Genomic DNA, 72,089 nt, shown 5'->3' with positions numbered 1-72,089 from the left:
CGATACAATGTTGCATCACTAGGGGAGGGCTAAACGATTTAACAAAGGAAAGCAAGACCAAAACCAAGGCGAACTTCCCTCCTTCTCTCTCCTCCATGTGGTAGTACGACAAGTGACATGGTGGTACATATGCTAACATGGCAGGGGACACGTGTCACTCAGTTTCAATGACTTCAGTGGCGACAAGGGTCCAATTATGGCTGCCACATGTCACCACTCACATGGTGACATGTGGCAGTGATGACATCACCCTACGTACAAGCCATTACAGATGTTAAGGGGAAGAGGCTAAAGGCAATGGTGTAGTGCGATTGCGATATGCGGGACTCCTCCCTCAAATGTGATAAATTATCATGGCAAAGCCTATAAAAATCTCATGTCTAGACTATCATCCCGCTCCAAAGAAAAAGGTTAAGGGTCCTCCCCTCCTGCAAGCAATTGCGATATGTGGGACTCCTCCCCAGATGCGATAAATTATCATGGTAGGGCCTATAAATATCTCGCATCGAGACTGTCAGCCCACTCCAAGGAAAAAGGTGAAGCAAGGTGAAGCAAGGTTAAAACACTAATGTGCGGGATTTTCGAGAACAGAGGAAAAGGATCCCATGCATAAGTCTAAAGGCCTTAGCGCATAAGGGCTAAGTCCCCAATTCCAGCCCCCGATCATATGAGGAAGGAAACATGAGGGTTGTAATAAAGTTGGGGCACTAAGGGGGAAATAAAAAAACATGTTTGCTTGTTTTAGAGAAAAAAGCTACACCTCCGAGACTGTGTCGATTACCCGAGAATCCATCTCACCCACTACATCAAGGCCCTGATTGTGTAGTATAGAGGTTTAATGGGTGGATGGGCAGACAGCTACCAGATTTTAATGGATCATGGCACAATGTTGGAGAGGCACACAAGACTCAAGAGGATTAATATCTCATTATGAAGCCTCATCCCTCTACACAAAAAATGATTGTAAAGGCAAGCACTTTCAGTTGACCCAACCCCTACTCCACAACGGAAGGCCTCCAAGTAGTAAAAGAAGACGTGATGGGAGTCAGCCAAGTAGCAGGAAAGGCCATACTGCAAGCCAACTGCAATCTATAATAGTGTCTATGACTGAGATGGGCACTAAGACAGTTAATGCTCCTCTTTGACTAATATTTATTTTTTATGTTCTTTAACATGCCTCCCTTTTAATGAGACATTTATTTTTGTAATATATTTTTGGGCCATAGAGCCATTCACAATTGATACAGCTAGTCAACCTGACAGTTGAATCTAGGAGATAGATATTTTTCTATAATGTAGCTTCTTTCTCCCCTCTCTAGATAAATAGGAAAAGAAAGACTTAGAAAAGGTTCAGAAATTCTAGAGAAAACACTACAAGCTATTTTGAGATTGTATCTCTTTGCAATACAAATCTTTCCAGAATATCAAGGAAACAGTGATTCCCTCTTCAAATATTACAGTATGTGTTCCCCTTCTCAAACTCATTTTTATGTTCATGCTCCTTCCCTGAGTTCATGTAAGTATAGTTTCTAGATGTGTTTCCAGCTCCCCCATAGATTCATTAGTATCTACATGTTAATGCAAATGCTTGTAACAGTTTCACATATTCATTTGTCTAAACATTTTTTATGTATATGCATGTGTTGACTATTGAAATTAGATCTTTAAATCTACAACACATGAATCATAGCATTCAACTCCTCCATTCATTATTTCTGTTTGTAACTCAAATAAGCATAGGAATCCCTAAAGCCTTAATCTCTATGTGTTGAGTGTAGAATGCTTGAAGCCTTATGCTATATGTGATGAGTTTCTCCTCCTCTTGGTCCTCTCTCATCTACTTTGCAAAAGCTTATTTAGATGTAAGATCTTGAAGAGCTCAACCTCCTCTATTTTTATGCTTACTTTTGAGATCTAAACCTATGAAGAAGCACCATAAATCCATGTTTCATTTCTTTGGATTAATGAAAAAATCCATTTCCTATGTATATATGTATCTATAGAACATAAGTGTTGTCTCCAGTTCTTGTAAATCATTTGAGACACACCAATCTAGATGTGCCCAGGCACTGGTCTTGTAAGAAATCCAAGGTTTTTTACGGGAGATACAATAGGAGGTATGTCAACATGAAAATATTAGCAGTAGCATTGCAGAGATTACATAAGATTCATCTGGAGATAATAGATGAGTTGAAGCTACACGAACAACACACATCACAGTTAAACATTTAGGTAGAAAGAGAGCAAGCTTCGCTACAACAGAAGCTCGACCAGGTGATTGAGGAGATGGATCAGGAAATATAGTAGCACCATAAGCCAAAGGATGTGGTTGAAAAAACATACTAAGAGGTTCTAGACCTTGATTTCCAAGAAGAGGAACCAGTTGAGGATAATGTGACAAAGCTCAACCTTGCAGTGAAAGGATATAAGGATAAAATTATTGAAGTACAATTTTCATATGTGATGAAGATCAACGAGATGCAGATGAAGCTACAGCCAACCACACCACATGAAGTTTGAGAGAAGAGGGAGACCGATCTGAAGATTGCAATGGTTGGCATCTCCACAGCAGTGGAAGTTTGTGGGAAGATTTTGGATGAAAGCTTACAGAATTGGACTTCGCTGCAGGAAGATCCAAATGTGCAAAAACTTCAAGAAGACATTCAATGGAAGCAACAAAAACTAGAATATATTCGGGAAACTATGAAAACCTTACCAGTCTCATAGAATATTGCCAAGATCAATGAAGGAAATTCCCTCCAGAAGAAGATAAAGGAGCTAAGGAAGGAAGATTACGCATGGAGATGAATGACTTCGATGTGATACTTGGACAAGAATTCTTGAAGGGCAACAAGGCTATTGTTGTCCCCTTCTGTGATGAAGATGTTGCAAACACGACTATGATGGAGAATGAACTTGAGGTTGGTCAAGTTGAACCAGGGTCGTGCAGTTTGTCAACATGGATGGATGAGGTCACTCACAGGGAGGAGCCTCATGATGATGAAGTAAGTATTGATACTTGTGTTTCATTTGGGCAATTGGAAGATGGACCGTGTGCAGGGAAGGGCAAAGCCAGTTTGCCAAGGTAAGAGGACATCTCACTATGGATGACTATGATGGAACCTTGTATGGAAGAGCAAGGATTGCCAGTTGTTGGAAAGCTTGTTGGGGTTGCTTGTGACCTTGAGATGAAAGGTGCAAGGACCCGGGACAAGGGTGGAACTTGATGATTGTTGTAGAAGAATGAGTCATGCTTTAGCCACATGAATTGGCTAAGTGCCCGGCATGACTCATGGACAGATTGAGGAGGGCACACACTTGTGATGTTTTGAGTGGATTTCTCATGGCCAAGACCAAGAGGTAGTCTTGGTGCACACTTTGGTGGAGGAGCTATGGTGGAGGGAATCATGACATGATGATGAAATGATGAGATGGTTGGGTGACCGAGTTCACTAAACCGAAGATCGAAGACTTGGATGAGATGGCCAGATGTTGAGATGTGTCTACTTGGTTGGACTACATGGGCAACTTAGTCATGGAAATCAGGTTGGAGACTCGAAGACATGGAGCATGGCAGACCTATGCAAGGACATTGTGTGGAAGCACTTGTAGAGATGTCAAGGGACATCCAAAGAGGAGTGCTAGGGCAGGAATGTTATGCAGGAGGACTTGCTAGTGTGACATGGGGACTTGAGGATGGCACATTGCAGATGATGAAGAGGACTTCATGGACCTGAATGGGGCACATCGAGAGTTGATTACTTGGATGGAGTTGTGAGCAGCTATGGAGCATTCCTACTACATGGGGAGCTGAGGCATATTGTATGCTTGCTGAGGTGTTGGTTGGAGATGGCTCATGGAGCTCATGATGACATGAGATTGTTGTGACTTTTAGGGACTTCATGTACGGTGGACTTAGAAGATCTGATGCATTGAGTAGTTGAGGTCAGGTGACTTTGATGCAGTATGGGATGCATACTTTCAAAGTGCATGTATGGGCATGGCTTGGAAGAGTGACTTGATGTAGAGGATCGATAAGAGGCACTTTGAGGTGATGAAGTTACAATGATGATGATGATGCAGGGATGGCACATTGCAGATGATGAAGTTTCTTTAGGTCCGATAGACCATTATTTGGTCTCAGTGGACGTTAATCATCATCATCATCATCAATAATAATAATAATAATAATGGTGGAAATTAAATAAATTAATAAATTAACTAAAATAAATAAATCAAGCGAGCGAAAAATAAAATAAAATAAACTAAATGAATAAATTAATTAAAATAAATAAAACAAGTGAGCGAAAAGAAAGAAAAAAATTAAAAAATTAAAAAAAATAAAAAAATAAAAAAAAAATAAAAAAAATAGAAATAATAATAAAATAATAATAATAATAATAAAATAATAATAATAATAATAAGAATAAATAAATGAATGAATAAATAATAATAATAATAATAACAATAATAATAATAATTGAATAAAATAAGCGAGCGAGGAGGAAGGAAAATAAGGTGCCCAGGAAAAATGGCGAAATAAAGGGGAACCAATGAAAGCAAGAAAGGGCAAGACTAGGAAGAAAAGGCCAAGATCCAGCAGCTACTGATCTTCCAGCCGTCATCTCTATTGAGATTGCTCGGCATTCTTTCAATTTCAATAGCTTCTCTGAATTTACGGTGATGGAACTGAGCAACGTTGGCAATAACCTTGGCCTCCTCAATACACACTTGTCGCTTGGTCTTTTCTGCATGCTCTGCCAACGCTGAAGACTTGGTTCTTCCATGTCTTAGGTCTGCTGCATGTTCGCTAATCCTTTAATGGATGGAACGCCCTATTTCCCCAATATAAGGGGTCCCACAAGAACAAGGGATCAAGTAGACACCCTTCATATCTTTAGGATCAATGGGATCTTTCACTGATCTGAGGGATTTGTGAATAGTGTTGAGGGGCCTGAAGGTTGAGGGAATATCATACTTCTTAAGAATCTGAGCAATCTTGTCAGTGGTTCCTTGGACATAGGGAAGATGAACCCCTAGCCGGCGCTCTTTGTGTTATTTTTTGATTAACGAGCTTTTGGAGGCTTTTAAGAATGCCTTCTAACCCAGGCGCCTACTATAGCCATTCTCCTTAAAGACATGAAGGAGATGGGATTTATCTTTATCAAAGCTCTCCTTATGAGAAATCCTCAGGGCTCGCGTAGCGAGTGTGTTAAGGACACCCAACTTTTGAGCAGGGAAATGATGGGAATCGGCATGAAGATACTGCTCAGTATGTGTTTTTTTTCGGAATACTAAGTGGGAGAGAGAGCTGTGGATAAGGTATGTAGACGACACTAATGTCATCTGGTCCCATGGCTCGAAGGAGTTAGATCTCTTCTTCAACCACCTCAACTGTCAGTCCTCTGCCATTAAGTTCACTATGGAAAAGGAGGTCAATGGTTGCCTCCCTTTCTTGGATATCCTTATATCGAAGAATAATGACGGTTCTCTCTCCCACTCAGTATTCCAGAAAAAAACGCATACTGAGCAGTATCTTCATGCCGATTCCCATCATTTCCCTGCTCAAAAGTTGGGTGTTCTTAACACACTCGCTACGCGAGCCCTGAGGATTTCTGATAAGGAGAGCTTCGATAAAGAGAAATCCCATCTCCTTCATGTCTTTGTGGAGAATTGCTATAGTAGGCGCCTGGGTCAGAAGGCGTTCTTAAAAGCCTCTAAAAGCTCGTTAATCAAAAAAGAACACAAAGAGCGCCGGCTAGGGGTTCATCTTCCCTATGTCCAAGGAAGCACTAACAAGATTTCTCGAATTCTTAAGAAGTATGATATTCCCTCAACCTTCAGGCCCCTCAACACTATTCGCAAATCCCTCAGATCAGTGAAAGATCCCATTGATCCTAAATATATGAAGGGTGTCTACTTGATCCCATGTTCTTGTGGGACCCCCTATATTGGGGAAACAGGGCGCTCCATCCATCAAAGGATTAGCGAGCATGCAGCGGACCTAAGACATGGAAGAACCAAGTCTTCAACATTGGCAGAGCATGCGGAAAAGACCAAGCATCAAGTGTGTATTGAGGAGGCCAAGGTTATTGCCAAGGTTGCTCAGTTCCATCACCGTAAATTCAGAGAAGCTATTGAAATTGAAAGAAGGCCGAGCAATCTCAATAGAGATGACAGCTGGAAGATCAGTAGCTGCTGGATCCCTGCCCTTTCTTCCTAGTGTTGCCCTTTCTTGCTTTCATTGGTTCCCCTTTATTTCGCCATTTTTCCTGGGCGCCTTGTTTTTTCCTTCCTCCTCGCTTGCTTATTTTATTCAATTATTATTATTATTATTACTTTATTATTATTTTATTTTTTATTTTTATTTCTATTTTTTTTTTTTTTTTTTTTTTATTTTTTTTATTTTATTTTTATTTTTATTTTTATTTTATTTTTATTTTTTTTACTTTTACTTTTATTTTTATTTTATTTTTTTATATTTTATTTTATTTCATTTTATTTTTTATTTTTTATTTTTTATTTTTTATTTTTATTTTTATTTTCTATTATTATTATTATTATTATTATTATTATTATTATTATTTTAATTTATTTATTTATTTAAAATGAAATAAAATCTTTTTACCTTTTATTACTTAATTAAAATTCATTATTAATTTTATGTATATTTCAACTTTTTTTTTTTTTTCTAACTAACCTTTGTATATATTTCTTTTATATATTTATACTTATTATTTAAGTCCCATTAAAAAAAAATTATAATTTTTTAAAAACTTTCTAACTAACCTTTAACAATTTTAAATTATTTTATATTTTTATTTATTCACTTAATTTAGCTAACTTCAATTAAATCTTGACTCTGGGTCTAAAGTCAAAATTAGCCGTTAGTCAAAATTAGCCGTTGGAGTCTCTGCTCAGACTATTTAACATGCTAAGCTGGATCTGTTTCTTCAACTTGTCCTGACGATGAACCACACTTGTTGGTTGGAAATGCGTCGACAAATGATTTATCCTGTGATTTACGCCGAAGAATTTCTCATAAACATTTTAAACATGTTCCTAAATTCTCACAAATAATAAAGAATAATGGTCGAGTACTAAGAAAAAAATGGAGTTGTTTCAAACAACCATCAAATTCCTCAGCCATAGTATTGAAGATGGGAAGATCACACTACAAAAACATGCATTAGATTTCACCGACAAATTTCCTGATAAGATTGCAAATAAGACACATCGACAGAGATTCTTAGGATGCCTAAATTATGTTAGTAATTTCTATAAATGGTGTAAGCCTACTAAACTAGAGCTTGAAAAAAGAACCAGTACCATGGACTGAAGAACATATTGCTGCAGTCAGGAAAATAAAAGCCAAGGTAAAAACTTTACCCATTCCTTATGTTGTAGATGAAAATCTTCCAAAAATTGTAGAAAGTGATGTTAGTAATATTGGATGGGGACGAATTTTAAAGAAAATAAAAGATAGAGAAGAATAAGTCATACAATTTGCCTCAGGAACATGAAATTTGGCCGAGCATAATTATTCAACGATTGAAAAGGAAGTCAAAGCGTCTTGGAATTGTATTGAAAAGTTTTATCTCCACCTTGTACATAAGAAATGTTTACTCAAAACTGATGCATTTGCACTCAAAGAAGTTATGACAAAAGACACTAAAAAGTCTAGTGAATCCAAATTTGCTACATGGAAATTTTTTTTGCAAATTTTGATTTTGATGTTGAGTATATAAAGGGAGAAAGAAATTGTCTACCAGATTTTTTGAGTCGGGAGTATCTGAGAAAAGAAAATCATCTAATGGTTATTGTCACTGAATGGGACCCTACAACACAACAAGAAGAACTTATAAGTATCCGAGACAGTACCTCATGGCCAATCTATGCAGAAAAATGGAAACCCAATTGGCAATTAAGAAACACCAAAGTTATGGATGCAAATCTACAGCCTCATAAGGATGTACAACACCTTGTACCAGAAAGAAAGATTTACCCTAAGTCCAGCACTTGGATACATGACATTGTGTATAAGGATTCAATGATGTATTCTAATCTTGCAGACGAAGCATTATGGCAAAGTTTTCATGATATCAGTCTGATATGGAATGAGGGAAGCAATAGAACCAAAAAAATCCATAAATATGATACTATCAATGGTACCACATATCTTGAACATCCTGCAAGAATAATGTGGCTACAAAAGGATCTGAACCCTGTATTTCTTGACACTGCCTATAATTTCCAGGGCTATAAAGATCTCTGGTGCGATCTCTTATGCAGAGAAGAAAATCAGAAATACATTATACATTATTAAAATTTGGGTCTATCTTCATCACACGGTTACTGTTACAACCAACTTGGTTACAAGAATGGTGGAGATGACATGGGATAAATAAGACTTCTATGGATCCAAGGTACTTTGAAAGAGACTTTCAAAGTGATTGCCAAGAGTGCATGGAGTGTAATGGCATGGAGTGTTTTCACCTTCCCTGTAAGACTATTGCAGATCTAAAGAATTTTTCTGATGATCACATATTAGGCTACTTCATGAGAGGACATCATCATTGGTTAGTCTTAACCAAAGTAAACCATTAGGTTATCCTTGAGAAACCAATGATTGTCTGAAGGATTTATACAAAAGCATGGGAGACTAGTGGAGCATACCATTATAATAATGGTTGATTCCCTGGTACAAATCCATTGGGAACATAACTTAAAAGACTCCAAGGGTTCTTATGGGCTCCTCCTGAAAAGCATCCACAATGTATAGTAATGTCTTGTCATTTGACTCTAATAGTGACTGATTTTCGTGGGATTTTACGAAAAAAATATCCACATTGTAAATATCTTTTCCGTAGGATTTGGAATAATCTCTACTTTGTAAAAAAATCTGGTTTTCAAGACTCAGAGCACTTCTCTAACTTTTGGTGTGATTTGATCCACATCTCGGAATCTTAGTACGATCTTTTTTTGGTGTGATTTGGTTCATATCTCATAATCTCATTATGATTGTCTGATGTTTGTACCCTTCTCATCCTAGAAAAAGAGAGAAGTAAGGCTCATTGGGGCATTTGGAGTTGGAGAGTCGTTGTTTGAAGTCTGAGATAATCTTCCTGCTCTGCATCTGCAAACGTCTATGTTCGATCTGCTTGCATCACAAAGAAAGTCTCTTTAGAGTCAAATTTGAAAAGCCTGTGTATCAGGGCCTAACAACAATGGTAAGAACCTAAAGCGACTGAACTCATTAAGTTTGAGTCTGTGTTTGTTTTAGAAAGTTCAAAGACAAGAGTCTATAAAGGGCCAGGTAGCCTCTAGAGTGCATCTTAATATAAGGTGTATCGTCTGGTAAATACCCAAGAAGTCTCTCTCTCATTGAAGTTTCTCTAAATGTTCCAACATTGTAATTTATCTTTTGAAATCAATAAAAGAGAGAAGTTTTTCAAAGTGTTCCGCATGAGATTATGTTATGTTATGCTATTTTAAATATTCTGTGAGAGGATAGGTTCATCTGAGGTTTGTTGGAGGTTCGCTGAGGATTGAGGGATGTTTTGTTCATGTTGGAAGGAGGCCATTGAAAACCGTTATTGTATGAAGATCCAGAGGTTCGTGTAAGAGTTCATGTATTCAACACATAAGACATAGAAATTGCAATGCAAGATTCATTTTCTCCTTCGGAGGTAGCCCTTGCTACAAAATTGGTATCAGAGCCATTAACGTCTCATTCATATGGGTATTTGTCTTTTAAAATCTTTCAAAAGGTAACATGGAACCAAGAAGAAGATCTATTTCATTCAGAGAAGTTCATAAAGAAGAAACACAAGAAAATAATTTTGATATGGAAAATTTTAGTGCATCATCTTCAAGGATTAACTCTGCATAAAATAGAAAGTCAGCCATCATCCCGATGGGCCCTCCCTTCCATAATCCCATCAGAAGTTTATTGTGATTTATCTATGTTTCATTTAAAAGCTATAAATAGAGTCACTGTTAAAGAAACTGTCTCTTAGATCCAAGAAAATGTTGAATCCATTCAAACCATTTCCCTTTTAGATCCTAAAAAACTTCAGGAAGAAGCTCGAAGGCATGGTACTTCTTATCCACATCTTGGCTATATCCAGGTGTGCATAAATTATTTAACCCATAGAGGGCTTAATACATATGTGTTGGCTACTATCAGAGATCTCACACATAACAAATATACTAATTCATTAATTGGTGCTATCATGGCTCCTTTATCAAATGGTCCTACATGGTTTGATTGCCACCCAAAATTTATCAATATATGTATATGATGAACACATTAAGGACATCCTCCAATTGCAAATCAAATCTTGTGGTTTTGATATGAAAATAAAAAAGACAAACATTGTAGTTCATACTAGAGGGTGTTTCAGGCACACCAACACATTATATCTAGCCATTCTGCATACACCCAGTCAAGAGTCAAAATCCTGCACCTTGGTAATCATTGATGCTCACAATCAAAAAATTGAGCATCAGACCATCAAATGGGAAGATCTCAGCCTTCCTGGAAGTTGGGTAGTAGATCTACCTTAGTCGCCCAAAGTTCAAAGTAGCTCGACTGTTCAAATACAAGAAGGACTGGCTAAAGCTACTTTGTCCTTCCCTAGAAGATCTACATTGTATTGCGAAAGAATACAAGAAGCCGGCCAAACCACAAAATACCATATAAACTCAGATCATATTTCATGTCATCCATCTACTTTGACATATGTAAATACTCCATCTTTAAACTACTCACATTTTGATTTATTTTAACTTTGTCAGTTATTACATTTTTCCACTCTCGAAGTAAAAAGTCTTGTTTGCCAAACAATAATTTTCTTACAATCTCTTGCAAAGCTTGTTCTCCACAAAAACAATAATCCTAGGACTAGTGAAGCTCCTCCTACCACTTCTGCAAATTCCTGCCCAAATCCTAAATGTGCAGATATATCATTTCCTCATGATACTATCATGATGATACATGAGTTACCATCTCTTGAAAATGAAGATCCACATCTTATTGAAATGTTTAGTAAGATGCGTCCTCCTAGAACTCAGTGATATGGTTTAGAATATCTTGAAAAACTTGACAATATAATTCCTTCGTCAAGATTCCAAAACTTTGTTCCTTCAGATTGCAAAAAGTCCTCAAAACCAGAGATGTATAAATTTTTCTCTCTTATGGATGGATGACCAAAGAATAGAATTCATGCCAAATAGATGAAAGATATGCTAAATTGGGATCTACATACACACCCTGAGGCCCAAGAATTTGGTCTTAGTACAACTACTCAATAAAAAGGCACTTTCCCTACAATGGAAAAGCTTTATGGATAGCACAAACTCATGGATCTCCTTTTATACCTAGAGAAAATTAGGAGACCAAATGGAAGTGCAAATGGAAGATGCAAAATCATCATCTACAAGAAACATTACTGGATAGCCTGTGATGGAAGCAAACTAGAAACTAGCAGTACTTTCCCTCCATTCAAGGGAAATTGTTCTAGGAGAAGCAACAAACACTGCCAAAGCCATTCCTTTAGTATCAAAAGATGACTCAACCATAGGGATAGATGGAAGGATACAGGAAGCCAGTGAACAAATAAGTTGGAAAAACTCTGCAATTAAAGGGCTTGAAATGAATATGGCAAAAACAACTGAGCAAAAGGAATTCTTTGATACTATATAAGTTGATGTAAATAATGTAAATAAGAACTTGAATGATATGAATTCTGTAGTTCAGTTTTGAGAGAATTTGCCAAAGAATCTTTAGCACAGATAAAAGAGATGGATAAAAGAATGCATTCGAGACTCAAATCCACTCAAGATCTCAAAGGAGAACTTTCTGAGCATTTTTATAAGTGGATTATAACTCCAAAAGATAAAAACATCCCCACTTCCATGTTGTTTAGCCATCATGTGCCCATCCAACATGAAAATAAATCTATAAAGAAATTCCCTCTTCTCTTCCCCAAATAAATGCACGAAGAACAAGTTGAGTCTCCTAAAAAGTCTATTTCTTCATTCCTAGAAGACATCCAAAGAAGAAAAACCTATATCCTCGAGTCACCATCCTTTTCCTATTTAGAACCATTGTCCAATGAATACACCAAATATCCAGCTCTTGATCTTAGTGGAAAATGCAAACTTCCTAAGACACATAGTTTTCAGTCCGGCTCCTATAAATTAGGAAAATGACTGATTGGATGTATACTGAATACAAACTGATGTGTATTTGGGGAAAGTCTGAAGTTGAATCATGCAAAACCCTCATACAATGTTTCACAGGCACCTTATAGAGATGGTGGGAACTAGAGTCTTCTCCTGCTCTAATTGATAAAATGGAAGCAAAAGTAGTCAAAGATGAAGAAGAAGATATATTACATAAAGAGGATGGAGATCCCCAAAATAACATGATAAGAGCCTTAACCACATTCATCCTTGAACACTAGTGTGGGGCAACTGTTGAAATTGCAAATAAACATGAAATGATTCTAATGAATCTAAAATGCAGAAAAATGTCTCAATATGAAGACTTTCACAACAATTGGACACAAAGAATTTATGAGGTTAAAGACAACCAGAATGCCTTATGGAAACAAGTCTACTTAGCAACACTTCCATCTAAATTTGTAGAATATATCCAAAGGCAAGAAGTTTTCCAAACATCTTTTGAGACATATAAAAGGGGAGAAATATATTGTAACATCACAAAAGCATTAGTAGGCTTATGTATTAGCATGAAGGTAAATAGGTCTCTACACAAATTATCTAGACTACCTGACAGTAAGTCTATCTGCAGCAAATATGGATTATCAATTGATGATCCTATTGTAAAGAAAAGAAAGATCAGAAAATTTTGAAGAAAAGTCAGAAACAGCCAACCAGAAATCTACGTGAGAAAACAAGAAAACATCCTATAAAAGGGTATTACAGGACCATGCCCAACACACATTATTTTGCGCCAAAGGATATTCACCTCAAATCGCAGAGACAAGAAATGATCACTTGTTGGCTATGTGGAAAAATCGGGCATACAACAAATAAGTGTCCTAAGGGAAAAGAATCCAGAGCAAACAGAGGCAAGAAGTCACAAGAACAATTCCTTAGAAAAACTCAGAGATAGGTAAGAAGACCACTAGTTCAATTCAATGAGGAAGTACATTTTATGAAACAAGACTGTTGTAATTCACCAGAATCAACTGAGTCTAGCAATTCAGACCCGATTATAGTGATGAACATATAAACATGCATATACAACAATGTGATTGCGGAGATGCTGACAAATGTCATTGCAGCCTCTATGAAACTGAATCAGACTTTGATTCATAAGAACAAGATGAAAAAACTACACAGAAAGAAAAGGTGTGTATGGCGCATACCATAGATGATGATGAATCTAAAGCACTGTCAAGCGTTAAGATGTCTGCAGAAAAGGAACTAAAAGAAAAACTCCTAGAAACATTCATGCAACCTAGGCACAGAGACACTAGTAGTTCTTCAAAAGGTACCATCTCTAAAGCTTTGTTTGTGGATGCCTCTATTTCAAAGTCTTTTCAAAGAAACCAAACAACATACAAAACCCAAATCCTTAACCCTAAGGAAAGCCCGCCATGAAATTCATCATCTAAAAAATAAAATTGTTGAACTCAAAATGAAAATTCCAAAAATAGAAAAACAAAAACAAAAACAGCAAATCAAAAACATTTTCTTACGTCATATACATTAAAGGCATCAATACCTCACCCACTCAATCCTCTGATAGATATCTTGGTTATATATATATATATAGATATCACTCGAAATATCCCATAATTTATTTTTCATCCGTGGAATGGATATTTGCAACTGTCATCACGACCAGCGTTTAATTTGTCGTTGCCAAGAGAGCACTCGTATCATTTAGTGTTGAATGATCAAAAGCCATGACATGCCATGACATTAGCCGCAAACTTTTTCTTTCACATGATTATATAAGAACCAGAAAGGCAAACTTCTACGATGTTTTTGGTGTAATGCAACTATTTTGTCATTAAGTGTCGTAAAGAGTGGCCTTCATTCTTTTAGGGCCGTGATGCCAGACTTTGAAATCTTTCACGTACATTGTTAACGATACTTTGTTGGGTTATTTCTTTTTAAATATAAAGATAAATTAAGTACTTTGAAAAACTTCTTAATCATTTAAACTATATATACTTATTATTCGAAAAAATTCCATTCAAAGTTTACACAAAAATTGCACTGAAAAAACATCAAAAAGGAAAACCTTTAGTTATTAAAATGACATGACTTAGAAGTTATATATCATTTAGTTTTATTTATTTTCCTGAACGGACGCCTTTTATAAAGACCTCCCACTCTTCATAGTTATTTGTAACTCAAATGTTTAGATGGTTGTTAAATGGAATTATTTTACTTCAAATCCTTTATAAGAAGAGTTTTATTTGTTACTAAAGTGTTTTAGCTGGTGTAAAACTAGTTTTTAAATAGTTAAAAGTAACTTCTCACTTTTCATCGTTATTTGTAACTGAAATGTTTAGATGGTTGTTAATTGGAATTATTTTATTTCAAATCTTTCGTAAAGAGAGTTTCTATTTGTTACGTTACCAAGAAGAGTTTTAAATAGAATTATTTTATTGTAAAGCTTTTGTAGGAAGAGTTTCTATTTGTCACTGAAGTGTTTTAGCTTTTGTAAGAAGAGTTTCTAAGTAATTAAAAGTAGTTTTTTATTTATAAGCTTTTGTTTTTATCTATCAATTTCTAAATTTCGAGGAGGTGATTAGCACTTTCTATATATTATTAAATTAGATTTATTTTGGTAAAAAGAATTGAGTAGGTGATTAACACTCTATATATTATTAAATTATATTTGTTTTGGTAAAATGGTAAACTTTGTTAGATTAATAGTATTTATTTATGTCACATGGTTTTGGTGAATTGTAATATTACATCTTACGAAATACATGTAATGTTTTTTTTTAAGATTTGGAGATTTTTTATAATGGGTTAGTGTTTGGTCATTTGGTAGGGTTTAGGATTCTCTAAGAAAATTTTCCTAAATAATTAATACATGGTTTTGATGAATTGTAATATTAGATCTTACGAAATACATGTAATGATTTTTTTAAAAGATTTGGAGGCTTTTCATAATGGGTTAGAGTTTGGTTATTTGGTAGGGTTTAGGATTCTCTAACAAAATTCTCCTAAATAATTAATACATGTATTATTGCTAGTTCTCTAATTAATTTTATTTTGTGATCATATCTATGAAGAAAGAATCACATTTAAGAAAATGGATGTATTTTTTATAATCTTTAATTATATTATTTAAAAAATAAGAAATTAAGATATATTAAAATTACCATTCTAAAGGATGTTAGGGTTTAATTATGTTCGCGTTCATCGCTGGAGTGTTGGGACATTTTCTCATCAAGAGTTAACGGGGTTTTGTTTTACAGTAATTCTGAGCAAGCATGATGAATTCTCGAGGGGGAAGGGTGAGAACCCTCCTTCAATGAAGTTTTTGTCGAAAAGAAGGAAAAAGGTAGGGGGTTTTCAAAGATGTGTTACAAGGTTCGGTCTTCATAAAGATGAAATGTATTTTTGATTCTTATAAAGTGTAAAAATGAAAGAAAATTATTATTATTATTATCATTATTATTATTATTATTATTATTATTATTATTGGAGCATGGGTTTCATATTCAACGTCTTTTATTTTATAGGTCAAGCACCCATTGAGTGCTTTTAGGATTTTCCGTAGGCCAATAAGTCAAAAGAGATTGTCATAAGTTGAAGACCCCGTCAAGCACATTGTAACTTGTAAAGAAAACTATTTTTGTCTTAAAATGTGTCCAGATATCCTCCAATACCAAGTCGGTCTGGTAGTTGGCATGTCGGCCTAAAAGGAAGAGCTATGCCCACCTTTAAGAGCATATATATAGGAAGGAACTCATCCTCCTTGAGAGATGTTCAACCATCACTCATTCTAGAGATGAAGGAGGAAGAAGAAGGGAGTGAAGAAGGAAGAGGATGAAGGAAACTTTTGTTTGGGCTATTTCTCTCTCACACGTGCTAAGGAGGACTAGGGTTTCTATCGTAGATCTAGGATTTCTATATACAAGTTCGATCTTGGAGAAAAGAACGCAAGTAGGTAAACTTAAGGTCACCAAGGGTCATCCTCAAGCTCCAAAAGTGAAGGAAATGTAATCAAAGGTCAAAGTAAGGCTTAAGAGGAATATTAAATCTCACACGTGTGGCAGCAACAACTACTGGGTGGGGGATTTCATATCTATAGAGGAGGTTGAATTTCTGTAGTTGGAGGTCAAAGAAGTGCTACTAGAAGAGATTTGACTGGGTTTGACTAAATCAAGGTTAACACATCATCCAGAGAGGTTGGTCTTGGTCTTGGAGGGTATTGGAGTTAGTCTCAAGGCCTTGGAAATTGTCAATTAAAGAATATATAAGGAAGAGAAGAAATTTCCGGGTTTTCCTCTCAAGTGTAGAGGTTTTGGCCCTTGCTTGCAGCCTATATTTTTTGTTATTGTTCTACTTCTTTTGGGTAGATATTTGATGATACACACATATAATAAATAAGTAACAAAGATAATAAGTAAAAGACATCACAAACAATTATCAAGTAAAGAGAAATCATTGTAATCATTGCCCTATATATTTTTCAACATGGTACCAGAGCTAAGGTTGGCTAAGGGAATTATGAAGATATCTACTACATTCGTGAAGCTCTTCAAGAAGTGTTGAAAGATAGCAAGCCATCTCAAGAAACGCATCAGGGAAACATGGATTCTTCTATTCACTACAAAGAAGGAAGTAACCAAGATAAAGTATGAATGACTCTTCTCAGCACTCAGTGGCACATTCTAAGATGATAACATTTGGGTAATCGATAGAGGTGCATCTAAGAACATGACTGGTCATCACAAGCAACTGAATAAATTATCAAAGGGAAAATATTCTTACTCAATGGAACTTGGAGATAATAAGAGCTATCTTGTAAGAGGAATTGGACCAACCTCTATAGAGTTGGAAAATGGAAGCAACATTCATCTCAACAACATCATGTTTGTTCCAGTTTTGTATAATAAATTACTTTCTATTTCAAGTTTATAAGATAAGGGTTATAAAGTAGCTTTCATTGATGGAAGACATGTGGTATGGAGTAAGAACTCAAGCATAGAGAATGATAGAGTAATTGGTATTCGTGAAGGAAGACTTTACAGGTTGATATCGCCTCTTGCACAAGCTTTCTTTCACATTCAAATAAGCCCATGTGAACTATGGCACAGAAGATTTGGGCATCTTCATTTCAAAATCCTTCCTACTCTAAGTTCTATAGTAAAAGGAATCCATGAATTGGAAAAAGCTCACGAAGGAGTATTTAAAGGATGTGCATTAAGTAAAACTACAAAGAGACCATTTGGAAACAGTGCTTGACAATCAAAATAAATCTTGGATCTTATTCATTCTAATGTTTTTTGTCCTTTGACACCTAAATAACTTGGAGGTCATCTATATTATGTCACATTTATATATGATCATTGAAGGAAAATTTGGGTTTATTTGATGAAATCTAAGGATGAACTATTTACAAAATTTCAAGAATTCAAAGCCAAAGTTGATAACCTTATAGAAAGGAAAATCAAGATACTAAGGTCTGATAATGGAGGGGGGTATACATCCAAGGAATTTATAGATTTCTGTAAGGAGTCTAAGATTAAGAGGGTGTTTATAGTCCTATACAATACCAAATAAAATAGAGTTGCAAAATCAAAGAACTAATCCATTGAAGAAAGTGTAAAAGAAATGTTTCATGATCAAGATAACAATAGATAACAGAACTCTAGAAGAAGTATTCACTGGGAAGAAACCAACTATAGATCATCTTTGAATCTTTGGTTGTCCTATATATATTCATATATCGAAGGAAAAAAGAAATAAGCAAGATCCATCAGGTATGAGAGCAACATTTGTTAGCTACAAGTCAGTCGAGATGTCATATTTGATGAAAGTATCGCATTCAAGAAATCAAAGGAACTTCCCATGGACTCTGATGATAAAGAACTTCCAGTTTTTGAAGAAGAATTTGACAAAGAAGAATAAGAATCTCACCATGAAGATGAAGGTCCCAGTGAACCTATTTAACCTGTGGTCATCCCCAAATCAATAAAGAGACCTAATTGGTTGAATTCAACACTACTTGATGTATAAGGTCACGAAGAAACTCAGGGCACATTCAGGGAAAGAAAGAAGCCCAAACGATATTCTAGGTATGCAACCTACATGAAAAAACTAATAGAAACAAAGTCATCCACTTTTGAAGAAGTTGTCAATCATCACGAATGGAAGGATTCCATGAATGAATAATATTAATCGATAGTGAAAAATGGAGTAGGAAACAACCATAGAAATAATTTCCATCAAGAAATCTAAAACTATGGTCCTTACAAGTTGTTGCAAGAGATTGGTATTATGGCATACAAATTGGAGTTGTTTGCATCTTCCCGAGTACACCCAATTTTCCATGTTTCTTGATTAAATAGGGTTATCAGGGATAAGTTCCTAGTTTAAAAAGTATTTTCAGAACTTGACGAAGAAAGAAAAATCATATTGGTTCCTAAAGCAACCACGAAAACAAGAACCCAACAGCTACTGAATCAATGAATTTTAGATTATATCATTAAGTGGAATAACTTACCCACTAAAGATTCCACATGGGAGGATGTTAATTTTACATAGAAGCATCCAGAACTACTCAAGGGTTGAGGACAACACTTTTTTAAAGGAGAGGGGAATGTTAAGTCCCCACAATACTACTGTAGCCCCCTTATTGTTATTTTTACTATAGCCTGCTATTGTTATGGTAGTTCCCTTACATTATTATTGTTATGTAGGCTCTGATTATATTGTGACCCCTTAGACTCCTATATATACCAAGGAGATATTTTCATTTGTATCATCCAATAATTTTTCATTTATGTGATGTAAAGGATGTTTCCCCCTCAAAGAGGTTATCTCTAAAGTTGTTGTTCTATCTTTTCTTCTATTTTGTGAGTTTGTTGCATAACATCGTGGAAGCTTCCTTTCCTCATGGAAAATTGATTGTATTGCCACTATATTTATACTAACCACCACAAGCATGTGTCACTTACAATATTGGATATACTTACGTTATTAGTATTTCATCAACTTGCATTAAAACTCTTAGAATCTCAGGTTGTTCACTAGGATCCGTGTTGTTAAAGTGAGAGAGACAATGAGAATATTTCTCACTCTTACATCCTTTGCAGGTGGTCCCTTCATCGCATCTGACAATTTTGTATACTAGGATAACATTCATTACACTCTTGACACATTTTCACAAAATACAAGTTAACAATTCCCCACTGAAATTTTTTATGCACCTGAATCATCTCTTTGTTAAAATTATGGTGAGCACTTCCATTTTCTCTACCAAACAACAATCAAAATTGGGGATGATCTGAAACAACTATCCCAATTGGAAAATTGAATTGAACATTTGTTTCCATAAAATGATGAGAATTCATTCTTCTATATTGGTTGCATTTGTGTTCATTATACATACATAAATTCTAAATCATAATGCTAAAATGATACATATAAAAAATGGAAAGTTAAATTTTTGAAGTGAAGAGTGAGTTGAATAGAGAAAACTTATACATTTTCTCACCAATTGCACCCTCTGAGTTGAATTTATCGAACCAATAAAGGTTTCCTCGTTGTGAATTTATTTGTCTACCATTATTCACTTGAATATTGCTCTACACAAAAACATAAAATAAAAGACACATTAAATAATTACAAAATATATATTGAAATGTACAAATCCTATAAAAATAAATCCATTTGAAGCACTTATATTGTCTAGATAGTTTCATTGAGAAATGCTTGTTCTCACATTCACAATAGAATGTCACAAATTGTCAGCCATCCCAATAATCATACTACTATTAGTAAAAACATCTGATGTCACTCATTTTTTCTATTTTTCATTATTACATCTCTTCAATCATTTCTATAGCACCCACATTTTCCACTTCTATGAAGGCTCTCTACGTAAACACAATGTCCATTAGGAGATGCACAAAATCAAGGGAAACAAACATTTCAACAAAATGTTGTTTCTGGGAAACACCTAGATTTCAATACTTGCAATTAAAGAGTTCATAATTCTCACAATTTATTGAATTTTGGCAGTTAATTGGTCGTGGTTGAAATTGAGGAACTGATAAAGGATATATTCATTCTGACTCTAATTCTGGACCAATATTCGTTGGAAATTTGTTTTGCACAAAGCAACGAAATTAGAAAAACATGCAACAATTAATATATTCCATTGAGATGTCTAAATCCTATGAAAATAAAATTTACTTGAAGCACATGTTATGTTCCAAGAAATTGCCTGCACACATATTCTGGAGGGCTGATGATATTCACTATATAGCTGTTGCAAGGAATGCCCCACCCTACATTGCTAGTAGAATATTCCAAATTCTCACCCATGTCAATAAGAATATTACTATCACCAAATAAACTAGACGCCACAAATTGTTCATTGGCATCATTATGCCCATCTTCCAATATTCCATTTCCTATGTTATTTGTAGAGGACCCTTGGTTCTCGCTTGTATGAACACTATCTTTGTAAACACAATGTTGCCAAAGAAGGATATTGTTAGAAAAAATTGGTATAGTGGCAAAATTTGAACATCTTCAACATCTACGAAACTGAACATTTGAAGCAAATATTTTTCCCATAATACTAATCATGTTCCCATACTTACGATTAACGACTTCATCATGTTGATGATTTATTGAAGTTCTTTGTTTTGCTGATATGTGGCTTTTCTATGCACATTTACTACATCCTTATTCTGCTAATACCATTGATATTCATTTTATCTTTCATGTGAACCAGGAGACTGGGGTCTTTTCAAAGTACACTTGCTTGTTCCTTCACTTAAAATTTCTATAGAAAATTTTAATTATTTTCTAATTTTGATTTTCAATCTTGCACCTAATCTTACAACTTGAACAAGTTCAAACCTTAATGTTCACTAAATTTATACATCAACTAAATTTCAATAGTAAATAATTTTAAATACTAACAATCGTCGTTTCAAATCACAAAGATATACATCTATAAACAATATTTCAAATATTACAATACAAAAAGAACCATCAATTACATAATTACATATAAGGAATATCAAAAGAATCTATACAATCCATAGAGAGATAAAAAGAATTGGCATCAAAGTGAAATATTTGATCTATAATATAGCAGATCAACGCAAGTAATCTCCAACAAAGATATCGAAAATTGACATGGCTATGTTTTCGGTAAACAATCCAAATTATTATTACACTGATCTTCAAAATATGTTTATAAAGATTAAACAAACATGATATCTGCAACAATGTGTAGCAAAAAAACATCTTGAATCCTCAAAGGCTAAATTATGATATCCACGGGTAGTAGTTGTATATCAACAATAGAATTCGTATTTACAAAAAGTGAGAAAACATTTCCATTTTTGATAACATCATTGAAACCTTCAACCTATTGCACATGGAACCTAGGATTTTCTAAGATGGAAACATCATTGGTAATTGCTATTGTACATAATCCTATATGTAAATCATATAGTTTTAATTTCACTTCCATGCAACCCAACATAAGTACTTTTCCTTCAACTACATGAAAAAGTAGGTAGCCTGGGGATTTATTATTTATATCCATTGAGATATTATTAAGTAATATCCTTTTGAACCCCCATTCATCTTCAAAACATTCTAAGCTTCATCCATTGGAATCTTAGCCAAATTGAAAATTGTTTATATCTTCAAACGACCAAACAAACGTAGAACCATTGTTTACAAGACAAATTTTTGGGTTCCCATTAAATCTTAATGACATACAACATATGTCAGTGATAAGAACATGTTGATGGTGATGGACCCAGAAACATTCAAGGGATCTCCCAAGCATGAAGTCCCAATTATACCTCATACCGTTTGGTGCACGATTCCCATCTGGTATGATGGCCCGGTTGCCATTATATTAAAGATATGCCTTAGCTCTTGCTTGTCAACGCATGAGAGTGGTATACTTAGTCTTCAAACAAAAATATTTGTGTGCCTAGTGAGTTCTTAGTGTAAATTGTGTCTAAGTTCTTTCACCATAGAGGGAGAGGGTGAGAAGGAGTCTTAAGCCAAAAGGTAATAGTCCCAACACTATTAGAGATAGAGAACACAACAAGATATGTGCAACTTCCGACGGAGTAGTCCACACATATGCAACAGTCACAAACACAAATTGTACAGATAGCACGTAAAACACCTAGCAGAATAGTCCACACGAGTGTGACGGTCGTTATAACAGGTTTACGAGAATGAATTTGTCGAGTGTACGGTGGAATAGTCCACAAGGGCGAGACAACATTAACAACTAATATAACACATTTACATCAACATATGTACTAAAAAAATTGAAATAGTTCAATTGTCTTAATACAGGTTAAAAAAACCATGCATTACAAGCGTCCAATGAATAGTCTTACGAATGAATACAATACATGTGTGAAAACGTGTTGGCATGTTAAAAATCTTATGAATTAAAAGAAATTTCCAAGATACATCCTTACACCATTACATCACTAACACTAATAGCGGGGTTTTGAAGCCACTTCTCGCTCCTTAAAGAAAAGACTACAAATTCTCAAGGCTATGTGGGAGGAGCCAATGTGAAAATTCCTTTGCACGTACAAATGAGGGGTATATATAGCTAAGGTGAAACTGCCCCTTGTGACTGTTTGACTTCCCTCATGACTATTTCGCTTACATGACTCTTCAAATTTACATGAAAAATCAGCTTTACATGTGGGTCTCTTGGACTTCCACATTACATTACATTCATTACAACAGTATGGCCCACAATAGCGATGTGGCCAAGATGAATCATGACATGACTCGGCACGGTAATTCTGCTATGTTCACATTGATGGTCGTGTCCATGTCAAGTCGTACTGTTGTCGAGTGATGAGTGTGCACTTGGTGTATCATGGCCTAACCTTCGCATGGCGAGGTGTGCGAATTCTTCGATGGTCTTTGTGTTCACTTGATGTTGCACGTTCATGTATCTCCTTCACTAGTACATCAGTTATCCTCTCTTGAAAATGAAGATCCACGTCTTACTAAAATTCTTAGTAAGATGCGTCCTTCTAGAACTCAGTGATATGGTTTAGGATATCTTGAACAACTTGACAATATAATTCCTTCGTCAAGATTCCAAAACTTTATTCCTTCAGACTGCAAAAAGCCATCAAAACCAGAGATGTATAACTTTTTCTCTCTTATGGATGGATGACCAAAGAATAGAATTCATGACAAATGGATGAAAGATATGCTAAATTGGGATCTGCATACTCACCCTCAGGCCCAAGAATTTGGTCTTAGTCCAACTGCTCAAGAGAAAAATGCACTTTCCGTACAATGGAAAAGCTTTATGGACAACACAAACTCATCGATCTCCTTTTATACCTGGAGAAAATTAGGAGACCAAATAGAAGTGCAAATGGAAGATGCAGAATCATCATCTACACAGAAACATTCCTCGATAGCCTGTGATGGGAGCAAACTAGAACCTAGCAGTACTTTCCCTCCATTCAAGGGAATTGTCCTAGGAGAAGCAACAAACACTGCCAAAGCCATTCCTTTAGTATCAAAAGATGACTCAGTCCTAGGGACAGATGGAAGGATACATGAAGCCAGTGAACAAATCAGTTGGACAAACTCTGCAATTAAAAGGATTGAAATGAATATGGCAAAAACCACTGAGCAAAAGGAATTCTTTAATACTATATAAGTTGATGTAAATAATGTAAATAAGAACTTGAATGATATGAATTTTGTAGTTTAGTTTTGAAAGGATTTGTCAAAGAATCTTTAGCACAAATAAAAGATATGGATAAAATAATGGATTCGAGACTCAAATCCACTCAAGATCTCATAGGAGAACTTTTTGAGTATTTTGACAAGCTGATTATAACTTCAAAATATAAAAACATCCCCACTTCCATGTTTTTTAGCCATCATGTGCCCATCCAACATGCAAATAAATCTATAAAGAAATTCCCTCTTCTCTTCCCCAAATAAATGCCCGAAGAACAAGCTGAGTCTCCTAAAAAGTCTATTTCTTAATTCCTAGAACACATCCAAAGAAGAAAAACCTAACTCCTTGAGTCACCATCCTTTTCCCATTTATGAACCATTGTCCAGTGAATACACCAGATATCCAACTCCTAATCTTAGTGGAAAATGAAAACTTCCTAAGACACATAGTTTTCAATCTGGCTCCTATAAAGAATGGAATATAGATGGAATAAGTGTTGGTCAAATCAGGCAAATGATTGATCAGATGTATATTGAATACAAACTGATCTGGATGGGGGCAAAGTCTGAAGTTGAATCATGTAAAACCCTCATACAATGTTTCATGGGCACTTATAGAGATGGTGGGAACTAGAGCCTTCTCCTGCTCTAATTGATAAAATGGAAGCAGAAGTAGTCAAGGATGAAGAAGAAGATATATTCCATAAAGAGGATGGAGATCCCCAAAATAACATGATAGGAGCCTTAACCACATTCATCCTTGAACACTGGTGTGGGGCAACTATTGAAATTGCAAATGAACATGAAATGATTCTAATGAATCTAAAATGTAGAAAAATGTCACAATATGAAGACTTTCACAAGCATTGGACACAAAGAATTTGAGGTTAAAGACAACCAAAACGCCTTATGGAAAAAAGTCTACGTAGCAACACTTCCATCTAAATTTGTAGAATATATCCAAAGGCAAGAAGCTTTCCAAACATATTTTGAGACATATACATGGGGAGAAATATATTGTAACGTCACAAAAGCATTAGTAGGCTTATGTATTAGCATGAAGGTAAATAAGTCTCTACACAAATTATCTAGACTACCTGATAGTAAGTCTATTTGTAGAAAATATGGATTATCAATTGATAATCCTATTGTACAGAATAGAAAGATCGGAAAATTTTTGAAGAAAAGACAAAAACAACCAACTAGATATCTACGTGAGAAAACTAGAAAACATCCCAGAAAATGGTATTACAGGACCATGCCCAACACACATTTTTTTGTGCCAAAGGATATTCACCTCAAATCGCAAAGATAAGAAATGATCACTTGTTGGCTATGTGCAAAAAATGGGCATACAACAAATAAGTTCCCTAAGGGAAAAGAATCCAGAGCAAACAGAAGCAGGAAGTGACAAGAACAATTTTGTAGAAAAACTTAGAGATAGGTAAGAAGACCACTAGTTCAATTCAAAGAGGAAGTACATTTGATGAAACAAGACTGTTGTAATTCACCAGAATCAACTGAGTCTAGCAATTCAGACCCGAATTATAATGATGAACATATATACATGCATATACAACAATGTGACTACACAGATACTAACGAATGTCATTGCAACCTCTCTAAAACTGAATCAGATTTTGATTCATAAGAACAAGATGAAAAAACTACACAGAAAGAAAAGGTGTGTATGGCACATACCATAGATGATGATGAATCTAAAGTACTATCAAGCATCAAGATGTTTGTAGAAAAGGAACTAAAAGAAAAACTCCTAGAAACATTCCTGCAACCTATGCACAGAGACACTAGTAGTTCTTCAAAAGGTACCATCTCTAAAGCTTTGTTTGCGGATGCCTCTAATGCAAAGAATACATAGCCTTTTCAAAGAAACCAACAACGTACAAAATCCAAATCCTTGACCCTAGGGGAAGTCAGCCATGAAATTCATCATCTAAAAAAAGAATTTTTTGAGCTCAAAACAAAAATTTGAAAAATAGAAAAAGAAAAAGAAACAACAAATCAGAAGGTTTTTCTTATGCCATATACATTAAAGGCATCAATACCTCACCTTGACCCAATCCTCTGATAGATATCTTGGTTAGACTTGTATATATATATATAAACTTTCTTACACCCTATACATTATATACATTAAAGGCATCAATACCTCACCCTGACTCAATCCTCTGAGATATATATATATATATATATATATATAGATATATATATATACCATAATTTATTTTTTTTCCATGGAATGGACATTTGCAATTGTCGTCACCACCAGCGTTTAATTTGTCGTTCCCAAGAGAACATTCACATTATTTAGTGTTGAATGATCAAAAGCCATGACATTAACCGCAAAATTTTTCTTTCACATGATTATATAAGAACCAGAAAGGCAAACTTCTACAATGTTTTTGGTGTAATGCAACTATTTTGTCATTAAGTGTCGTAAAGAGTGGCCTTCATTCTTTTAGTGCCGTGATGCCAGACTTTGAAATCTTTCACATAAATTGTTAATGATACTTTGTTGGGTTATTTCTTTTTAAATATAAATATAAATTAAGTACTTTGAAAAAAAAATTAATCATTTAAATTATATATACTTATTATTCCAAAAAATTCCATTCAAACGGAAGGGTGAGAACCCTCCTTCAAGGAGATTGTTGTCAAAAAGAAGGAAAAAGGCAGGGGGTTTTGAAAAATGTGTTACAAGGTTCGGTTTTCATAAAAATGAAATGCACTTTTGATTCTTGTAAAGTGTTAAAATGAAAGAGAATTATTATTATTATTAGTATTATTATTGGAGCACGGGTTTCATATTTAACGTCTTTTATTTTACAGGTCAAGCACCCATTGAGTGCTTTTAGGGTTTTCTATAGGTCAATAAGTCAAAATAGATTGTCATAAGTTGAAGACCCCATCAAACACATTGTAACTTGTAAAGAAAATTATTTCTGTCTTAAAATGTGTCCACATACCCTCCAAGACTAAGTCGGTCTGGTAGTTGGCATGTCGGCCTAAAAGAAAGAGCCATTCCCACCTTTAAGAGAATATATATAGGAAGGAACTCATCCTCCTTGAGAGATGTTCAACCATCACTCGTTCTAGAGATGAAGGAGGAAGAAGAAGGGAGTGAAGAAGGAAGAGGATGAAGGAAACTTTTGTTTGGGCTATTTCTCTCTCACACGTGCTAAGGAGGACTAGGGTTTCTGTCGCAGATCTAGGGTTTCTATATACAAGTTCAATCTTGGAGAAAAGAAGGCAAGTAGGTAAACTAAAGGTCACCAAGGGTCATCCTCAAGCTCCAAAAGTGAGGGAAATGTAAGCAAAGGTCAAAGTAAGGCTTAGAAGGAAGATTAAATCTCACACGTGTGGCAACAACAACCACTGGGGGGGGATTTCATATCTATAGTGGAGGTCGAATTTCTGTAGTTGGAGGTCAAAGAAGTGCTACTGGAAGAGATTTGACTGGGTTTCACTAAATCAAGGTTAACACATCATCCAAAGAGGTTGGTCTTGGTCTTGGAGGGTATTGGAGTTAGTCTCACGGCCTAACATTTGGTAGAAGCTAAGATGGATGGTTTAAAGAAGGGTGTAGAAGCTAAGATGTATTGTTTAAAGAAAGGCGTAGAAGCTAAGATGGATGGCATTGAAGCTAAGGTGAATGGCATGGACGCTAATGTGAATGGCATGGACGCTAAAATTGATGGCATGGATGATAAGATGGAAGAATTGAAGATAAATATGAATAAGTTGCTATAAGAAATGGTCACTAAGGGTGAAAGGGTACTAAAGGAAACTCATGATGAGAACAAAAGAAATGTTAATCATGATTCCATAGACTCTAATGTTGGATCGAAGACTCACCATATTCCAAAAATCGATATGAGGAAGTTTGATGGCAGGGATCCCGCCACATGGATATTACAGATGGAGCAATTCTTCGATCTCAATAATGTGCAAAACACACAAAAGGTACGTATGGAAACTTTATATTTGGAACCAAATCAGTTTGTATGGTATCAATGGCTTTGCTCTCGTAAACAATTTATCACTTGGGCAATTTTTACGGAAGAATTGATAGCACATTATGAGGATACAAAAAGCAACACTTTTTTTAGCCAATTGATAAGTCTCAAACAAAAGGGTTCAATAATGGAGCACATTGAGGAGTTCCAAAAATTGAACATAAGGGTAAAAGATATTCCAGAGGAGCATAGGATTGATGTGTTCATAGGGTCTTTAAAGGATAATATCCAACATGATGTTCGCCTTTGGGAACCTGATTCATTAGAAAAGGCATTCAGGTTAGCAAGAAAAATGGAAAGAAAAATTATGGCAACCAGGAAGCATACCACTCACAACTATAAAGATGGAAGTGTTGTTGCCGCTAGTCTTCCACAACCTATAAGGTTGACACCACAACAATTGGAAGAAAAAAGAGCAAAAGGGCTTTGTTACAGTTGTGATAGCAAATACACTGAGGGTCATAAGTGTGCTGAGAAGAAATTATTCTACATAGATTGTGAAGAGGAAGAAGAAAAGGAGCAAGAAAGGTCAAAAGAAGAGGATATACTCCAAGAACAAAGCCTAGATAAAGAAGAAATGAATCTGACCATTTCTTGTAATGCATTGGCAGGAATTACCACTCCTCAAACCATCAAGATAGAAGGACAAATCAAGAAGAAAAAGGTAATAGTGTTGATTGATTCAGGAAGTACCCACAATTTTATTCATTGTAAGGTAGCAAGAGAATTGAATTGCTTCTTATATCCAGCACCAGAGTGTCAAGTGATGGTTGCAAATGGAGGAACAATAAATTGCTCTGGAAAGTGCCATAATATCAAGCTATCCATGGGAGAATATGTATTGACTAGCCCAATGCTTTCCATTCCAATGGGAGGTGCTGATGTTGTACTAGGAGTCCAATGGCTACAATCCTTGGGTACAATAACTTTTAATTTTCAAGAACTTTTCATGAAATTTTCTGTGGAAGGAAAGGAAGTTGAATTAAGGGGTATTTCAGGGAAACTGGGAAAGATAATCAGCTCTAACTGTATGACAAAGCTTCTAAAAAAGGAACAAAGAGGTGTAATTGCACAATTATGTTCGCTAGATGTGTCCACAGTGGAATCATCTATTTCTCCAGATCTCCAAAAATTCTTGGACAATCATTCCAAGGTATTTGAGACTCTCAAATGTCTCCCACCTATTCATGATCATGATCATGCTATTCATCTGATTCCAGGAAGTGTTCCTCCAAACATCAGGCCGTACAGGTATCCCTATGCCCAAAAGAGTGAAATTGAACGTATGGTTGCAGAAATGCTAGAGGCTGGTATAATTCAACCAAGTCAAAGTTCTTTGTCTGCTCCAGTCGTATTGGTGCACAAGAAGGATGGATCATGGCGCATGTGTCCAGATTATAGGGAGCTCAACAAGCTCACTATTAAAGATAAGTTTCCCATTCCTGTCATTGATGAATTACTGGATGAATTGCATGGATCAATTTACTTCACCAAGTTGGATCTTCGTTCGGGATATCATCAAATCAAAATGAAGATTGAAGACATTCCGAAAACAGCATTTAGAACTCATGAGGGTCATTATGAATTTTTGGTCATGCCTTTTGGCCTTACCAATGCACCTTCAACATTTCAAGGTTTGATGAATTCAATTTTCAAACCATTCCTTAGAAAATTTGTGTTAGTATTTTTTGATGATATACTAATCTACAGCAAGTCTTGGAAGGATCATGTTGAACATGTTGATAGGGTGTTACAACTATTGGAGGAGAAACAATTATATGCAAAAAGATCCAAATGTTTCTTTGGAGTACAAGAGGTGGAATATCTGGGTCATATTGTATCTCATGAAGGAGTTAAGGTAGACCCTAGCAAAATTAAAGCCATTAAGGAATGGAAAATTCCCACATCCATAAAGCATCTGCGAGGATTTCTCGGGTTGACAGGGTATTATCGCAAGTTTGTTAAGAATTATGGGAGAATAGCAGCACCTCTAACAACATTATTGAAGAAAGATGCATTTTCATGGACCCCAGAAGCAACAAAGGCATTCGAACATCTTAAAGAGGCAATGTGCCAAGCACCAGTCTTAGCTACACCGGACTTCACAAAAACCTTTATTGTGGAATGTGATGCTTCAGGAAATGGAATTGGTGCTGATTTAATGCAAGATGAAAGACCCATTTCTTTTGAAAGTCGTCCAATCAAGGGAAAGTTTTTACACAAAGCTATTTATGAGAAGGAAATGTTGGCAATACTGCATGCACTTAAGAAATGGCGACCCTACCTAATGGGAAGACACTTCAAGGTAAAAATGGATCATGATAGCCTTAAATAATTTTTAGAACAAAGATTATCCTTTGAAGAGCAACAAAAGTGGGTCACAAAGATGTTGGGTTATGACTTTGAAATCATCTACAAAAAAGGGAAGCAAAATTTGGTGGCAGATGCACTCTCAAGAAAGGATGAGGATGTGGAAGCATTGTTGTGCGCCATTTCTATTATCCAACCAGATTGGATAAACGAAGCAAGGGAGGAATGGAAGAATGACGAAGAAGTGTGGGCACTTATTCGAAAGTTACAACAAGATTACAGTATGTCTTATACATTTAGCTGGCAAAATGATTCATTATGGTACAAAGATCGCTTATACCTCTGTAAGAATTCCCAGCTAAAACAAAAGATTCTTATGGAATTGCACACTTCTCCCTTAGGAGGGCACTCAGGATTTTTAAAAACTTACCATAGGTTAAGAAGGAATTTTTTTGGGATGGCCTTAAATCAGATATTCAAAAGTTTGTGGCGGAATGTTTGGTTTTCCAACAAAATAAAGTTGAAACAATTAAGACACCAGGTCTATTACAACCTTTATCCATTCCAAGCCAACGTTGGGAGGGGGTTTCAATGGATTTTATCACAGGTTTACCAAAGTTTGAGGGAAAGAGTGTCATCATGGTGGTAGTTGACAGACTTACCAAGTATGCACACTTTTGTGCATTATCACATCCATTTAAAGCCTGTACAGTTTCTATTGCATTTATGGAAACAATTCAAAAGCTACATGGAAACCCAAAGATTATTGTAAGTGACAGAGATCCCATTTTCAGTGGAAATTTTTGGACAGAATTATTTTCTTGTCTTGGTACTCAGTTAGCTCATAGCTCATCTTATCATCCTCAATCTGATGGGAAAACTGAGATAGTAAACAAATGTTTGGAAGGATATCTTCGTTGCTTTGTATCTGATAAACAGACACAATGGGTCAAATGGTTGCCTTTGGCTGAATGGTGGTATAACACTTCCTTCCATACAGCAACAAAAATGACCCCATTTATGGCACTTTATGGGTATCAACCACCATCCATCACATCATATTTAAGAGAAAATTCTAAGGTTCAGGCAGTGGAACATCACATCGAACATCAACAACAAGTCCTCCAACTCTTAAAGGATAACCTCGTGTTGGCACATAATAGAATGAAACAACAGGCAGATCAACATCGCAGTGAAAGAAGTTTTGATGTAGGTGATTGGGTATTCCTACGGCTACAACCATATAAGCAAATGTCCCTCAAGCAAGCTAAGAAGGATAATAAATTATCACCAAAGTATTATGGTCCATACAAGGTGTTGTAAAAGATTGGTACTATGGCATACAAATTGGAGCTTCCTACAACTTCTCGATTGCACCCAGTTTTCCATGTTTCATGTCTAAAGAAGGTTATAGGCGACAAGCTCCCAGTTCAAACAATATTGCCAGAACTTGATGAGGAAGGAAAAATTATATTGGAACCGGAAGCAGTCACAGAAACAAGAACTCGACAGCTACGAAATCGATCAATTTCAGAGTATCTTATCAAGTGGAAGAACTTATCCGCTGAAGATTCCACATGGGAGGATGAGAATTTATGCAGAAGTATCTAGAACTACTCAAGCGTTGAGGACAACACTTTTTTGAAGGAGAGGGGCATGTTGGGTCCCTATAATACTAGTGATTACCCCATTACTATTATAGTTATACCCCTTATTAATATTGTTGTGCCCCTATTGCCCCCATATTGTTATTACTATGCCCCATAGAATCCCTCTATTGTTATTTTTGTGGCTTTATATTATTATTGTTAGGTCGGCTGGATTATATTGTGACTCCTTAGACTCCTATATATAGAAAGGAGGTTTTGTCATTTGTAACATCCAAGAATTGTTCATTTATGTAATGTAAAGGAGGTTGCCCCCTCGAAGAGGCTGAATTCTAAGGCATTGATCTATCTTTTCTATCTTTTCTTGAGCTGGTTTCATAACAGCCTTGGAAATTGTCAAATGAAGAATATATAAGGAAGAGAAGGAATTTGCGGGTTTTCCTCTCAAGTGGAGAGGTTTTGGCCCTTTCTTGCAGCCTATATTTTTTGTTCTTGTTCTTCTTCTTTTGTGTAGCTATTTGATGATACACACATATAATAAATAAGTAACAAAGATAATAATTAAAAGACATCACAAACAATTATCAAGTAAAGAGAAATCAGTGTAATCATTGCCCTACAGATTTTTCAACATGGTATCAAAGCTAAGCTTGGCTAAGGGAATTATGAAGATATCTACTACATTCATGAAGCTATTCAGGAAGTGTTGAAAGGCAGCAATCCATCTCAAGAAAGGCATCACGGAAACATGGAATCTTCTATACACTGCAAAGAAGGAAGTAACCAAGATAAAGGATGAATGACTCTTCTCAGCACTTAGTGGCACATTTTAAGATGATAACATTTGGGTAACCGATAGGGGTGCATCTAGGAACGTGACTGGTCATCACAAACAACTGAAGAAATTATCAAAGGGAAAAGATTCTTACTCAATGGAACTTGGAGATAATAAGAGCTATCATGTAAGAGGAATTGGACCAACCTCTATAGAGATGGAAAATGGAAGAAACATTCATCTCAACAACATCATGTTTGTTCCAGTTTTGTATAAGAAATTAATTTCTATTTCAAGTTTAGAAGATAAGGGTTATAAAGTAGCTTTCATTGATGGAAGAGTTGTGGTATGGAGCAAGAACTCAAGCATAGAGAATGATAGAGTAATTGGTATTTGTGAAGGAATACTTTATAGGTTGATATTGCCTCTTGCACAAGCCTTGGTTCACATTGAAATAAGCCCATGTGAACTATGGCATAGAAGATTTGGGCATCTTCATTTCAAAATCCTTCCAACTCTAGGTTCTATAGTAAAAGGAATCCCTGGATTGGAACAAGCTCATGAAGGAGTATGTAAAGGATGTGCATTAAGTAAAAATACTAAGAGACCATTTGGAAACAGTGCTTGACGATCAAAATAAATCTTGGATCTTATTCATTCTAATGTTTGTTGTCCTATGACTCCTAAATCACTTGGAATTCATCTATATTATGTCACATTTATATATGATCGTTCAAGAAAAATTTGGGTTTACTTCATGAAATCTAAGGATGAACTATTTACAAAATTTCTAGAATTCAAAGCCGAAGTTGATAACCTTATAGAAAGGAAAATCAAGATACTAAGGTCTGATAATGGAGGAAAGTATACACCTAAGAAAATTATAGATTTATGTTAGGAGTCTAAGATTAAGAGGGATTTTATAGTCCTATACAATACCAAACAAAATAGAGTTGCAAAATCAAAGAACTAATCCATTAAAGAAAGTTTAAAAGAAATGTTTCATGATCAAGATAACACTAGATAATAGAACTCTAGAAGAAGTATTCACTAGGAAGAAACCAAATGTAGATCATCTTTGAATATTTGTTTCTGCTATGTATATTCATATACTGAAGGAAAAAAGAAATAAGCTAGATCCATCAGGTATGAGAGCAACATTTGTTAGCTACCACAACTCCTCTAAGGCCTATAGAATCTACATAAAAAAAGGACACCATGTAAAATTCAGTTGATATATCATATTTGATGAAAGTATTGCATTCAAGAAATCAAAGGAACTTCCCATGGACTCTGACGATGACGAACTTCCAGTTTTTGAAGAAGAATTTGACAGGGAAGAACAAGAATCTCACCATGAAGATGAATGTCCTAGTGAATCTATTTAAACTGTGGTCATCCCCAAATCAAGAAAGAGACCTAATTGGTTGAATCCAAAATTACTTGATACAAAAGGTCATGAAGAAACTCAGGGCACATTCAGGGAAAGAAAGAAGCCAAAACGATATTCTGGGTATGCAACCTACATGAAAAAACCAATAGAAACAAAGTCATCCACTTTTGAAGAAGTTGTGAATCATCATGAATGGAAGGATTCCATGAATGAAAATTATTAATCAATAATGAAAAATGGAGTAGGAAACAACCATACAAATAATTTCCATCAAGAAAGCTAAAACTATGGTCCTTACAAGGTGTTGCAAGAGATTAGTATTATGGCATACAAATTGGAGTTGTTTGCATCTTCCCAAGTACACCCAATTTTCCATGTTTCATGATTAAATAGGGTTATCAGGGACAATATCCTAGTTTAAAAAGTATTTGCAGAACTTGATGAAGAAGGAAAAATCATATTGGTTCCTGAAGCAACCACGAAAACAAGAACCCAACAGCTACTGAATCAATCAATTTCAGATTATCTCATTAAGTGGAATAACTTACCCACTAAAGATTCCACATGGGAGGATGTTAATTTTACACAGAAGCATCTAGCACTACTCAAGGGTTAATTACAACACTTTTTTAAAGGAGAGGGACATGTTAGGTCCCCATAATACTAGTGTAGCCCCCTTATTGTTATTGTTAGTGTAGCCTCCTATTGTTATTATTGTGCCCTTACAATATTATTGTTATGTAGGCTTTGATTATATTGTGACCCCTTAGACTCCTATATATACCAAGGAGATATTTTCATTTGTATCATCCAATAATTGTTCATTTATGTGATGTAAAGGATGTTTCCCCCTCGAAGAGGTTATTTCTCAAGATGTTGTTCTATCTTTTCTTCTATTTTGTGAGTTAGTTGCATAACATCATGGAAGCTTCCTTACCTCATGGAAAACTGATTGTATTGCCACTATATTTATACCGACCACCACGAGCATGTGTCACTTGCAATATTGAATATACTTACGTTATTGGTATTTCTTCAACTTGCATTAAAACTCTTAGAATCTCAGGTTGTTCACTAGGATTCGTGTTGTTAAAGTGAGAGAAACAATGAGAACATTTCTCACTCTTACGTCTTTTGTAGGTGGGCCCTTTATCCCATCTCACAATTTTGTATACTAGGATAACATTCATTACACTCTTGGCACATTTTCACAAAAGACAAGTTACCAATTCCCCACGGAAATGTTTTATGCACCTTAATCATCTCTTTGTTAAAATTATGGTGAGCACTTCCATTTTCTCTGCCAAACAACAATCCAAATTGGGGATGATCTAAAACAAATTTCCCAATTGGAGCATTGAATTGAACATTTGTTTCCATAAAATGATGAGAATCCATTCTTCTATATTGGTTTCATTTGTGTTCATTATACATACATAAATTCTAAGTCATAATGCTAAAATGATACATATAAAAAATGGAAAGTTAAATTTTTGAAGTCAAGAGTGAGTTGAATAGAGAAAACATATACATTTTCTTACCAATTGCATTCTCCGAGTTGAAGTTATTGAACTGATAAAGGTTCCCTTCATTGTGAATTTATTTGTCCACCATTATTCACTCGAATATTGTTCTGCACAAAAACATAAAATAAAAGATGCATTAAATAATTACAAAATATATATTGAAATGCACAAATCCTACGAAAATAAATCCATTTGAAGCACTTATATTGTCTACATAGTTGCATTAAGAAATGCTTGTTCCCACATTCACAATAGAATGTCACAAATTGTTAACCATCCCAATAATAATACTACTATTAGTAAAAACATATGATGTCAATCATTTTTCCTATTTTTCATTATTACATCTTTTCAATCATTTCTATAGCACTCACAGTTTCCACTTCTATGAAGGCTCTCTATGTAAACACAATGTCCATTAGGAGATGCACAAAATCAAGGGAAAAAAACATCTCAACAAAATGTTGTTTCTGAGAAGCACCCAGATTTTCATACTTGCAGCTAAAGAGTTCATAATTCTCAAAATTTATTTAATTTTGACAGTTAATTGGTCGTGGTCAAAATTGAGGAATAGATAAAGCCTATATGCATTCTGACTCTAATTCTGGACCAATATTCGTTGGAAAATTGTTTTTCACAAAGTAACAAAATTAAAAAGACATGCAACATTTAATATATTCCATTGAGATGTCTAAATCCTATGAAAACAAAATTTACTTGAAGCACGTGTTATATTCCAAGAAATTGAGTGCACACAGATTCTGGAGGGCTGATGATATTCACTATATAGTTGTTGTAAGGAATGTCCCACCCCACATTGCTAGTAGAATATTAATTCTCACCCATGTCAGTAAGCATATTACTACCGCCAAATAAACTAGATGCTGCAAATTGTTCATTGGCATCATTGTGCCCATCTTCTAATATTCCATTTCCTATGTTATTTGTAGAGGACCCTTGGTTCTCGCTTGTATGAACACTATCTTTGTAAACACAATGTTACCAAATAATGCTATTGTTATAAAAAATTGGTATAGTGGAAAATTTTGAACATCTTCAACATCTATGAAGCCGAACATTTGAAGCAAATGTTCTTCCCATAATACTACTCATGTTCCCATACTTACGATTAATGACTTCATCATGTTGATGATTTATTGAAGTTCTTTTGTTTTACTGATATGTGGCTTTTCTATGCACATTTACTACATCCTTATTCTGCTAATACCATTGATGGTGATATTCAGTTTATCTTTCATGTGAACCAGGAGACTGGGGTCTTTTCAAAGTACACTTTCTTGTTCCTTCACTTAACATTTCTATAGAAAATTTTAATTATTTTCTAATTTTGATTTTCAATCTTACATCTCATATTACAACTTGAACAAGTTCAAATCTTAATGTTCACTAACTTTATGCATCAACAAACTTCAATAGTAAATAATTTTGAATACTAACATTCATCCTTTCAAATCACAAATATATACATCTATAAACAATATTTCAAATATTACAATAAAAAAAGAACCATCAACTACATAATTACATATAAGGGAATCTATACGATCCATAGAGAGATAACAAGAATTGACATCGAAGTGCACTATTTTATCTACAATATAGCAGATCAACGCAAGTAATCTCCAACAAAGATATAAAAAATTGACATGGCTATGTTTTCAGTAAACAATCCAAATTATTGATGATGATGATGATGATGGTTAACATCCACTGAGACCAAATTGGCCTATCGGACCTACAATTTTCTTAATTTTTACTTGTCTGGCTCCTCGTCTTTCTTGGCGAGATTGGTGTTGTAGCTTTCTTTCTTTTCTCTACGGTCTTCCAACTTCCTTTGTCTTGCATCTCCTTCATCTCTTCTGGTTCTTGGGACATTGGTGTCTTAGCTTCGCGATCTATAGTCGGAGAAGTTTGGTTTAGGAGATCTGCTTTGCTGTTAAATGAAGATTTATTTTCTGCGGTATTCAAATCCTCATAACTGTTGATTTGTTGGGGCGGGCTTTCTCCTTGCTTGCTTTGAGAGTTGTTTCCTTCTTCCTTGATTTCTTGTGACTCAGAGTTTTCTCTAGAATATTCTTCTTTGATGACAGTGTAGTGTTCTTTTTGTGCTCCTTCCCACCATGTAGATCTGTGGTGGTTTTTTCTAGCAAAATTTTTCTCAGAGGCTTTTGGGCAATTTTTGGCTAGATGCCCCGTCTCAAAGCACGATCGACATCTGAAGAGGACACTTTCATAATCAAGCTTCTGGTTCCACACATAGTCTTTACTTGTTAGGTTTATTTCAGCTGGGAATCCGGCGCTGAAATCCATTTCCACACAGATGCGTGCATAGGTGGTTCTGGCATATTCCTCTGTTTCTGGGCACCTGCAGTAAAATTTCCCAATTGCATTTTCGATGGCTTTTAGCGAGGAGAGATTCCAGAGATGCAAGGGTAGGCTTGGCAATCTCACCCAAACTGGTGCTGAGGTTATCACTGCTGTAGAGGGATCGAATGATGGGTTCCATGGCTTCATGAATAGGCCTGATTTTTCCCAAAACCAAGGGCCGGAATCTAGAATACATTGTCTGCTTTCAGGATTTTCAAAATCTACTATAAAGAAACCTCTAGCACACGGGTAGATATTAATTTCATCAGAAATGATAGGCTTCCATACCTCCGAGATCCAATTGTGGAGTGCTATCAGCCGCGGCCAAAAACCATTGAACCGACAAATTAGGGCACTTTCGGAGAACTTCAAAGCTTCATCGAGTGAGTCCTGGACCACTTGGATAGTGGGAGCTGGGGCTTCACTCACGATATGGGCAGGAGATTGCCCTCCAGAGGCGGATGAGCCACCAGTTATTTTTGCGAAGCTCGGAGCCATATTTTACGCAGATCTGCACCAGATCGATACAAGCCGCAGCTCAAACCGCAGATCTAATTGACACGAGCAAGAATTTGCAGATCTATACCGCAGCTCAAACCGCAGATCAGATCCAACTCCCAAAAATTTGAATTTCCTTTCTCACGGTAAAAAACCCTTCGCGCCAAAGAGACGAATCAAAAACCCTTCTTATCGCAGAGATGAATCGTGAAGAGCAAAACCCTCCGCAGAAACCCTTCGAACCGGATAGTAGTAATACGATTATGCCATGTATAATGTTGAGTATTTCTGCAAAAACCCTTTGCAGAAACCCTTCCCACGGGAGAAACGAATCAGACACCCTTCGCACCCTATGATACCGCAGATTATATGTATGGTAGAGACGGCAGAGCGAGCTGGTTAATAGCAGATCAGTTGAATTCAGACGAACGAAAGCACCGAGCCCGAGCTCTCGAGGAAGAATTAACCTCGGAAGATCAGACGCCCCACAATATTGAGCCTCACAATATCTATACCGCAGATCTATAATATCTATACCGCAGATCTATACCGCAGCTACCGCAGATCTATACTCGGGGTTCATTACGGAAAGATCCAACGTATGCAACGTTGATAAGAACCAGATCTATGAGTGCACCCTTCGCACAGACACCCAGAAAAGCGAGATGAGCCGTAGTCACGTTAAAAGAGCCGCAGTCACGTTAAAAGAGAGCCGCAGAGAGCCGAGCCGCAGAGAGCCGCAGTCACCGAGCCACAGATAGCCGAGCCGCAGAGAGCCGCAGAGAGCCGAGCCGCAGAGAGCCGAGCCGCAGAGAGCCGCAGTCACCGAGCCGGCAACATGTCCATAAACTAAACTAGGAATAGGAAAATTGTTATGAAATTTTTAATTATGGAAATTCAAAATATGTTTTAATTATTACAGTGATCTTGAAAATATGTTTATAAATATTAAACAAGCATGATATCTGCAACAATGTGTTGCAAAAGAAATCTTGAATCCTCAAAGGCTAAATTATGATATCCACGAGTAGTAGTTGTATATCAACAATAGAATTTGTATTTACAAAAAGTGAGAAAACATTTCCATTTTTGATAACATCATTGAAACCTTCAACCTATTGCACATGGAACCCATGTCTTTCTAAGATGGAAACATCATTGGTAATTGCTATTGTACATAATCCTATATGTAAATCATATAGCTTTAATTTCACTTCCATGCAACACAACATAAGTACTTTTCCTTCAACTACACGAAAAGGTAGGTAGCATGGGGATTTATTATTTATATCCATTGAGATATTATCATGTAATATCCATTTGAACCCCCATTCATCTTCAAAACATTCTAAGCTTCATCCATTTTAAGCCTAGCCAAACTAAAAATTGTTTATATCTTCAAGTGGCCAAACAAATGTAGAACCAATGTTTACAAGACAAATTTTTGGGTTCCCATTAAATCCTAATGACATAAAACATATGTCAGTGATAGGAACATGTTGACAGTGTTGGACCCACCAACATTCAAGCGATCTCCCAAGTATGAAGTCCCAATTAGACCTCATACCGTTTGGTGCAGGATTCCCATCTGGCATGATGGCTCGGTTGCCATTATCTTAAAGATATGCCTTAGTTCTTGCTTGTCAGAAAATGAGAGTGGTATACCTAGTCTTCAAACAGAAAGGTTCGTGTGCCTACTGAGTTCTTAGTGTAACTTGTGTCTAGGTTCTTTCACCATAGAGGGAGAGGGTCAGAGTGAGTCTTACGTTAAAAGGGTGTAGTCCCAACTCTGTTAGAGACAAAAAAACACAATAGGACATGTGCAACTTCCGACGGAGTAGTCCACACAGATGCAATAGTCCCAAACACAAAGTGAACAGATAACACGTACAACACCCAGCGGAATAGTCCACACGAGTGGGACGGTCATTATAACAAGTTTACGAAAATGAATTTGTTGAGTGTACAACGGAATAGTCCACATGGGCGAGACAACATTAACAACTGATATAACACATTTACATCAACATATGTACTAAAAAAATTGAAATAGTTCAACTGTCTTAATACAGGTTAAATAACCAAGCATTATAAGCGTCCAAAGAATAGTCTTACAAACGACTACAATACATGTGTGAAAACGTGCTGGCATGTTAACAAGCTTATGGATTAAGATAAATTTCCAAGACACATCCTTACACCATTACATCACTAACATGGATAGCATGGTGTTGGAACCACTTCTCACTCCTTAAAGAAAAGACTACAAAATCTCAAGGCTATTTGGGAGGAGACAATGTGAAAATTCCTTTGCATGTACAAATGCGGGATATATATAGCTAAGGGAAAAGTTGTCCCTTGTGATTGTTTAACTTCCCTCATGACTATTTGGTTTACATGACTCTTCAAATTTACATGACAAATCAGCTTTACATGTGGATCTCTTGGACTTCCACGTTACATTGCATTGATTACAACAATATGGCCCATAATAGTGATGTGGCAAAGATGAATTAGGACATGACTTGGCACAACAATTCTGGTATGTTCACATTGATGGTGGTGTCCATGTCAAATCGTAGTGTTGTTGAGTGATGAGTGTGCACTTGGTGTATCATGGCCTAACCTTCGCATGGCGACGTGTGTGGATTCTTTTATGGTCTTGGTGTTCACTTGATGTTGCACGTGCATGTATCTCCTTCACTAGTACTTGGCATGCTTCATGTTTTCATTCGTTCATGAACAAGTCTCCTAGCATGCGCTCCTTGTTTATCCCATTCTTCGTAGTGCCATGTATCATCCATGTACCTATATCTACGATCACTCAATATGAGATGACATCAAATCCATAAATTTCCTAGTCTACCATGATGCATCATCTTTCATTTTTAGGTTCAGGTGACCGAGAGAGAGGACAAGGCTCTGAAACTATGCAGATCACACTGCAGGCCGAGATGCGGGCTCCGGGGCACTATCAAGGAAAATTGCACAGAGGTCATCGGGAGGCTGATATGAATAGTCTAGAACAGAAGTTTCTGGGTTGAGTGGCGTGTCGGGCAGCTGGAGGAAAGCCCAAGAAAACTGTGCAGTTTTCAGGAGGAGTAGTAGGCTAGCTACCAAGGGGATTGGCTAATAGAACAATGCAAATTTCAGGGAGAGTGCAATGATAGGCACTGAGTGTCTATCCTTCATGTCCAATTTTTTAGTTAGTGGAGGTAGGCCTGCTAGCAGCTTTTGCATAATTTTTTAGAGTTAAGCCGGGGTCACTTCACAGTTAAACTCTATCGATGACTAGCAGGAGGCTTGATAGATTTTCTTGCGGACAACGCAAATTGAGATGAATTTCTGAGCAACTTCTGTGTTGTTCTAGGTGACAACATTTGGGTTGATTCTAGGATTGTATAGTGTAGACTGCCTAGAAGGCATCCTCAAGCTCTATGCAATTCTAGGTAGCATTACATGATCACAGACGGCTGAGACTGCGCAGTGCATCTTAGCAAAGTTCCGGCTAATGGAGGGTGGTCCAATCGATATACTTTTGGGAAAATAGCTAAGTATGTGAGCAAGTGAACTCTTGAATACATGACCTTGTGAACACATACTCAACATGAATCGACAACAAGACACCTCAAACCAAAAAGAAAAATATGCTCATTTTGACTCACTGCGGGACCGTCTAATGGTGAAAGCGACAAGTGTGACACTTCAGATAGACCTTTAGAGGAATGTGACCACACTTTCATGACAGTTCTTAAAACATCATGTGTGAGTGCGATAGAAGTTTACTTAGTGAACACAACTCAAACACAAACTTTCGACTTCACCAGAACAAGGTCGCAAGCATGACATAGTAATCAACATGCCAAAGATGACAGTTGGTCAAATAAGTGAAAAGAAAGCAAGACATGTAGAGGAAACACGTTAAATGACTTTTTTGTGTTTGCGTACATGCATGTTACTAAGGAAGGGATGATATGACAATGACAAGTAGTCCTGCAAACTTAACTAAGAGGTGTACTTCGAAAGGTGTTCTTTACTTACCACACTTACCCTCGAGATGATCATGCATCCGACGGAGTTTGCATGCAGTCCTAATATTTTCCATTACTTGGTCTCTTAGGCCTTCTCTTCAACCACTTTGGAGTGATGTCAGCATGTCATTTTTTCCTGTAGTCACTGAGAAATGGATCGGTGTGATTTCATCAAGAGGTGACTGTTGCCAGGATGAGGCCATGGGAGGCCCATCTGCACAATTTCTGCATGTAAGATTGACAGGAAAACTTGGAAAACATTGCGCAATTTTGAGGCACAAGACACTGCTGCAGGATGGGGGTCCTGGGGGGACACCTCTACACATTTTCTGAATGGAGGGAAGCTAAATTGCTCTACACAATTATGGAGAGCAGTGTTGGCTTCGTGACTTCCTTGTGCATTTCTAGAGACCAGTTCTGGCATGGGTACGTTGGATACCTAATCCTAAGGGTTGGTGTGGAAGTTGGACAGTCAAAGGGAGCCCAAGGTACCTTGGAATATGGAATCCAACGATCACTCTAATGTATTATAAATGTACATCTATGTTAATAAAAAATTCAACTTAATGTTTATCATTCTTATTCTGCCTCTGCCATGTATTTGTTTGACATGTTATGAGAGCTATGATGTGTGGCCTCTGTAAATCAATGCTCTCCTCCTTGTGGATTTTATTCCATTGTGATCATTTGATAAAATAGAGGTTGTTACCTCTGTCATTTTTTCCATCCCCCTGTTGTGAGAAGACTAGCCCCTACGACTGCAAAGAGGAATATAGTCAGACTTGTCACTCTCTACCAATGCAATGCTCTAACGCTCTCTGTACATGTCATTTTTTCCTATTTGCTGCCTCTCAAAGATATGCGTGTCCATTATTCTTTATGTGTTCATTCTTTCCTAAACTTGAGTGTTTTCAATGTGCACCTGACCTAATGCTCCATTAATTTGGCCTCTATCATAAATCTATTTTCTTGATGCCATACCCTTTCTTCTACTCACAATTGTTGTCAGCGACGGTTTCTATTTTAGATTTTTCCTTAAATATAGATTTGTCTGAACTTCTGCTTGTTGGTCTTCTCTTAGTGCTATCGGTGTTATTCTATACCTACCTTCTATGAATACACACTCCATATGCTGCCCAAGATTTATCTAATTTAATTTCAATTTTTTATATTTCTTTGGCCTTAACGAGAAGCTTGGGAATGCTTTTCTTTGTCAGCATTGTTCGGTTATCCTTGACATGGCTTGAAGAAAAGTGCATTTCTCATTTTGGTTCTTGATTTCCACTTGGTCTATGAGAGAATGATGATGGATGTTGATGAAGAGAAAAGGAAGTGTGTGTAGATCCTTGAAAAATGTTGTCTTCTTTGATCTTGCGGGCATTAAGGATTTCAAGCCAAGTTTTTTGGTTGAATTCCTTATTTTGTTTTGAAGAAAGAGAATTATCATCGAAAAGATTAACCAGTGTTATTATTGTGTTTCACAAAGTTATTTACAATATCATAATTGTTGAGAGAATTTCCCATGAGTAGAGTTGTTTGATGAGTGTATGAACGAGCCGAACAAGTGCCAATCACCAAGTTGAATCATGTGCACTGAACGAGGTTTGTGAGAATCTGAAAAGGCTTCTTTAGGGATGCTAATAGCTTGTGTGTGGTAAGGTGTTGGAATAAGTCTAATGGTTAATTTCTTTGCTTTAAAGTTATTTTAACCCTAATCAAAACATTGCATGCTAGGATTTTGAGGCATAGAAAACATGATGTACTCTCATGCTTCAGATTTTGGTTTTATATTTGTAAATGAAATTTGTAGAACTCTGTCACTGAGATTAAATTTCGACTATGTCAAGAACTGTGCAGGTTTTGTTATATTATTGGGTATATGATGCATGGATATTGTCTTCCCTATTTTAGAAAAGTTTGAGCTACTTTTAGTGAATATTTTGGTTAAATTTCAACATTTTGTGCTATGTCGACATTCAACTAATTTCCACAATTTTCCAAAAAGACTTTTACCAAGCTATCCTTTATCATTAGCAATGAGGTTGGCATTGATGGAGGTTCTAGAACAATTGCATACATAGAAATTGATTTGAGCATCTTACTCCCTGACTATGTGAAAACGTTTGAACTTGATTAATTTTGGTGATCTTGGAAGTGTGGTAACACATAGCACAAAGTTAGACAGAGATAGTTAGCCTTCACTGCAGTTGAAATTTTCTTCCAAGCACGACAAAGAAACATAGATAGATACCAAGGAAGAAACAGAGGAGGAAGGTGGTTGAACACAAAGTGTCTCTTAAACTGTAGAGAAGTGCTATTTTGCTGGAATTGGGATTTGGTGCACCTTCCCTTCACTACTAGCCATCGTCCTCTTGGCATGGAGTGACTCTAAAGAATCGATTGTTGATGTCATTGTTCATTTTCAATGTATAATCTCCAGAAGTCTCTGTACGTTGTCCATGGTACATGCATTGGTTCTCCTGTTAGTCACATGGGTTGGTTGATGTTGACCACGGAGGCTTCACCGAGGGAGCAATATCATACCACATGGGCTCATTTTGCGGGATATTTATTGAGGAAAAAATGACATAATATATTGGGGATATATAGGGGGTACAGGTTTTTATATTGGAAAATATAAAAACTGGAGCTTAAAGTTAATGAAAAAATATAAAGGGGTATAAAAAATGTTAATGAAAAAATGGATACCTACAATATCTAGTGAAAGTAAGGGTTTTCTAAATTGGGAATATATATTGGGTTCATATTGGTAAGGGTTTAAATAATGTGTTTTTTATAGGGATTTTCCAATATGTAGTCAAATTAAGGGTATTGTTTAATATGCCAGGAATGCACGTGATATGTTAGAGGTTCACTCGGTGAATCCCCCATGATGTTGACTATATATATATATATATATATATATATATATATATATTCAAAAGTTTTGGTTGATGCTGGTTATTAGAGCTCCTTGTTGAGTGACACATATTCTTATGGGTTGGTGATCTATACTTTTGGAGAATTTATTTGTTTCTGTAAGATTTCATTTTGGGAGAAGCTTCCTTATGTTCATATTCCAATAGCCATTACAACAGTATTTCACCCACACATGGCTAGATTTGATGAATTTTTAGAGTTATTAAACACTCTAATGTTATCTACTACTCATAACACATTCCAAATCAATAAGGACACTCTCTCCGATATTAGAACCTGTTTACAAATTGCAAAAGAAAACATTAATTTTTTGCAGCTTGAATTTGAAATGCAATAGGAAGAATTATAATAGTGGAGTCATCATTCTAAACCTATTTCTGTTCAGAACAATGTAACAGACTCACATAAACAATAATTCAATAATGTTATAGTTGGTTCAAATCCAATGCCTAATGAAGCAGCAGAGTTACATGAAGATGCAAAACTTCAGCTTGCACTTTCTAAGTCGATCATCAGACCTTGGGAAGAGCTTGTCCATAACAAGCATAGATAGGGTCTTGTATATGATAAGGACTTTTCCTTTCACATTCTAGATTACTCAAATCCCATCCAATTTCAGAGTCTTGGATTTCTTCATGATAGTTCACCTTTGGCTATTTCAGATTATGTTCCTCTTCCATAGCAACAACAACATAATGTTAAATGCCAACATTGTGACCGAGTTGGCCATATGAAAGATCATTGTTTTGATCTTCATCCATGTGAGAACTATCATAAAACCACTCAATCTTCAAACACATGCTTAAAAAAAAAAACCTCCGACAAGAACAAAGATTCATCTTGGATGGATCACTTCTTGGTAATGGGCTTCAACAACCAAGGAGATATTCCAGTCATATATCAGAATTTCTTCTAGAATATTAAAAGGTCTTGTAATTGATTTTTTCCATCATCTCACCTTGTATCTGATAGGGGGTGAAGTGATGGTCATCTACAAGCTTTAAAGCCACATCAAGCGATCCTGAGCCACAACCTACTATACTAGATTCAGAGTTGTAGTGAGGGACAAAGATGCCCCTGAGCATGCCTTCAGTTGATGGTCATCCTTAAACCATCACAGGTTGAAATCTCTCCCTTTTCAGGTTGAGGTTCTCCCTTTTTATGCGGGGTGAGACCTCCCTTTCAAGGTTGAAGTTTTCCCTCTTCAAAACATGATGAGCATTTCCTCTAGAAGAAGACCTTAGCTTCATGCCATATTTGGAAGAGTTCCGGGAACTACACTAAGCGTTCCAGTGTTTGTGGTCATCCTTAAACCACCCCCTTATACCAACATTTCATAGAGCACATTTAGTTTAGTACTGCCATGCATTTTTTTGCACATTTTGCATTACAACTCTCTTTTTGGACTCATACATACCCCTGCAGATTAAGGGGGGAATGTTGGACACCTAATCCTAAGGGTTAGGGTGGAAGTTGGATAGTTAAAGGGAGTCCAAGAGACCTTGGAATATGGAATCCAACGATCACTCTAATGTATTATAAATGTACATATAAGTTAATAAAAAATGAATCTCAATGTTTATCATTCATATTTTGCATTCGCCATGCATGTGTTTGACACTTTGGAGGATGCAAGGTTTCAGCAGGTAAGGGAGGAAGCTTGATGGTTGTAAAAGAAAAGTGAAAATTTCTAGGAAGCTGAATGAGGCTATTTTTCTTGGGAAATAGTTAAGTGTGAGATCTATGGCACATATGTAAACAGTGATAGGACTCAACTTTGATCGCACACGGACACTTAGTGACACAACGTAGATCATCCAGAATGCATAATATATACTTTACTTGATGCAAACACCTTCGTGACAAGAGTGCATGAAGTGAGTGTGAAACGTGTCTATGTGATGACAACCACTCATGTGTAGATTCTTTCCCTCGAAGCAAGACGACATTCCCTTTTCATAGTAGAGTTTAGGCTTCTGTGATCCATATCAAGTTTACAAAAAATATTTTTCGGCGAAGATCACATGAGACATCATTTGTCGACGCGTTTCGAACCAACCAGTGTGGTTCATCGTCAGGACAAGTTGAAGAAACAGATCTAGCTTAGCATGTTAAATAGACCGAGCAGAGCCTCCAACGGCTAATTTGACCAACCGCTAATATTGACTATTGGACCGGGATCAAAACTTTTTTAATAATAAAAAAAAGAGATAAGTTATACAGGGGACCAATCCCTTAATAAATAAATAAAATAATTTAAATTAGTGATAATAGTTAGTTAAAAGTTATTAAAAATAGTTAAAAATTATAGGTTAATTATTATTTAAAAGGAAATTAGTTGTAAAAGACCTCGCCTATGAATAAATTAATTGTGAATACAAGTTAAAATATATATATATATATATATATATATATATATATATATATATATATATATATATATATATATATATATATAAATAAAAATAAAAATAAATAATAATAATAATAATAATAATAATAATAAAAATAATAATAATAATAATAATAATAATAATAATAATAATAATAATAGAAATAACAATAACAATAAAATAAATAAATAAAATAAATAATAATAATAATAATAATAATAATTAAAATAAAATAAATAATAAAAATAAATAAATAAATAAATAAATATATTATTTTTATTTTTCTTTTTATTTTAATTATTTATTTATTTATATTGTTATTTAATTTATTTTTATTTTTATTATTATTATTATTAAAAATGAGTAAAAAAAAATTAAATGAATTAAAAAAAAAAAAAAAAACGAGGATTAGGACGAGAGTGCTAGGACCCAACATCGACTGATTTTCCAGCCATCATCTCTATTGAGATTACACGACCTTTTTTCAATCTCAAGCGCCTCTCTAAATTTCCGATGATGGAAGTGCGAAACTTTAGCAATAACACTAGCTTCCTTAATAGAAACATGATGATTGGTTTTCTCGGCATGCTCAGCCAAAGCGGAAGACTTAGTACACCTATGCTTAAGATCAGCAGCATGCTCACTAATCCTCTGGTTAATGGAGCGACCAGTTTCCCCAATGTAGGGGGTCCCACAAGAACAGGGGATCAAGTACACACCTTTCATATCTTTAGGGTCGATAGGATCCCTTGCTAATCTGAGGGACATGCGAATGGTGTTCAGGGGCCTAAAGGTCACAGGAACATCATGCGACCTGAGAATCCTACCAATCTTATCAGTAGTCCCCTGAACATAAGGAAGAAGGACACCAGGAACTCACTCCTTCGGTTCTCGATGAGAAAGCGAATTCTTCGAAGCTTTAACGAAAGCCCTCTGACCCAAGAATCTACTATAACCGTTCTCAACAAAGACATCAAGGAGATGGGATTTTTCATTCTCTAAACTCTCCTTATCCGAGATCCTTAGGGCCCGAGTAGCCAGGGTATTGAGAACACCCAACTTTTCAGCCGGGAAATGATGGGAACTGGCAAATAGCAACCCCTGTGCCCAAATATGACACATGTTGCATAAAGATGAGAACACATACAACCCTTAAGATCAAGGAGGGGAGCTTTAAGTCATCAGCTTACCAAGAAGCGACCAAGGATGATCGATCACAGGATCCAAGATAGGCTCTGAAAGTTTCATGTGAGCTAAAATTTTGGAGGGTGGTTATAACTGCTACAACATTGGTGACACACTGGTAGAACTCAAGCTCTCTGTATGGACCTTTTTTCATGAAAAGTGAGTCTAGCCCATCCTAAAGTATTGTTCGATACTTTGATCGTGATGGCTTCTGCACTAGCTTATGTGAAAGATGTATTCCTTACCATTCTCCTGATCAGTCAAGACACATTCCAATCCAAGTCAAATTAGTTATTTCGATTGGGGATGAAGTGAATATTGATACACAAGCAATATAACTATCAAAGTTTAAGTTTCACCTCTGGTGTTGCTCTACTACAAGCAGGCCTCGACAGTACCCCAATGGAGTCATGCAGGAACACAAGCATCACTTCACTACCAGCAAGCCTAGTCAGTACTCTAGCGGAGTTAATTGCATCACTTCTTTGTGCAGGAAGCCTTTCTCTTCTTTCTCCTTATTCATTTTTCATTTTTTTATTTTTTTCACTTTTTCAAAAATTTGCGCATATGCACTTATTTATTTCAGAGGCGGAAGGGGGATCCTAACTTATTGAGAGCAAAAGAGGTTGTTCCTTCATAGAAGTATGTTATGTATACCTCTGACATCCTTATTAAGGTTTTCCCCCTCACGTTACTCTACTTGACCAAGCTGATAAGGATTAACCCAAAAGAACCAATTAGAGTAGGTGGTACTAGTTAACAGTGCAAGCCTTGTGTTTTCACCAAGACTCACTCTGAATAGAACATATTTTCCATCAAGGAATCATCAGCTAAAGGCAACAAATAACCGAGTATTGATAATTGTACAAGTCCTCTTCGATTTTCCCAGCTTGTCTCGAGAGCCAAACACGATTTCATGAGAGGCCAACCTGTGGGTACAAGAAGAAGTAAAGTGAAAGAAAAACAAGTAAGAAAAGGAAGAAATAAAGCAAAAAAAATCAACTAAGAAAGAAAACAAACATGCAAACTAGAAATCAAAGCAAAGAAAGAAGGAAAGACTACTCCTACTCCTATGCTAAACAATGCATGGGCCTACTCACGTGAAGTGATATTTCAAATGCAGCCACCAATGAAATTGCTAGTCGATGTTGGCAAAGGCATGAAAAATATGCATGTAAACCAGTGAACTAGAAAGAAAGATTTATCAGCAAAGACCGACGAGCTTCAAGTTCTAAAACATCCATAAATAATAAAAGAGTGAATGCACAAGACAGATATTCTGTGGACCTAACATGACGTTGTGACACACTGCATGCTGATGATAAGCATGCACACTCTCTAAACTATGACAGACAACCAAGCATGAGAAAGAGAGACAATTTACACCTTGCAAGTGTGCTTGCTATGTATGATTCCTCCAGTGCATAAGTGATGGGATCATGTGATTTGAGTGGAGGAAGCAAAATCTGTGTTGGATTGATCTTCAGTGCAGACATGTGAGTGATGAGGAGCCTTGAGTGTTTCACAAATTTTCTGATCGGAAGTGGAACTATCCTCAGGACAGTGAGGGCCTAACATAACAATCAACTTAGGTTAAAGTGCCTCAACAACTTGCGGGGTTTCGACTTCGTTAATAGATAGATCGTCGGAGACCAGTGGCTTAGGAAGATTAATATCAAGTGAATCAACATCGTGATCAAATGACGAAGTACGTAGGTCACAATAACCATGACTAGAAAATTCAAGATGTTCGTGAGCATCCTCATGATTTGATGAATCATGTAGAAGGGTTGATGAGAAACAAGGAAGTTCACCCTCTATATTTTCGAGTATGACAGATGAAAGATGGGACAAATTTTTAGAGGAAGATGTGTCCTCTCCGCGATGTAATGACATGCTGACATCTAGGGGTGTCCTGTGAATGATTGGAAGTAAAAACATCTGGAGTTGGGTTTTCACAGGGAAAATCAAAATTAGCAAAATCATAAGGGATGTCAGGAAAGGGTGGATGAGGCACAGATGGAAGGGAGTCATCCTTCACCACGGGTTCTTCTTTAAATTCTTACACACACTCATCGTGAATGATAGTGCAGGTTGGCTACATAACACCAACTCCATCGATAACTTGATCCTCGTTCACAACAAGAGTGGAGTCAGGAACGAAATAACATAAGTCAGTGCAATCTCGAGGATCAATTGAACGTGGGGACGGAGGTTGAGGGAAAAAATCCACGTGATAACCGACATTCTTGCAAGCCAAATCTGTGCAGACATTGAGTGAAGGTGGGGTGGGAGGATGTGATAGTTCAACAGATGTATGCACACCTTCTCCCACCTCACACTATGGAGCTAAATTTGTTTGATGAAAAGAGGACGGACAATCACTTGTGACAGTGACCTCATCCGTCTTAGATTTGGAAGCTATAACACTTAGGTATGCTGGGACATATTCAAATGACTCTAAGAATTGCAAATATTTCGATATGTAAAGAAGATAATTAAATTTTCCATCAAGAAATTACCAATCAATTTCATCTTCAAGAAATTGGTATGCAAGATTACAAAATCCTTTGTGAAATTGCACAACTGATTCATCAGGTGCTTTCCGTAATTTCAAAATTCCTTTATTGAGTGCTTGATGGTCAAGATGATGGAAATCATGGTCTATCTCTACGATCAACTGAGTGAGAGAGTGAATAGAGTTCTCAGGCAACGTGCTACACCAATGCAGCAGGTTCCCTCGAGGCGTGTGTGCGAACAGTGCACACCTCATGTAATATTCACGGATTTTATACTTTTGATATATAACTACTAAGACCATTATGTGTTCAATCTAGGCCATTCAGCCTTCACCTTCATATGTATATCATGACAAGAAATTCCAGAGCTTCTCTAATATTTCAAAGTCGTTCCCATAAGACATACACTCTAGAAGAGAAAATATGTGTTTAGTCATGACAAATATGTGGAGATTCAAAACATATTGTGAGGACTCAGCTTGTCATCTGGCCTTCCTTTTAGTGCCAAAAATGTTGACAATGCTGGACCAACCAACATTCAGGGGATCTCACCGATATGAAGTCCCACTAGACGTAACACCGTTTGGTATAGGAGTCTCATATGGTATGATGGCATGGTATCCATTATCTTAAAGATATGCCTTAGCTTGCACATGAGAGTGGTGTACTTAGTCTTTAAACGACAAGGTTTGTGTGCCTAGTGAGTGCTTAGTGTAACTTGGGTCTAAGTTCTTTCACTCTGAAGGGAGACGGTGAGAGTGAGTCTCAAGTCAAAAGGGAATAGTCCCAACTTTGTTAGAGACACACAACACAACAAGACATGCACAAATTCTCATGGAGTATTCCACATGGATGTTAAGTTCACAAACAAAAAATGAATAGATAGCATGTACAACACCCAACAGAATAGTCCACACGAGTGCGACGATCATTATAACAGGTTTATGAGAATGAATTTGTCGAGTGTATGGTTGAATTTTCCACACGGGCAAGACAACATTAACAACTGATACAACACATTTCCAACATCATATGAACTAAAACAACTGAAATAGTTCAACTGTCTTAATACAGGTTAAAGCAACATGCATTACAAGCATCCAAAGAATAGTCTTACAAATGAATACAATACATGTGTGAAAATGTGCTAGCCTGTTAACAAGCTTCTCAATTAAGTGAAAATTCCAAGACACATTCGTACACCATTACATCACTAACCCTGATAATGGGGCGTTGGAGCCACTGCTCGCTTCTCAAAGAAAATACTACAGACTCTCACGGCTATGTGGGAGGAGCCAAGGTGAAGAGTCATTTGCATGTATGAATGAGGGGTATATATAGCCAAGGGTGAAACTGACTCTTGTGATTCTTATAGTTCCCTCATGACTGTTTGACTTACTTGACTCTTTAACTTCACATGTGGGTCTCTTGGACTTCCATGTTACATTACATTGATTACAATAGTGTGGCCCACAGTAGTGATGTGGCCGAGATGACTCATGACATGACTTGACATTACAGTGCCGGTATGTTCATGTTGATGGTGGTGTCAATGTCGAGATCTAGTGTTGCTGAGTGATGAGTGTGTTCTTGGTGTATCATGGCTTCACCTCCACATGACGAGGTGTGCGGAGTCTACAATGGTCTTGGTGTTTGCTTGATGTTGCACGTGCATGTATCTCCTTCATTAGTACTTGGCATGCTTCATGTGTTCATCTGTTCACGAACAAGACTCCTAGCATGCGCTCCTTGTTCATCTCGTTCGTCATCGTGCCATGTCTCATCCATGTACCTGTATCTGCGATCACTCATCATGATACGAAATCAAATCCAGAAATCTCCTAGTCTACCATGATGCATCATCTTTTGTTTTTGGGTCTAGGTGACTGGGAGAGAGGACAAGGCTTTGAAACTGGGTAGAGCACATTTCAGGCTCGTGTGAAGGCTCTAAGGCACTATCAATTAAAATTCCGTAGAGGTCATTGGGAGGCTGAGATGAGAAATCCAGAATAGCAGTGACCATCTATCGGATTTGCCTTGGCTAAAGGGCAGAAGTGTGTAAATTTTCCAAGGAGGACACTGGCAGTGAAAACTTTGCAGATTCTCTGAGGAGGTTGGTAGTGGGATGTGGGAACTTGATGGCCAAAATGGCATAGAACTAGGAGGCTGCCCTGCAGGACATGTCTACGTAGTTTCTGGGCTGAGCAGGGTGTTGGGCAGCTAAAGGACAACTCAAGAAAACTGCATAATTTTTAGGAGGAGCAGCAAGACAACAGACAGGGGGATTGGCTGATAGAACTGTGCAAATTTGGGGGACAATTCAGTGAAAGGCACTGTGGGCCTATCCTTCATGTCTGCGTAATTTCTTCAATCAGTGGAGGCAGACATGCCGATAACTTCTGCGTAATTTTTTGGAGGATTGAAGCCTAGCCTTACTTCCTAGTCAATCTCTCTAGTTGACCAGTAGAGGGATTGATAGATTTGCTTGCGGCCAGCATAGATTTAGATGGCTTGCTGAGAAACTTCTTCGTTGTTCTGGGTGAGAATCAATCAGGTTGATTCTAGGATTGTGTAGTGCAAACTGCTTGGGAGGCAGGCTCATTCTCTGCGCAATTTTGGGTAGCGGTATATGATCACTAAGGGTTGATACTGTGCAGTGCAGCTCAACGGAGGTATGACTAATTGAGGGTGGTCTGGTTGACAAACTTTTGGAAAAATAGGTATGTGTGTGAGCGAGTGAACTCGTGAATACATGACCTTGCGAACACACGTTAAACATGACTCGACAACAGGGAACTTGAAACCAGCAAGACAACATATGCTCAGTGTGACTGATTGTGGGACTGTCTAATAGTCAAAGCGATAAGTGCGACACTTCGGATAGACCTTCAAATGACTGTGACGACAATTGCGTGACAATGCTTACAACATCGTGTGTGAGTGTGATAGATTTTTACATAACAAACACAACTCAAACACAAACCTTCAACATCACCAGAACAAGGTCACAAGCATGACATAACAATCAACATGCCGAAGACAACAATTGGTCAAACAAGAAAATAAAAAGCAAGACATGTAGAGGAAACATGTGAAATGACTTTTTTGTGTTTGTGCACATGCACGTTAGTGAGGACAAGATGATATGACAATGAAAAGTAGTCCTGCAAACTCAACTAAGAGGTGCACTTTGAAAGGTGTTCTTTACTTACCATACTTACCCTTGAGATGATCATGCATCCCACAGAGTTTGTATGCGATCGTGATATTTTCCATTATTTGGTATGTTGGTCCTTCTCCTCAACTCCTTGGGAGTGATCTCAATATGTCACATTTTCCTATAGTCACTAGGCGATGGATCGACATGGTTTCAATGGGAAGTGACCACTGTCATGATGAGGCCATGGGAGGCCCATCTGCACAGTTTTTGCATACAAGACTGACAAGAAAAATTTAACAACATTGCGCAGTTTTGAAGCACAAGACTTGTTGTGGGATGGGGGTCCTGGTAGGATAACTCTGCACAGTTTCTGAATGGAGGACAATTGGACTAGTCTACGCATTTCTAGAGAGAAATGTTGGCTACTTGACTGCTCTATGCATTTCTAGAGAGTAGTGTTGGTTGGGGTCTCCGTGGGTTGCGGGGTCTCAACAAGCAAGGGAGGAATCTTGATGGTTGCAGAAGCAAAGTGTAAAGTTCTAGGAAGATGAATGAGACTAGGTTTCTTGGGAAATGGCTAGGTGTGACATACGTGACATAAATGTAAACAGTGATAGGACTAGACTGTGATCGCACATGGACACTTAGTGACACAACGTAGACCATCCATAATGCATGAGACATACTTTACTTGACGCAACAACCTTCATGAAAAGAGTGTGTGAAGTGAGTGTGAAACATGTATATGTGATGACAACCACTCATGTGCACATGCTTTCCCTTGAAGCAAAACAACATTCCCTTTGCATCACAAGCAACAACGCCTATGCCCAAAGATGACACATGCTACATAAATATGAGAACACGTACAACTCTTAAGATCAAGAAGGGAGCTTGAAACCATCAACTTACCAACAAGCGACCAAGGATGATCGATCGCAGGATCCAAGGTAGGCTCTGAAATTTCCAAGGAGTCAAAATTTTGGAGGGTGGTTGTAGCCACTACAACAGAACACGTGAAAAACCCCATTTGTTTGTTATAAGATCAAACAAATAGATATTGCAACCATAGGAAGGGTAATCATCATAATTTGTCTAAATATAGGCAGAAAAATTTTATTTTATGAAAAATAACCTCCTTTGGGGGCGTTACACCACCAAAAGGAGGTTTCATCCATCTCCACTCCATGTCTACACTGCTGCAAATAAAAAAAAATTGATTCCATTTTTTTTCACACATGTTTTAGCATAACCCAATCCTATTTTCATGGACTAAATTTCTCTAACAAAGAGAAAAATCACCACTCTCCGACACTAAGAGCTCCAAGATTTCTAAAGGTATTTGTAAAAGGGTTTACTATGAAATAATTCTTAGAATGCAAAGAACTTCGGTGCATTGAACACAATCGTCAGCCTCACTGTACATTGAATTATGTATCAAGAATGAAGAAAAGAAAAAAGAAACGGGATATGTGTTCTTTATCATTAAGATAAGATCCAAGAAAGCAGTTATGCTCGATATCAATTGGCAACAAAGTAAATCCAAATTCTTTGTTGGCACATCGATTGTAAGCGGCAAGAAAAATCAGGTTTTCCAATAGAACACTCAATTCTTTAAAAACCAACCAAAATTTTATCAACACTTATAAAGAAAGCCAATAAAATATAAGCTCAACAATCTCAAATGGAAGAAACTTCCAAACACTTGGATCCATGACAAAATGAACAAGTAAATATTGTATGTTAAATTGCAATAGACAAAATATTTAAAAATACTTATCTTATTAAACATGTAAATTATAATATTAAACATGCTAAAAATATACTTCATAAAACTTTAAAAACACATTATTTAAAAATTAATACTATTTAAAAAAAATAACATTAGAAAATTAGCATTATTTAAAAAAAAATTGGGTTGTTTTAAAAAAATAATTTTTTTTTATAAATAACATTATTTCAACTAATATTGTTTGGAAAATAAATATATATATATGTGAGAGACCATTTTTATGACAAATTTCAAATGTTAAATGACAAAGGTCAAATGTTAAATTGCACGTTCAATCGAATTACCATTAATTTTTTATAGTTTTAGTGATTCTCAAATTGACATTGTTTTTTTATTTTGTTCGCTTCATCATGGCCTTACATCTAGAGATCTCCTAAATCCTGGCCCCGGTTTCCCCTTGCTTACAACTAGGGTAGCTCATACTCATTCATTGCCAACTCTTTTTTTGCGGAGCCAAGCTGGGTTTCCGGCCTGCTGGAGGGTTTGGTTCTTCTCATGTGCTCCATAACGAGATTAAGAACGATGATACTAGAATTGTGTTCATCGCTTTGTTATGTGTTTAACAATAACAAAGGCAAGGAAAACCTTTTCCTAACTATGCTACTAGAATTGTGTTCATGGCTTTGTTATGTGTTTAACAATAGCAAAGGCAACGAAAACCTTTTCCTAGCTCTAACTTTCATTCTTGTCTTACATTTCTTTCACATTCATTATGCTTGGGACTAAATTACGGTTGTCTTGCAGGATTGTTGCTACCACCGTGACCGTTTTGATTGGAACATCCAAGCTACGAGGCACAGAGTAATCATCTAAACTATAAAGTTGTTAGAGCAATCCTCATGGTTTCCTAGTAGCACTAATGATTACTATATCGCTGCGATTTCCTAGTACCACAATGATAATGATATCTAAGACCTTGTGACGCCAGATTTATGTTTCCTCGGTGGTGCTTGCCTGCACTTGCTAACTCCCCATCTTTTGATCAGTTCCTCATCCAGTTCTAAGAGGTGCATGCCTTGGGTATCCAATCCCTCCATTTAAATTTTAAAGGCGTTTGGTTGAGGGAAGTCGTACGTTGATGAGTGGCGGTGAGATGACCATAGTTTATGAATGCCAATCCAACATCCGGCTGCCAGAGACTATCAACCGTTCGACCGAAAATGGCTGAGACGTAGGGTCATGTGGGACGAGTCGGGAGAAAACGATGGGAAAGTGGTGACATCATGTCTGGGGTTTTGAAGCCTTGGTGGGAGTTGTCGTGTCAAGGAAATGTCAGTACCCCAAATCCCAAATTCTAATGTTTAATGTTTAAATTAGAAATAGAGAAGAAACCAAAAATATCATTGCCAAATTAATATGAAAACGTGAGCGCTATATGATGAGAACGAATCTTATAAAACTTTATTACGAATACAAAATCTCCTCGTACTCGTGCTCAAGTGTAAAAGCTCCAAATAAATCAATTTTATAAAAGCCAAACATGTGAGAAATTAGAACCTCAACGCTACATGGGTTACAACATTTCTTCGTATCTCTAAGCTGCAGAAAGGCCTTGTGCTTTAGCATGTGTTCATCTCCATATATTAAGCTACAAAAAGTACCTTAATCAGTGTTGTGCGTTTCCTTATCTTCAATGGAAGCATAGGTTTCCTGCCATGCTGCCCGAAATAAGTTTCCCGCCAACTTTCTAAAAGCAGTTGACAAAATCCCTAAAACCCTAACAGGATAGCTATTTACATAATAGTCCGCAACCCAACCAGAATCACCAATAAGTTATTTATATAATCATCAAAACCCTAACAGTATCGCTATTTACGTATCATCAGCAACCCAACAAGAATCAACAATAAGTTATTACTATAATCATCGGCAAGGCAGCAAGAATCACCAGCATGGCAGGTATCAACCAGAAACCAGAACATCACGCACAACCTTGAGATGCCAACTCATTCCCTATAGAAAGTGATGTTGCATCCTTCATTGAAAATCCTGCAAACATTTGTCAAGACGTCAACTTCTCAGTTTTCTGTGACAGGGCGAATAAGCACGCAGCTCACGACAAGCTGAGCTGTGGAGGGTAATCACATGAATTCCATGACATCTGAATATCTTATTCTTCTACTTGTCAGCTCCCGTGTGAACAAATCCCAAATAAATGGTAACAAAATTATTATAATGCCACATAGAAGTACAAATATATTTCGAATATATACCATTCTGACGCCATATGCATTAAAGGCATCGATACCTCACGCTGGCTCAATCATCTGAGACATATCTTGGTTGCACTTTTATATATATATCTCAGTTGTACTTATTTTTATATATATACAAATCACTGAGCAAATCGAATCTCCTAATTTATTTTGGAGTTGTCTGAAATTAAACCAAAAAATATATATGAAAAAAACCCACCTTGGAATGGACATTTGCAACTGTCGTTACGACCAGCATTTAATCTGTTCAAGAGAGGACTCTGACATCATTTAGTGTTGAATGATCAAAAGCCATGACATTAACCGCAAACTTTTACTTTCACATGATTATATAAGAAACCAGAAAGGCAAAAACCTTGTGAAGCCAAACTTCTTCCATGTTTTTGGTGTAATGCAACTATCTTGTTATTAAGTGTGGTAAAGAGTCGCCTTCATTCTTTTAGTTCCGTGATACCAGACTTTGAAATCTTTCATGTACACTGTTAACGATACATTCTTGGGGTTGCCATGAATTTATTTTGGAAATGAACAAATAAGAGCATTCTTTTAGTGCCGTGATGCCAGACTTTGAAATCTTTCATGTACACTGTTAACGATACTTTCTTGGGGTTGCCATGAATTTATTTTGGAAATGATAAAGGAAATTTGTATTTATAAGATTTTGGAATATATGTGAAATGCGAAGTTTTTGGTTTGTTTTTTTTAAATTTAACTAGTTTTGTAAGGCTTAATTTAATAAAATATTTTAATATTATGGTGTGTTGTATGTACTTTAAACAATAATAAAATTGTAAATATGAGTATTTGTTTAATTTTTTTTTATTAGTTTTTTTATATAATTAAACTTTTTTAATAGATAAAAGTTTTATTTATATATATATATATATATGATATTGAAGAGAATGATAACAAATTAATAATTATTTATTTAATATTGAATGATGACAATTTTTTCTTATATAATGCTCATATTACAGTGCACATGTCATGTCATTAGAGTATAGATTGATATAATGAGAGTTATACAAATTGTACACATGTTATTTCTACACATCTTTTCAAATTTATATTTTTTAAATTATATTTTTGTAAATTAACAAATAAAACCATAAAAATGGTCTATTCAACAACAATGAGAAAATGGAATTTTTAAATTTAATTACAAACCATTTGTGTTTATGGTACATATTAATTAATATATAATGTTATTTTTCAAATTATTTATATTTATTGTACATAGTAATTAATAATATAGTACACAAAAGTCAATTCTTGCCATCATTACACAATAAGAGGGAAGACATTTTAACCAATCATATTTGAGATAAATAGAAATAAATTTTATTTAAAAATAATAAATTTAATTTCATAATGTTAAACTTTGGATAGATTTTAAATTTTTTATTCAAACCAAAACTAATAACAAGTCAATGAAAAACTGAATAGATTACGTTATATTTTTCCAACAATAAATATAATAATATAATTTTTAAATTTTAAACCTTAAGGAAAAAAAAAATATATATATATATATATATATATGCTTTTTTAATCATTTAAATTTATTATTCAAAAAACTCCATTCAAAGTTTATATAAAAATTACACTCAAAAAGCATCCCAAAGAAAAAACTTTTATAGTAATTAAATAAAATGACTTAAAGCTATATATCATTTAGTTTTATTTATTTTCGTGAAAGGATGCCGTCTATCCAGACCTCCCACTCTTCATAATTAGTTGTAACTCAAATGGTTGTTAAATGGAATTGTTTTATTTCAAAGTTTTTTTAAGAAGAGTTCCATTGGTTAATGAAGAGTTTTAATTGTTAGTAAAGTGTTTTAGCCCGTGTAAGAAGAGTTTCTAAGTAATTAAAAGTAACTTCTCACTCTTCATAGTTATTTGTAACTCAAATGTTTCAAAGTCTTTGTAAGAAGAGTTTATATCTGTTATTAAAGTGTTTTTAGTAGGAACAGTTTTAAATGGAGTTATTTTATTTCAAATTTTTTTAAGAAAAGTTTCTATTTGTTACTAAAGTGTTTTAGCTTCTGTTATTAAAGTGTTTTTAGTAAGAAGAGTTTTAAATTGAATTATTTTATTTCAATTTTTTTTAAGAAAAGTTTCTATGTGTTACTAGAGTGTTTTAGCTTTTGTAATAAGTGTTTCTAAGTAGTTTTTGATTTATAAGTTTTTGTTTTTATTTATCTATTTTTAAATTTCTAGTAGGTGATTAGTATTTTTTATATATTATTAAACTAGATTTGTTGGGGGAAAATGGTAAACTTTTTTACATTAATAGTGCTTATTTATGGCCCATGGTTTTTGTCAATTGTAATATTAGATTTTACGAATTATATGTGATGATTTTTTTAAAAGATTTGGAGATTCTTCATGGTAATGTGTTAGAGTTCACTTACTTGGCAGGGGTTAGGATTCCCTAATTAAAATTTTCCTAAACAAATAATACATGTATTTTTGCTAGTTCTCTAATTAATTTATTTTGTGATCAATTTAATTATTAATATTTATGAAGAAAGAACAACATTTAAAAAAACGATGCATTTATTTTTATAATATGAAGGGTAATGAATTCTTGAGGGAGGAACGGTGAGAACCCCTCCTTCAAAGAAGTTTTTGTTGAAAAGAAGCAGAAAGGCGAGGGAGGGAATGGGAGAGGGGTGTGTAACTAGAAAGCCTTGGTAATAGTAGCTCATCCAAAGAATCTCTGATTCTCAGGGAATGGTGGAAGTCAAGACTAAGAGGAAAATGCATCCCCAAAGTGGCTCAAAATCTGAATTTTTTAATCTCGTTGAAAATTCTGGAGGAACATAGAAGGTAAATGAAGGACCATGATTTCATATGTAATTTTGTGGGGAGGAACCTAACATGAAAGGATGTTTAAAAGTGGATTCAACAAAAATAACATCCAAAAGGAGAGGTGGACCTTGGGCTAGGCCGCAAAGGTTTTCTTACATTGATTTTCTCTAACCTAGAGGATAAGGCTATGATTTTTGATGGAGTTCTATACTTCATGAATAATGTTGGTTTATATATAAGGCATTAGGATGAGTGTTTCAACTCAAATAAAGAATATTTTTTAGCAACCTTGGTTTATGTTAGGCTTCATTCTCTTCCAGCAGACTTTTGGATTTGAAAAATCTTGGAAGGAATTGGTAACTCTCTAGGGAATTTTGTTAAAATTTACGAAGTGACTAGAAAAGGCAAGAACAATTCATATGCTAGAATTTATGTTTATATGAATATCTCACAATCCTTGCTGAAATCTATAGATTTGGAGTATGAGGGAGAAATTTGGTCTCAACCTATAGACTATGAACATGTTATGCTAATATGTCTTGAATGTCATGAACACAACCATCTATTTCAAGATTGTCCTATCAAAAAGGAAAAAAATAGGGATTGGTTTAGTAAGGGTTGGGAGATGGGTTCACGATGGTGGCCAACTGTCATAGAAATCCTAGGGGACAAAGACCAGAGGTAAAACAAAACTCATTGAACAATCAAAACACTTTTGTGGTTCTGGAGAACATGGAAGAATAATTCATGTTGTTGGAGGATATAACTATGGAGGATTTGCCTCAAAGAACTACAAGTGACAAGAAAGAAGCTAAGTAGAAGCATTTGGATGAAGATGCTCCTCTAGAGTGTTTCCTCTCTTTACCTAGGACTAGTGAATTTTTCTAATGTTAGAGGACAATGCGAAGTCTTTGAATGAGGATGAAAGACTTCCAGTGGCTCTCATTAACATTTGGGCATAGCAGGACCTATTGGAACTTCTCCAAGACTAGAAAGAAATTTATTCTCAAGGGTATCTACTTTGGGAAAGTGAGATAGGCTAGAGAGAAGTATAATATGGAGTTCTAGGAGATATGAAGGAGGAGAAGGAAAAAGAGAAAGAAACAATGATTAAGGAAGTGAAATTCAAGTGTAGGAAGACAATGAATGAAATTATATAGACTACTAGAGAACAATTGATCAATTTTGGTCAAGCAACACAACTCCCAGAGTTTTATCCCTCGCCCCAAAATATCTCCCAATGAAAGTGTTATCGTTGAATGTTAGAGGCGTCGGTAGCAAGGGTAAGAAGATATATCTCAGAGATAGAATTAGTAAGGAGAAACCTATGGTTGTCCTATTGTAAGTAGCAAAAGTGAAGATAGAAAAAATGAGTGAGAAAGCATGAAAATGTTGGAGGGGCAGCAACGTTATGTCCTTGGATGTGAAAGGAAGCTCAAGTGGTCTAGCGGTCCTATGGAACTCTTCAAAAGTAGAATTCTAGTGTTGGATAATGAGTCCTAGAGTTTTCTCTGGTAAATTTAAATACTAGGGCTCAAAAGATTCAATATGGTTATCAACAGTCTATGGTCCAACCATTCATGGCGAAAAGGTGACTTTCCTAGAGGATTTAAAATCCCACAACAACCTTTCTCACTAATTCTTGTGGGATATAGGTGGGGATTTCAACATTATTAAATCATTAGAAGAAGGGAGGTATCAAAATATTAAACCTGGAATCTATATCTTTCGTAGAGTGTATTCAAGATTTGGGCTTAGTGGATATCATTACAAATAATGGCATTTTCACTTGGAATAATTGAAGAGCGGGAAATCATGAGGTCGCGTGTAGGTTAGATAGGTTTGTAATCTCTAAAGAAGTGGTAGGGAAGGACATTTTTTTGGAAGCTTCAACCCTTCTGTGCTTGCGTTCTGACCGTTGGTTTGTCCACTTGGAAATTGACTTGAAGGAAGCACCCAAAAAATAGACCTTTTAGGCTCAAAAGTTTTTGTTTCTAGGATGTTGAATTCGTAGAGAAGGTCGGGACTTGGTGGGAAGAGGTAAGAGTAATACGAACAAAAAGTATTCACACATTTTAGTTGAAATTAAAAGAGTTGAAATTTAAAATCAGTAAGTGGAATAATGAGGCGTGTGTATATATTTTAGAAGGGAAGCAAATCCCGGAAAATAAAATGAAAAAAATTCAACAAAGAATAATAATAGAAGGAAGATTAGAGGAGTTACTTACGTAGGAAGGTTCCACTCTTTGTAGCCTTGAACATAAAATAATGTAGGAAGAGCTGCTATAAAGGCAAAAATGGAGGGCCCAGAGGTCAAGAGGGGAGAAAAATACTAGTTTCTTCCACAAATCTAATGTTAAACATAAAAATAACAACAAGATCTTCTTCTTGATAGGGGATAGGTAAGGATCAGAAGAGGAAGCTCCTTCATGAAGATATTGAAGAAGAATTGGTGGATTATTTCAATGATATTCTACAAGAAGCACCAAAGAATAGACAACAAGCTATAAACAAGATCATAGCATACATCCCAAAAATAGTTACTAAGGAACAAAATGAAGCGCTAAAGAGGAAGGTTACTTTGGAGGAGGTTGAATTTGTGGTGAAGGTAATGTAGAAACATAAATCCTTGGGCCCAAATGCATTTACTATGTATTTTTTCAAATCTTGTTGGAGTTGCTTAGGTTATGCGGTTTGCGAAGTGGTTGAGGAGTGCATGAAATCTCCAAAGGTTTGGAAAGGGCTAAAAACTAATTTTCTAACTCTTATCCCTAAAGATGGTAAGACTGAAGATTCTAGCGGCTTCATACCAATAACACTATGTAATGTAATTTTTAAAATAATTTCCTTAATCATTGTGAATAGACAGAAGCCCTTGCTGAATTTATTGATAAGCCCCAAGCAAACTGGGTTTGTGGAAGTATGTCAAATCTCCAATATAATAAATACACTTAGGATGTTTTTCACTATCTTAGATTTAGTGAATGCCCGAGTATGATGGTTAAACTTAATTTATCAAAAGCATATGACAAGTTAAGTTGAGACTACCTTCTTCAGACTTTAGATTCTTATGGCATTTCTTAGCAATGGATTTTTTAGATCAAATCTCTTTTCTCTATGCATTTTTCCTATATTTTGGTTAATGGTTCTCCATCATACACTTCTAAAATCTCAAGAGGCCTTCACCAAGGAGATCCACTATCTCCTTTTTTCTTTATTCTAGTGGTAGAATGTCTAGGGAGGATTTTTAAAGATGAAGTCTCTAGAGGCACTCTTAGGGGTCTAAGGATTTTTGGAGAATATCTCTTTATCACCCATCAACAATTTGTTAACAAAATGTGTTTTTCTCTGAAAAAAACTCTCACAGAAGCAAGATTAATAAATTGTATACTATCAGTCTTCATGGAAGCCACAGACACATTGATAAACAAGGAGAAGTCTAAAGTCGTCTTTTTTAATTGCAAGGCCTCAGTTCAAAACTACCTAGAAAGGATGATGGAATTCTAGGTTTTGACCCTCCCGACCTCTAAATATTTGGGAGTACCGCTAGCTCCAAATCTAAAAAAATATTGGACTTGCTAGAAAGAGGTTTTAGGGAAATTATCTAGTAAGGTTAAGAACTAGGCTTTTAAATCTCCTAACCTAGTTGGGATAGTGGTGCTCACAAAATTGGAGCTTCAGGTCATCCCAGAATATCAACTGGAAATGATTCTTATTACTAAAGGGACCACCAAAGAAATAATTGCAGTCTAGAGGAATTTTCTTTGGCGAGGGGAGAGAAAAGGAAAGAAATGGGCACTTATGGTGTGGGAAATATTATGCTTGTCTAAGAGATCCTAAAACATTGAGTGAAGCCCTTGGTGTCAAATTATGGTGGATATGGGTGATGGGAGGTAATGAATTATGGAAGAAAATTTGGGAGAGAAAGTATAAGCCTCAGAATTCTCAAGAAGATCATCTTTAGGACTGTAATGATTGTCCTACATCCCCTATCTAGATGTGGGTACAAGCTAGTAGGAAGCTAGTAAGAGACCATACATTTTAGGAAGTGAGGATAAGGGAGACAACTTGGTTCTGGGAGGACTCATGGAAGCAACTTCCAAGATTAAAGGAAAGACCTAAAGGGGAGGAATTAAGGTGGTATATTTCTAGGAGAAAAATAAGGGTCCTCAGTGTGGCATGCCTGGAAAATAAATGAGAAATGCGGAGGTCAGTAGGAAGAATTTTTCTAGGAAAATTTTAAAGAAGAACTAACTGAGAGGAAAATATGGAAAACACAAGACAAAGACAAATTGAGATATAATCCTATCAGCATGTTTACACTAAAAGAAGCATATTCCATCTTCGTAGGGCATAAGGAGTTGGAGAAAGATATGTTAAGGAAAAAATTATGTGTTAGAAATACTGAGAAGGGGTGAATCAATATTTCTTAGCAATTAGCAATTCTAAATCCTTTTTAAAGAGTTAGTTAATCTTAAATTATTATTTTTGTTCTTCTTCAAATAATTATAAACAATAATCATCAGTAGAGAACACCATACAATAATGCAACAAGATAAAATAGTGGACACAAATATTTTATGTAGAAAACCCCCTCCAGGTCAAAAACCACCAAACGCTTCACAATGATTGTCTTCTTCCCTTTTTTAAAATAAAATAATTACATCAAGATTTTAGCTACAACTGAGGGAGGTGTCAAACCCGTAAGTTGGAGGATAAAACCAATAGGATGCTACTACTCTCTAAAAAAATTTGCAACCGAAAGGATGCCCCAATGCCCTGTGATTCATGCCACAACTTGGCAAGTGCTCCAACACTCTATTTACCAATGTTGCCCTATAATCTATCAAGAACAACTGAAAGGATGCCACAACGCCCATTGCAGGTTATGACCTTCCCTAGCACCAACCTGTCTCCCTGAAGTGTTCTTAGGACACAACCTGAAGGTGACTCCAATCATCGTCCTTGCACAACCCTGCCACCCTAATCAACAGGCGGACAATGTTTCACAATTTTTAGACTGGATCCCCCTGTGTTTTGAATCAATATAATAATGCTGTAAAGAATATGCCAAGCCCTGGTAGCCACTTACCACATTCCAAAATACTATCTAAACTATTCACTACTCAAAACGTCTTATCAAAGCCTAATTGTTAATGTTGCCAAGTAAACTAATCACAGCACCAGAAAACCATTGTACAACCTCTTATCATTGATCATTATCATTATTCATCTGCACACCATTTTCACTTCTCAATTTCACATGAATATATGAGCATCCATGAGTTCAACAACTAGCTACCAATTACATGTCATTACAGTGCACTGCAAATGAATGAATAAGCATCAAAGCTTATATGTAGGCAACCACAATATTGACTCAAACTACCTATATTGTTGTAAATCCTAAACCAAAACCTTTGATAATTGCATACTTCAAGATGCCTCATGTCATCCCTATGACCCACTACCAATACTCTCAAGATTTGCACACGGAGAGCTACCAGCATATGTCCTTTCACTGTTCCTAATCATTGATCATACATTGTTATCCATATTCATGCCAATAATTTGTATGAAAGATGATATTGTCATTCTCAAGAGTCATGTCAATGTGTCTATGTGTCAAGTCACTAAGTATATTTATCTATGTCAAGAATAAGATCAAGTCTAATAGGTCAAGGTTAAATACTGTGTCACTTTCACATCATAAAAGGACTAATAGTCAATATACATAGTTCATGCACATGTCTATGTGTCAAGTCAATTGTCATGTCTACGTGTCAAGTTAATCAAATCGAGTTTATATGCCAATTCTCATTGTCAATGTTACCCATTATCTCACTAACACTGTAGTGAAGATTGAATGTCATTTAAGGACTTAGTGTCATCTAACATCTACCTTAAATATAGTCACAAACCAACTCTACCAAGTATGTCAGCATCAATCACACATTTTATATATCTCATAGATAGCCAACAAATTTATTGCTAAGAGTGTGCAAGTAATGATGTCACCACTATAAGTCAAAGTTGTGGTTGTCACTATATCATCATATGAAATACTATCCAAAAGTATTTATCACATTGAAGGTCTTCACTATCTAGTTGTTATCACTGTTATCAAGAGATAGTTAGTGTAAATTCTAATTCATCAACAGGTCAATACTTATTATCATATCACATAAGAGATCATAGTCACACAAGTTCACTATATCCTTAAAAATGATACCTAATATCAAAGTATGAACTATCCTAAAAACCTCAATAATACTTGTCAAGTCTATATTATATGTGTCAAATTAATGTCATTATTCTACAAGGTCATATCAGTAATGCTATTTTCACATCATACATTAGTTCATTGCTAATTTATTACTAATAACATCAATACTATTGACACAAAGGTAATGTTAGTGCTTTAAGGTTATGTCACTAATTTTCCTAAGACAATAGAAAAGATGTCAGCAGGAATTTAGTCATGAAGAGGTCATTACATGATTATAGTCTCATTGTTTTGCAACATAATGACAAGGTCACGTAGCATATGTTACTGTGTCAAAGAAATCAAGTCCATGTCTCAATTCCACTAAAAATTGAAGTCAGCGATTGGTTTAATGCATATATTTCTTGAAAATACTCACTGATACACAATGAGATTACAATGAGACTTGTTGTCATATATTAATAATTGTATCTAATCACCAATTCAAGTTAAGGTCATACTATGTCACTGTTGCATCACATAAAAGCTAACAATCAATCATGTTATTCTCCTTGTTAATAAATAATGGCATACAAAGTTACAGGTATGTATTCTTTACTATTATTTGTACCCAAGACAAATTCTACTTGGAACCATGAGCTTAGGCTAGAAATGTTTTACCTTCCTAATTATTTATGACGTTGAGAATTAGGACTGGTTGTTCTAAATTATTTATGCAGAGATCCAACCCTTCAAGCTTCATATAAAATTTATCCTAATGCATAGGTCTACAACCTTGGTAGAGTGCCCTAATGAAGATGTTGAGAGTCACAAGAAAAAGGTTTGTAATTTGGTAATCAAGACAAGCCTATAGCCAAGAAAACATAATAAAAAAAACTTTGTTTTATGCTTAGAATACTTACTAGATAGAGGACTAAGGACCTATAATGACTTAAGGTCGGGATGATGACAATGAAATAGATAAAACCTTAGAGATGAGGCATATGACCTAGCCTTAATCCTGCAAGCCAAAAAAATCCCAAGTTGAAATCATAAAATAAAAAAATAAACCAAATACCAGCGCACTGTAATTCCTTCATTTTCTTCCTCAGGAATTCAAAATTTTCAGAGGGTAATCATAAGAATAATTCATGCACAATTTAATACGTTGAGGTAAGGTAAGGTCTCTTTTTATAGACCCACATAAAGGCTTCCTATAAGCTAACCATTTGACGAAGAGAGGTGCTCCATGAGAGCTTAAATATAAAATTTTAACTAGTCTTCTCCTCCCGAGGTGCTTCTCCTCCTGAGGTTTTCTTGATTGTCTTCTTATGTGGACACTTCATGGAATAGTTCCCAAATTCATGATAGTGAGAGCACTTGATTTTGGACAAGTCTTTCCTCTTTCCCCCTTCACTAGTTTCTACTTTGGATTAGAATTTCTTCCCTTTCCTCTTCTTTTCCTTTCTATAAAAGGCACATTTTTCTTCATCCTCACCCTTGTATGAGGTCTTGTCTCTCTGGTATTCCACCATATTTCCTCGTATACCAAATCAGACCATAAGCATTCCTAATTTGGTAGTTTCTCTCTCCCATTCACTAAATCTTGGTAGTTGTGCCAGCTCTTAGGAAGGCCTAGAAGGGCTAGGCTTACCAGATCATCCTTTGCAACATTAACACCAAATTTACCAAGTTCATCACAACATTGTGTGAACCTACTCAGGTATTGTGGAATAGTTTTGTTCTTCTGCATCTTGATATTTCAAAGTTTAACCTTGAGCACCAACTTCCTATGGTGATTGCTATTCTGGAAAATATCTGTCAATGCTTGCCACATTGCATAAGAAGTCTCTTTCCTATGTATATTTGAGACAATATGGTCTCATATTCCCTCCAATATGATTCTCCTCACCTTGGCTACACACTTTCTCCATTCTACTAGATCTTGAGCATCAGCTGCTACTAGTTTTGGGATATCATTATCAATGAATTCCCTCAATCCATTATCTTCCAGCACTGCCTCCATGTGGTCCTTCCAAGCAAAAAAATTCGAGTTCCCCTCAAGGGCATACTCGAGGCTTAGTCCATAGAAATCCATCCTTCTAGATCTGAAGAATTTATCTTGCAAATCGAATCATCCTACAATAAAAGCTTCGAAATCTCTACTCTGCTATGAAACTTTGTCTGATACCATGTAGAAATTAATGTGTAGATTCAAAGTTGCTCATAAAATTTACTAAATCATAAGAAATGAAGATACTATACTCATCTACGAAAGTTAATCCACCATCTAGAACACTAATCATAGACATGAAAACGGAAACATCACACATGCATAGATATTTATCTAGGAGAAAGAAACTGCTCAAAACCCCTTCCTATCTGTATTGCATTAATCAAAGAATGGAGATGAAATACATATGCTTTTTCAAGTCTGAGCACACCCCACAAGTGTATAGTCTATCCCTCTACCTGACTGACTGACTCTAGCCAACACTTAGCAAATTTTCAAGTCCTCCAAACTCTTATTTCCTTTGGCTATTCCTTAAGGAAATTAGCCCCTATTATTTAGGAAATTCCCTCTATTGAATTTTGCAATTCCTCTAGGTCCTTCCTCTGACTGCATGCACCACCTGTACACATGGGAATAGTATACAACGGATAGTACACTGCATTGGAATCTTCATCTAAATTAGGTAACTCAAATTATTTGCATGCAAATATTATTTTGGGCTGATTGATCAGTTAATTTTTTGATCTCTAAGTGTGGTTGAAGTTCCACTTCCACAACTTGACCTCCACTAGTTCTTCTAACAGATAGAACTAGCTTAACTAAAATGACTCAAATTAACTGAAATAGATTGCTACAAATTATTAATCAATAATATTGAACTGAACTCAAGCTTCCCCAACTCGAACTAACCGAGTTAACTGAGGGACAAGTGCCATGCCACCTTAGTTAACTACCTCCAATATTTCTGTTGAAATAGGAATTTGATTTTTCTCTAGTTTAACCAAGGCAAAGTCAAACTAATATTTTCTTACTGCATTTTCAACAACATGTGCCACACATTGTTGCATAGACTCCCCTCTTAATAATTCAAGGATTTGATGAGTTGTATCTTCCAAAATAATGTGTCACCCAATGGACCATCTTGACTCCTGTAATAATTTGATGCATCTATTGATTCTTCATGACCTTTTACTTTTACGAATCCTTAAGGATAGCTACTAAAACCTTCTTATCTGCTTTATCTTCCTGTACCTGTTTTCCATTTCCATATCTTCGTGTTCCTACAATCTCGAGCCATGTGTCCATAGTTATGACACTTGAAGCATCCAATGTTGTCCATAGGTGATTCTATATGATATCTACAATTGCGAGCTATATGGCCATAGTAATGGAATTTGAAACACTCGATGTTTTGCGGATGGTAATGGCACTTTTCAAATAGTTCACAATCCCTAGCCATATGTCCATAGTTAGTACATAGAAATAAATAACCATCAACTGAACATGTGTTCTTAGATGATTTATTCAGAGGCGGTGGTATTTGATCATTGTGCCTATAAACAACTTTACAATCCCTAGCCATATGTCCGAAGTTAGTCTATAAAAACAATAACCATTAAATGGATGGACATTCCTGTATAATTTTATATACTCATTCTTTTTTGGGGGTGGTGTCATAGTATTTTATTATCCTTTCTCATTGACTACTTTGGCATCATTCTTTGGAGTTGAAACATTCTTCTTTGGTTCAATACCTTGAGCACTCTTCTCAATATCACTTTGCGAAGATGTGGAGGTTGTACCTTCATCAAATGGATCCTTACCTACTCTTTTTTCTTCAATTCTTTATATGTCCTGTCCATAGCCTACAACAGTTCTTTTTGCAATTCCTTTAACTTTTTAAATTCATTAAGGGTTGCATCAAGTTCTTCTTTCTTTTGAGAAAGGTCTTCTTGAAACCATAGTTTCAATATTTGTCTTCTTCTTTCTGCTTCTTCTATTTTTAGCTTTAGAAGGGTAACCTTTTCTTCTTCTTTGTTGAGGACCTATATTTGTTCTTTCTGTTTTTAATTTTCTTTCCTGAGCATATCTATTTCTATAATAGTTATATCCAAATCATTTTTCTTTCTATCAACTTTAGATATGTACCATTTATCAAATTCCTTTTGTTGACTTGCCAAATCTTTCTCTTTTTGTTTTGGTTCCTGCACTTGGAGGTTCAATAGAGCATCTTTTTTGAGTGTATGATTCTTTAACTCTTCGAATTTTCTGACCTCTTCTAAATTAATTCGAAGACTATTGATAATTTTCTTGGATCATTCATTCTTCTCATTAAGT

This window comes from Pinus tabuliformis, chromosome 8 (genome assembly GCF_031772625.1).
Source record: "Pinus tabuliformis cultivar Carrire ecotype Pingquan chromosome 8, CPIR1, whole genome shotgun sequence".
NCBI classification, from domain to species: Eukaryota; Viridiplantae; Streptophyta; class Pinopsida; order Pinales; family Pinaceae; genus Pinus; species Pinus tabuliformis.
Note: the sequence above shows the minus strand (reverse complement) of the source record.